The 72,089-nt window shown below is 35.9% G+C and overlaps 3 protein-coding genes across 8 annotated transcripts; 1 reads left to right on the top strand and 2 right to left on the bottom strand.

Annotated features, from left to right (window-relative positions):
* The first annotated feature begins 20,218 nt into the window (after positions 1 to 20,218).
* On the top strand, positions 20,219 to 23,907 carry LOC127255360 (probable LRR receptor-like serine/threonine-protein kinase At1g74360). The gene is made up of 2 exons (XM_051280864.1): positions 20,219 to 20,439; positions 20,542 to 23,907. The coding sequence occupies exons 1-2, from the start codon at positions 20,370 to 20,372 to the stop codon at positions 23,799 to 23,801; spliced, it is 3,330 nt and encodes a 1,109-aa protein (XP_051136821.1). The 5' UTR covers positions 20,219 to 20,369; the 3' UTR covers positions 23,802 to 23,907.
* Positions 23,908 to 37,704: 13,797 nt separating this feature from the next.
* Positions 37,705 to 38,490, bottom strand: LOC127255174 (uncharacterized). Its single transcript, XM_051280566.1, has one exon. It carries the CDS (start codon positions 38,488 to 38,490, stop codon positions 37,705 to 37,707), a length of 786 nt encoding a protein of 261 aa, XP_051136523.1.
* A 21,447-nt stretch (positions 38,491 to 59,937) lies between these two features.
* LOC127255280 (actin-related protein 2/3 complex subunit 4) lies at positions 59,938 to 68,143 on the bottom strand. Of its 6 annotated transcripts, none has more exons than XM_051280755.1 (9): positions 68,011 to 68,143; positions 67,001 to 67,103; positions 66,831 to 66,896; positions 66,629 to 66,681; positions 66,177 to 66,204; positions 65,003 to 65,077; positions 63,363 to 63,467; positions 62,062 to 62,151; positions 59,938 to 60,459 (listed from the first exon to the last, which is right to left on the bottom strand). In XM_051280755.1, the coding sequence occupies exons 2-9, from the start codon at positions 67,001 to 67,003 to the stop codon at positions 60,370 to 60,372; spliced, it is 510 nt and encodes a 169-aa protein (XP_051136712.1). In that variant the 5' UTR covers positions 67,004 to 67,103; positions 68,011 to 68,143; the 3' UTR covers positions 59,938 to 60,369. The 6 variants fall into 6 exon arrangements, with proteins under 6 accessions (XP_051136712.1, XP_051136714.1, XP_051136713.1 ...); XM_051280757.1 differs by having other exon boundaries at positions 67,001 to 67,065; positions 67,825 to 68,134; XM_051280756.1 differs by having other exon boundaries at positions 67,001 to 67,065; positions 67,829 to 68,134.
* Positions 68,144 to 72,089: the final 3,946 nt, after the last annotated feature.

The raw sequence follows: 72,089 nt of genomic DNA, 5'->3' as shown, positions 1-72,089 counted from the left end.
TCTGATTTTAATACGATAGTACAATATGGGTGTATTTACTTTGTGGGATTAGGATGGATAATACTATTTTATCCGACTTAATCTCATGTTTACTTTAATGTATTAGAGGTCTATATAATTAACGGTCCGTTACAATAATACTAATTTATAAAATTATTAATACAATCTAACTTCCTAGTATTATTTAATTCTACTTACTAAATTATCTAAATTAATCTTCTCTTTAAACACTTAGAAATATTTTATATAAATATAATAATAATATTTTGTTTAATATATTTAGATTTCATTTTAAATATAACTTATATATATTTTAAAATTTTTAATCAATGACATAAAGTGATAAGAATACTATAAAATATGTTACTAAAATTTAATTTATAATTTTGAGGATAAAACTAAATATATTTGTAGACAAAAAAATTGTATTATTTTTAGTAAATACAAAATTTGTACAAATTATATTTGATTTGGATTTAAAGCGGGTCTTATTTTCTAAATGGGTCCTTTGATTCTCCTTCTTGGTCGATTTGTTTTTCAACTTGATTTTCGATGGCTTCTTTGATCCGAAAGGATTTGGTCTTCGGTTTGATTTTGCCGGACTTTGGAGGGCTTTGGTCTCCGTGCAGACGATTTGTTTGTCGGCTTTGGATTTGATGTCCTCTTTGGACGATCTGAGACTTTGATTTGGCTTTGCCGCCTTTTGGAGAATTTTGGTCTCCGTGTAGGCGATTTGATCATCAGCTATGGATTTGATGTCTTCTTTAGACGATCCGAGGCTTTGATCTTTGCTTTGGCTTTGCCGCTTTTGGAGGACTTTGGTCTCCGTGTGGGCGATTCGCTCATCGGCTATGGATTTAATGTCTTCTTTAGACGATCCGAGACTTTGATCTTTGGTTTGACTTTGTTGCCTTTTGGAGGACTTTGGTCTCCGTGTGAGTGATTCGCTCGTCAGCTTTGGATTTGATGTCTTCTTTAGACAATCTGCAGCTTTGATCTTTGGTTTGGCTTTACTGCCTTTTGGAGAGCTTAGGTCTCTGTGTGGGCGATTTGATCCGCCGGCTTTGGATTTGATGTCTTCTTTGGACGATCCGCGGCTTTGATATTTGGTTTGTCTTTTCCGCCTTTTGAAGAGCTTCGGTCTCCGTGTAGGCGATTTGAACGTCGGCTTTGAATTTGATGTCTTCTTTGGACGATCCGCGGCTTTAATCTTTGGCTTGCCTTTTCTGCCTTTTGGAGAGCTCCGGTCTCCGTGTGAGCGATTTGATCGTTGATTTTGGATTTGATGTCTTCTTTGGACGATCCGTGGCTTTGAACTTTGATTCTTCAACGATTTTTGGAGCTTTGATCCTTGAAGAGGTGGATTTAGTGCTCCATAACACTTTTGGTGGCGTGTCCCTTTGACTTTTGGATCGAAGATGGCCGAGTTGATGCTTTGGTGAAAAATGCAATAAACACCTCGAAGCTTTGGGATGAACTTTGGATGCTCTTCCTTGGCTTTGATGGATTCTTCAACGGCTTTTGGAGCTTTGATCCTTCCTCCGGCTCGGGCATACAACGAAGAACGTTAACTCCATCGATTCGTCAACCAATATTGGATCATTTGTCCAAATTAGTGACTTTCGATGAAGAACTCTTCGAAGGACATGAAGAACATGAAGAACAATACAGAGAGAGTCTAGAGACTTATCCCTTTGTTTGAATCTTCGATGTAACTTCGGTGTCCCAAATGAATGGCCATGGCTCTTATTTATATGGGAGAGATGGCCTCGGCTTCATTTTAGAATGATGCCACGTGGCGCGTCCTGATTGGCCAATAGAAAGATTTTATAATATTTTCTTTTTCATCAGATGCCATTTTCCATTCTTGACGGATTTGATTGTGCACCTTCCTTTCTCGCCAAGATCTTTATCTCATTGTTTTTTTTCGAAAGATATTAATTTATATACTTCCTTTATTGACAAGATTAATTTATTTTGCTGCCAAATTTATTATGGCTCTATTTATGCACGTAATATTTGTACGATATCTTCCATTTTAAGCAGATTTTTGCATTAATGGTTGATATTTATTGTATAAAACTTAACATACGTGCATAATTAAATATCAAATATTTATTTAATTGGAATTTTATTTTCTTCCAAAATACATGATATTTAATTGAAGTTAGACATATATTTTTAGTGTCTACAATATTTACTAAATAATAAAAATATATCAAATTATATATATACATATTATGACATGACAATAATTCAATTAATTTTTAACATATATTGCTATAATTAGAAGATAAAAAGATATAAAATAAATTATATTACAATAATTTATAATATTATTATTAAGGGTAGTTTGGGTAAGAAAAAATAATCATACCATATAATCAAACAAAGTAAACATAATATAATTTTATCTAATATTTAATCACGTAAAGTAAATGCTATATTAATTAGTTAATTGATCATATAATCCACTAAAATAATCTATGTATTATAATACAATCATTCCAAATAAACGCACCGTGAGAAGATTAGACAACACAACACAATATATAACACATATAACAAATGCTAATACAATATATAAGGAAGATTGCAAAATATATCTCTCATGTATACTTCATTATCACTTTTGTCTTATATTTATACCGCTGGCAAAATATATCTCATATATTTGCAAAAGTCGTTATTTATATAATTTGTCCGTGCATAGCCGTGCGTGATGTGAACGTCACGCGCGGCTAAATGACAAAAATAGCAACATTTGGAAATATGTATATATTTTGCCAATGAGATAAATACATGACAAAAGTGATAATGAGGTAAATATGAAGATATTTTTTGCAATTTTCTCACAATATATAACATAGCGCATTATATAATTGTATATAGTACAATATATGTTTATTTCACAACAAAATATAACTCACACCACACATGTTTCATATAACACAATATATGATATCTGTTTTGTGATGATATACTAGTTGTTTCAAGTTAATGTGCTAACTTGGTAATGTGTTATATGTCTTGTGATGATTTACTAATTATTTTAAATTAGTTTGCTAACTTGATCAAGATCAGTATAATGCTGATTTGACCGGATGAACACACTAACCGTCACTCATATATATATATATATATACTTCATTCGTCCCATAACAAACTATCAATTTTTCTATTTTAGTCCGTCTCATAACAAAGTATTCATTTTCTTTTTTTAGTAATTGTACTATCTACCTAATATTAAAAATATCCTTACAATTTACGATATATTACACAAATGTCATTACCTTTATATCACACAATACTAATAAGATTATTTTAGTCATTTATACTTTATTCCTCCTACATCCTAATATAATACTAATATTTCTAAAATTCCGTGTAAAAGCAAACAGATACGTAGTCCCTATATCCTAATATAATATTAATATTTCTAAAACTTCGTATAAAAAGTAAACAAATACGTAGTTATGGGATGAATGGAGTATATATGAATGGAGTATATAATATATACAAGACAAGTCTACTTATCCTATTTTGAGGTTCCAAATAAATTTCAAATCCATCCAATTTACCATATTAGATAGAAATTAAATTATTGAGCAAGGAAAAACCAATGTGTAGGGTTTTCGAGAGTGGGCCTATAAATTGGGTCGTGGACTGGTGTATAGTTCAATGGGTCTATTAATGGCAGTAGGATCTTAAAATGGGTCTGAATATAAGCCTAATATTAAGAAATGGGTTTCTTTGGGAGTAACATGTGACTAGGAGATCGGTGAATACAGAGGTCGGACAATGAGAGGTCTGACGAGGGAAATGGTAGGTGTTTAGGTCGGTTGGCATGGAAGTCGGGTAAAAGGAAGTCGGGCGAAGAAAGATGAGACGGCCAATACGGAGGTCGGACAAGTGGAAGGCGCGCAAGGGGAGACCTAGCAGTGGATATGCAGGTCGGGTGAAAAGCAGTTCTAAGGCGGTTGGAAGAAGTTATAACTGGCGAGCGGATATGAAGGCACGACCTGGTTGTGGCGGTTGACGTGGGTTATAAATAGGTCTTTTTACGACCTAAGGAAGGGATCTTCAATCGACATCAAATTCAGTGAATTTCTTTTAGGGATCATCATTTTACTTTTTTAGTCTGTAGTATTTCTTTTCAAATTTCTTATGTATGGTACAGTGCCTAGGGATTCTTAATCTCAGGCATTTATTTTATCAAATTCAAAGATAATTTCTATTTTCGGATTTCACTTTTTATTGTTGAAAATTTGCATCAACAATTTGGTGACCACGGTGGGAGAAAGGCAAGATTGCTGATCCTACGTCGAGAGAGAATTTCATACGACTGAGATCCGGCCGAATCATCGGAAGGATCCATATGGCAGGTTCACAACCCCAAGTCTCTTCAACACCGGCGGGAGAAACCATTTCACCACCGGCCATGCCAAATGCAGGGGAAGTGCCCCAAGCACCCGCCGATTGGATGTCTTATGTTCAATATTTGAACAATCAGCAAAGTTTGGCTATGCAGAACATGTTGGGTGAGCAACAAAATCTTATGCAAAACATGTTAGATCAAGCTCTATCAAGGGTTACTCTTCAACCCACCCAGTCACCCTTCATCCTCAGGGATGTCACCATCCAGGTTACAAGCAAATTTCGCGGGGCCTTCATATGTATACAATACCTTTCCAAGTGCTACTACTAGGGTTGATAGAGGAAAAACTCCTCTAACATACCCAAATAATGTTCCATTGGGTGTTAGAGCCGAGCCAAGCTTCCCAGGGAAGAGAGAACGGGAGGACAGACTCATAATCTCATTCCTGTTTTTGACCTTATTCCCCCCAGAGTGGATCCGGAAGACATCGCTCAAGTTCTGCGGATGCATTTCAGAATGAATTCTCAAACAGTGAACAAACCGGCATATCAGAGGCTATTTCCGGAAAGAATTATCCATGAGCATCCCCTCCCGAGGAATTATAGGCCACCTGATTTCCACTCTTTCTCGGGAGAAGATGGAGCTTCGACCATTGAGCATGTGGGACGTTTCACGGCTCAACTAGGGGAAGTGGGCAATTATTCTTTTCACAAATTATAGTTGTTCGGTTTGTCTCTCACAAGAACAGTTTTCTCCTGGTTTGTCAATCTTTCACCAGGACAGTTGCAAACTTGGGAAGGTTTAGAAGCGGCTTTTCATGCAAGGTTCTTTAATCCTCTTCCGACTGTCTCACTTACCGACCTTCTGGAGATTAGGAAGATGCCGGAGGAAACCGCCTACCAGTTCATAGAGCGGATACGACTAATGAAAGGGCGTTGCCCAACAGTCATTGAGGAGAGTAAAATGACCAATTTGGTGGTCAGGAATATGCATACGCGGCTGCGAGAGGCTTTGACAACCCATGATGTCGGAGATTTGGCTAGTTTAGCATCCAAAGCAGGGAGATTGGAGTCCCTCTTTAGAGAGAAAGACCACAACTTCCGGCGGAACAAGGTCGAGCATATGGCCAGCGTTAATACAGAGATGTATACACCTGATGATGAACAAGGGAAAGGTATTTAAGAAATGGCGGCAGAGATTGTGAATGGCAAGCCGTATGTATGTTCCAAACTGAAACCCCTCCCAGGGGTGGAAGAGCGGGAGCAACCAACGTTTGACGCATCCAAAGCAGACGAGATCTTCAATATTCTACTAACGGATGGTCAAATTCGCATTCCTAAGGGACAGCGGTTGGCGACAAAGGAAGAAATAAAGGGAATGCCATACTTCAAATGGCATAACTCCTTTACGCATTACACTAACTAGTGTACGCACTTTCGAAAGGAAATTCAGAGGGCTATCAAAGCTGGAAAGTTCAAATATGTGACGATGGGAGTAGAACAACAACCCTTCCCGAAAGTAACTACCGCAGTAACCTCTGTGCGTTCTTCACAAGACACACAAAGAAATAATGAAAGAGACACCAAGCGGAAGGAGCGTAAGCCAAAGGAGCGAGAACTTGATCAGGAAGACAAGTTCAAGATCTGCGAAACCAGGGTGGCAGAGAAATGGGACAAGAAGGATGGCTCCTTTAAAGTGGAATTGAAGGACAAAGTGATGGTGCGAGATCAACCACCGCGCAAGCCACAACCAGTTCATGACAAATGGAGTCGGAACAGAAAGCCTTTACCCGTAGATATAGACCCTCGATTTCCAAGTATGAATCATACGCAAATCCGTAATGCTAAACGCAGGTATGCAGCACGGCACAGAAGGCAAGCAGACAAAGGGAAGGAGAAGAAGGAAGTGTCACCCAAAAGGAAAAACTCTAGCAACCAACTACAGGAGCATTGGGAGATCGAAAGGCCTATCAAGAAGGCTAGGTGTTTCCGATGACAATTCTGCAGACGGATCAACATTGATCCCGAGATAGAAGCAGCCGAAAGAGAGGCTCCTGAGATAATCTTTGGGTCGTTTGCTCCAAAGGAGACAAGGGCTTTGCCTAGCGAGATAGTGAAGACCGACAAAACCAGGTTCGAAATCAGGATGACTGGTATGCGGTGGTTCGAGGAAGAAGATGAGCCTATCTGGGTAAGGCTGAATGAAGAGGAACCAAAATGGGCGGCAATGGCTGGTAGTCCCGGACATACACACAGCAGTCCCCCACCTATGGTTTTTCCACCTATACCAGAATGAGCAATCCCACACTTGAAACCATTATATGTTAACGCTCACATTTGTGGTAAGCCGATTAACAAGGTTTTCATTGATAATGGAGCTGTCTTCAACGTTATGCCTTTCAAGATGTTGAAGAAATTGGGAAAATGAATTGGTGATCTGTCTCCAGTAGATATCGAGATGACAAGTTTCACGGGGCAACCGAAGAAACCAGAAGGGTGATGGTCGCCCCTATCAAAGTAGGACCAAAGGTAATTTCAACGGTGTTCTTTGTGGTAGATGCCAACACCACTTACTCGGTCCTGTTAGGGCGAGATTGGATTCACGCTTCCAAATGCGTGCCCTCTTTTCTCCATCAGCATATCATGTTCTGGGAAGGAGATCAAGTGTTCAGAATGGATGCCAGCACTAATCCGTTCGGTTCTACAGAAGTTGTGGAATAATCCGTACTTTATTATGAGTATGTGCCTCCGATCTCACAAACAGTTGTGGTAGATGAGTATCCCTGGAAGAGCTGTAGGCTCACTGCGCAGGGGTATATATTTCATTATAAACAGTTTCTTTCTTGTGGCTCTGTTGTTAGCCAAAAACGTGAAATTTATTAAACCTTTAATTATGGAAGAGATAAGTGGATGCGACTTGTTGATTAAGCAGTTCTATTTAAACCAATTAATTGTTAGACTAAATGGCGAGGAAGGTTCCAACAATAATGTTGATGAAGAAGGCTTTCGCTGGCCTGACCTGCTGGAGAAAACAGAACCTTCCTTGTCAACTCAGGATCCGCTCATTGAATACAATGTAGGAACCGAACAGGTACCCAAGTTGGTCAGGGTTAGTGGTTTATTATCTAAAAACCAGCATAAGCAAATGGTAAAGGTGATTCGGGACCATATGGAGTGTTTGGCATGGGACTATTCTGAAATGTTTGGATTGGCACGGGATTTAATAAAACATAGGTTGACTATTAAGAAGGGGTTCAAGCCGTATAAACAACCACCAAGAAGGGTTAGTCCAGAACTGCTTCCACATATCAAAGAAGAAATTGAGAAATTGTTGAAAGTAGGGTTCATTCGACCCTGTCGATATGCAGAATGGTTAGCCAACATTGTCCCGATAACCAAGAAGAATGGAAAGATTCTGATCGGCATTGACTTCAGAGATCTTAATCTAGCTACTCCTAAAGATGAGTATGTAATGCCCATAGCTGATATGTTGATTGATTCAGCAGCAGGACACCGAATTTTAAGCTTGATGGACGGTTATGCAGGGTATAATCAGATCTCACTGGCAAAAGAAGATATACCAAAAACCGCGTTCAGGTGTCCAGGAGCCTTGGGGATTTACGAATGGACGGTTATGCCGTTCGCTTTAAAGAATGCTGGAGCAACCTATCAACGGGCAATGAATACTATCTTTCACGACTTGATTGGGCAGTCCATGGAGGTATATATCGACGATGTGATCATTAAGTCGACTGATTTTGATACACATTTGGTCAACTTAAAAATTGCTTTCCTGAGGATGAAGCAGCACAACCTGAAAATAAACCCAACGAAATGCGTCTTTGGAGTTTCGGCAGGAAATTTCCTGGGTTTTTTAGTGCATGAAAAGGGAATAGAAGTTAATGCAAATAAAACTAAAGTTGTTTTGACAATGCGATCCCCTCAGACGATTAAAAAGGTTCAAAGTTTGTTGGGTAAAATAAATTACCTAAGGAGATTCATATCAAATGTCGCAAGAAAGTTAAAACCCATCACAAACTTGTTAAAGAATAAAGCAACCGATTTTTCTTGGGGTCCGGAGCAGCAAGAGGCATTTGAAGAAATTAAGCAGGCATTAACAGAACCACCCATGTTGGTTCCCCCAAGAAAAGATCGGCCTCTTAGACTGTATGTGGCAAACAGTTTCGATGTGGTGAGCAGCCTGCTAGCACAAGAATATGAAGACGGTAAGGAAAGGGCTATTTACTACTTAAGCAAAACTCTGGCGGGCCCGGAGCTGAACTATACCATGCCTGAAAAAATGTGTTATTCTTTAGTCTTTGCGTGTACTCGGTTGGAGCACTACATTATGCCAAGAGAGACCGAGGTGGTTTCCAAAGTGGATCTGATCAGATTAAATCTACACAGACCAACCATGCAGGGAAGGTTAATGAAATGGGCAATCAGACTGGCTCCCTTTGTGTTGCGACATCGACCTATCAAGGCGTTGAAAGGACAGGCAATGGCCGACTTATTGGCTGAATTTACGAACAGCGAACCAGCAGAAAGCAAAATGGTACCATATATAGGTACCAGTTTCTGGAAAATGTTTTCTTGATGGTTCTCGCTCAAAGTGGAGGTCATGAGCATGAGTTATATTAGAAGGACCAGAAGCACGGAAGATCAGTCTTCAACTCCAAATGAAGGAGATGACTCATAACTCTGCAGAATATAAAGCATTGATTTTGGGTTTGGAGGTACTCGTGGCTAAAGGGGCACAGACGGTCATGATTTCCGAGGATTCTCAATTGGTCATCAATCAAGTGCTAAGACGGTACGCTTGTAATTATCCTCATTTATGTCAATATAGAGATTTGATATATCGCTTGTTATATATAATTGTGGAGGTGGTTATTGAGCATGTACCAAGAACAGATAATCGACAGACAGATAATTTGGCTCAGAATGTGTGTCAGCAAATAATTATTGGCAATATTGATACAAGTACTAATTGGAGAACAGAAATTATGGTCTATCTGGAATCACCAAATTCTGCAACTCCTATGGGTATCGATTGAAAGCATTACGCTTTCAACTTATTGAAGGGGTTCTGTATAAGAGAACCTTCGAAGGAGTATTATTAAGGTGTTTGGGACCGGAAGAATCCATCAAAGTGATGGAAAAAGTTCATGGTGGAATTTGTGGAGCACACCGAGCATGATTGAACATGCAATGGGCTATTCATCGTTTGGGGTTTTATTGGCCAAAAATATTTGATGATTGTATCAGATTTGCAAAAGGGTGTCAGGAGTGCCAGAGGCATAGCCCGTTAAATCATCTTCCAGTAGTAGAACTTCAGGCGATGATTAAGCTGTGGCCATTCAAAGCCTGGGCATTGGATGTAATAGGAAAAATTCATCCAGCTTCATTGAAGCAACATTCATTAATCTTGGTAGCAACTGATTACTTTACCAAATGGGTAGAGGCAGTTCCCTTGAAGAATGCGATGCAGAAAGAAGTGATTGAGTTCGTACTTAATCATATTGTTTATCGATTTGGGATTCCCCACACTTTTACGACCGATCAGGGTCTGATGTTTACCGGAGAGAAATTTATTGAGTTTTTGGCCGAGTTTAAAATCAAATTGCATCATTCTTCACCTTATTACCCACAAGCTAATGGATTGGCTGAAGCAGCAAATAAAATTGTCATTGGCATCATCCGGAAAATGGTAGAGGGAAATCCAAGGAAATGGCATGCTGCCTCAAGCATTGTGGGCCCATCGAAATAGTAGGAATACTTCTACTGAATTTTCGCGCTACCAATTAACGTTCGGACAAGATGTTGTACTTCCTGCTGAATTTTTTATATCTTCACCCAGAGTAATTAATACAAAGGTGGATAATGATGAAGCCTATATACAAGGGATGTGGCAAAAATTGGAGAAAGTAGACACAGATCGATTGAATGCTATGGATCGAGTGGTTAGACAAAATGTGATTAGAGCTAAGTATTATGGAAAAAGAGTATCTCCAAAAGTTTTTGCAGAAGGGGATTTGGTGTGGAAAACAATTCTGCCTACATATAACAAAGTGGACCAGTTAGGCAAATGGTCTCCTAATTGGGAAGGTCATTTCATCATTCACAGAGTAATTGGAAATGGAGCTTTTATTATTGTGAAACATGAAGGAAAATTGGTACATGAGAATATTAATACTAAGTATCTGAAAAGGTATTTTCCTGTCTTTTCAGAACATGGTCATTAATTCTTATTACAAGAGACTTGAGAACCCTTTAAGGGTTCGAACCCACAGGGAAGGGTTTTATTTATTTTTTTTATTCATCATCTGAAAGGGTGACACAAACATGATCATCTTCTGGTTCAGAGGCTTCATCCCAACTCGTGGAAACCATTTCAGGTTCCTCGTCCAAGAGATCATCTAGGTTGATACGATAACGATCCCATTGGTCTTGCATTTCTTGAAGGTCTTGTTCGGTGCAAACTTTCATATCTTGTAAAGATTGACTCTCTCGTTCAACAAGCACGCGCAGCCTAGAAAGTGTTGATCTTTGTTGATGGAAAATGTTGTTCCAACTAAGGTAAGGGAGAATGGCCAGAACATGATGGTTAATCATCTCCAAATGATGATCAAGATCGGCTATGCGAGTAAGGATATCAGTGAAAGGTTCATAAATGGTAGATACGCGTTCCATTAGGCGGATCGTACAATGTATGGTTTTCCTACTTCGGCCAGAGAATTTAAATTTAAAGTCCAGTTTTTTTAGCACCTGTATCATGTCCTCAGCATCATGACCTATGGGGTGTTTACCCACAAGGAATGGTTGCAAAGAACCTTCCCAGTTGGAAGAAGGGACACGAATGAGAGGAGAAACCATTTTTAGTTTAATGTGGTGGATATTGATGATATTTGCAGTGAGAGATATAAAGTATATATATGTGTTGTGGTGCTTAATTCCTGACTTAGTAAGAGTGCAAAAAGCATGGATATGTGTTCTGAAAAGTAGGATGCATATATAGACTAAGTCTAGAAGTTATATACATGTTACATCAAGTTAAAGAGAAAGAAGGGCCCTAAGGGCGGTTCGGAGGTCGGCCCATTTCAGCTCCGACCAAGTGGCCCGCCGACGCTGGTAGGCCTCCTGGTGGCCTCTAACAAGTCTCATTCGTATGCTCAATTGGAGTTGATCGAAGAGACTCGTTTGTGTTTGGCGGTGTTCCTCCACCAGGCGACCCCCTTCCTGGATGCTGTCATCCAAGGACTTCAACTGTTCTTGTAGGCGTCTGAGCTCTTCCGTCTTTTGGGAGATCTCAGCCGCCAACGTTTGTCGCGCTTGTCAGAGTTCGTCCAGCGTAGCCTTGGCAAGATCAAGATCTTGGTCTTCAAGGATGCCTCAAGACTGGCCGGATCAACAGTCGGTTGAGATGACGTGGCCTCGGATGATGGAGGTCGGATCAGAGGCAGTTCAGCTTGAAGTTCCGTGATCCTTGCCATCATCCAATCGAGGACGGGAGGAGCTTCCGACTCCAGTGAAGGCTGCACCAACAAGTCTATCGCGATCTGAATCAAAGCCTCGAGGTCAGCTGGATTCAGGTCGGCAAAGGACAGGTCAGCACAGCGTGCTATGATAGGTCGGGCTGGAGTCGGGAGATTTACTCGGGCCAGTATATTCATCTCCTGGGAAGCCTGAAACAAAAGTGTTAAAAGTATAAAGGAACAAAAATGAACTCATCAAAAATAGGTACAAGGTTGAAATCTACCTAATTAAAACGGTTGTTGCCTCGGAATGAGCCATGACCAGGAACGCCATGGGAGTACCTTGGCGGATTGTCGGGCCGATGGTCGACTCGTCTGCTGGTTGCAGACGATGGGCAGCGGCCAGCTCTGCACCCTAAAAGTAAGTGTTAGCTAAGGGAAGGAATAAAAAAATCAGAGGGCAGAGGTGAAAAACTACTAACCGAACCCCTTGGGGCGAAATTGACTTAAGCCTCGCCCGACTTTGAGGAAGAGATCCCATCTATGTCCTGAGGTGGTGGGATCTGTTGGACTCGTTGGAGAGAGGCCGGAGGACCCTCGCCCACAGGCTGGGCGGCACAACGATCTGGTCGGGCAGTACCGCAATTTGGTTGGGCAATGCCGCGACCTGGTCGGGCACCGCCGCGACCACATCAGGTTCCTAGTTGAAAATAATGATACACGAGTTATATATTTGTAAAAGAATTATGTGGAGATATCTTGGTAGTTACCTGTGATGGTTGAGGAGTAGGTGACGGTAAAATTGGAAGAGAAGTTTGCCTCCCCGCCGGTTCCTCCAGCCGATGGATCATCGGCAGTTCCTCTTCTACAGCAAGAGAGGTCGGTTGAGGGGCAACCGACGAGGGACTTGGGTTGTCCTATAGAAAGGAGAATCGAAGTTAGCAAATTTTTTTTGACTAATTATTCCCTTAGAGGTATTAGAAAAGAAATTACCTCAGCCAGAAGACCCTGGGCGGCTTGGTTGATCGGCTGGGGTGGGTAGTGCGGCGGTCGGTTGATTGGCGGTCGGAGTAGTAGCTGACGAGGAAACCTGCCTCACCGTTGGGTCCCTCTTCCCGATGGGTCACTGGCAGCCTTGCTGGTAAAGAGGTCAGTTGTGGGCCGGTCGGGGCAACGGGCGAAGAAAAGGTCAGAGTAACAGTCGGTTGGGCTGCGATCGGTTGAGGGTCGGTCGGCTGAGCTGCGATCATTTAAGGGTCGGTCGGCTGGGCTGTGGTCGGTTGAGAAATGGTCGGAGAAGTAGTCGGTGGTGGCGAAGGGGTCTCTGAAATAGAAATGATTACAATTAAGAAGGGGCATATATTTGGAAAAGGAAACATGAAAGAGAAAGGACTTACCGAATTGCTCTCTCAAGTATTTCGGAAGTCCGCTCGTATCCACTGGCAGAGATGCCAGGTACTCCTCGATTGCCTGCCTATCAATGACAGGGGCAGCTTTCTGTTTCTTCTTTTTGGTTCCAGACCCGCCTTCGGCAGGCGCCTGCCTCTTCCTTCTAGGAGCATAGGCTAATCGGGGAGAACCCAGCGCCAATGCTGGGGGCGGGACAAGTTTCCCGACCAATTGGTCGGTTGGAGGAGTAATTAGAGACCAAGTGGATGACCACTAGGTCGGGAAGGCCTCAGCCGCCGAACGTTTTGGGCGGAAAGGTAAGTAAGAGTTTAAGGTAATGTAGTCGGTGAGTTGGGAAAGGTAAGTCGGGATAAGCTCGGGGATCACCAGCCCTTCTGGACTTTGGGGTATAAGGTGAGGTCAGGCTAGTGGTCCCGGCAGGCCTTGACAGCAACCGAACTGTCGGGCCAAGAATTGGGGTTGATAGTTGAAGGTATAAAAGGATTGGTAGTTTTTCTTGTCCAACCTCTTACTGGAAAATAGAGATCGGGGTTTCAAGGCAGAATTCCAAGATAAGGGATAGGTCGAATGGGGAAGAGGATCGGGATGAGATCGGGGATATGGAATGTCGGGATAAAGCTAGTAAAGACCGTTGGAATATTATACAAGGGAAAATATACATAGAAGCGAGAATTGCTACGGTCTTCGGTCAAAATTTGGGTGATGACGGGGTTGGACGGATGGAGATTAGAGGAGCTAGGGGTTAATTTTGCTAAGGCATAACCTATCGATCTTTGGGGGTTCGGAGTGATAGGCAGTCGGCCAAAAAAGGCATTCGGGAAGTATAAACGGAGCCACGGCTCCAGGAACCAAAAAGGTCCCGAAGCAGCGGTGTCCGCCTTCTTGGTGTCGGTTAGGCGGGTGCTTACTCGGGATAAACCCTCAAAAAGATTGGCCAGAAATAAGGTTCCTAAGGAGAAAAATTGGCCACTGGCCAGATGAATGGCCAGATCGACCTGAGAAGATAGAACGAGTTTGGAGGGGGAAAGAATGATATACCTGGGAAGAATGAGGAAATTCTACCAAAACATCCGACTTTAAATTTACATAAAAAATTTATAGGGGAAGAAAGTGTACCTGCACAGCCAAAAAAGAAGGAATGTTGTGTGTTCCAACTCAGAGACAGGGGTGTCTTCCTTGCCCAAAAATTTGGTGACGAAGCTGGTCCAGCCCCTCTCTTTTTCAGGAAGTTTGGCGAGGGCCCAACCAGCGTGGTCGGACGAAGGCTCCCGACCTTCGAATGAGACCAGGATGGGGTCATCACCCACTATGGGTAAGTGGGCAATGATGGCTATGTCCATCAGGGTCGGGCCAATGGGGCCAGAAGGGAGAAAGAAGACTCCCATTTGAGAATGCCAAAAAGGCAGCCATTGCCAACAGGGCCTTGTCGTGAAGGTGAAGGGGTTGAGTTGAGAGAAGGATAGCCTTGTCGATGCCCTGTCTCATCCATTGTTCTTCGAAGTGGGGAAGAAGTCTCGTGTGCCATTTGCGGTAGACATTTTTGGGATCAGTGAGGTAAGTCCTAATGCTATCCAAAAGGCGTTCCGGCTTGAAAGCAACATCGTTTATGGTTATCGGAGAAACTTGAGAGATGACATATTTCATACGATCAACATCTTCATTGGTGGTGCAATAAGGGCGAACGGTGGGGTGAGAACCCTTGAAGCTACAAAGGAGACCGATGGGTTAGTCCCATAAAAAAGAAGAGCGGAGACATATTGGTTGGCCATTTGCGAAGGCTTTGCAGAAAACAAAAGAGAAGAGGTTTTTTAGAAGATGTTCGCTGGAGAGGAAAAAGAGGATTTTGAGATTTTGAGTGCATAAACCTGGAAGGGTGAGAGAAGGGTTTTATATTAACCCCATGATGTGACATGAAACAGTGTAATGATAGCACTGTACTGCAAACCCTAAACGTCACGTCTCACACAGTTTGAGAAGTGACGCTTAGGAGTCGGGCGGGAGGAGGCAAGTTGTTGAGTAAGAAAAAACCAATGTGTAGTGTTTTCGAGAGTGGGCCTATAAATTGGGTCGTGGACTGGTGTATAGTTCAATGGGTCTGTTAATGGCAGTAGGATCTTAAAATGGGTCTGAATATAAGCTCAATATTAAGAAATGGGTTTCTTCGGGAGAAACCTGTGACTAAGAGATCGGTGAATATAGAGGTCGGACAAGGAGAGGTCTGACGAGGGAGATGGTAGGTGTTTAAGTCGGTTGGCATGGAGGTCGGGTAAAAGGAAGTCGGGTGAAGAAAGATGAGACGGCCGATACGGAGGTCGGACAAGTGAAAGGCGGGCAAGGGGAGACATAGCAGTGGATATGCAAGTCGGGTGAAAAGCAATTCTAAGGCGGTTGGAAGAAGTTATAACTGGCGAGCGGATATGAAGGCACGACCTGGTTGTGGCGGTTGGCGTGGGTTTTAAATAGGTCTTTTCACGACTTAAGGAAGGGATCTTCAATCGACATCAAATTCAGTGAATTTCTTTTGGGATCATCCTTTCACTTTTTCAGTCTGTAGTATTTCTTTTCAACTTTCTTATGTATGTCACGGTGCCTAGGGATTCTTAATCTTAGGAATTTATTTTATCATATTTGAATTTCTATTTTCGAATTTCACTTTTTATTGTTGAAAATTTACATCAATATAAATATTATAAGCAATCGGAATAGCCAAAGAAAATCGTTTTGGAAGAAGACGAACACAAAAATTATTTAGCAAAAGGATAATTTACCTCTAGCTTTTAGAGTATAGACAATGGAACATAAAAAGATGGTTTCTATTTTAATAGAGGCTTTAAAATATAAAAGTGATACGCAATGTCTTTAATTTAAAGTATAGAATTTTGGTGCAGCATCAATTGGCCTCGTGCAGGCGAGACTGCTTTCAAGTTTGCAGATTTTGTGTAATACTGTAAAAGCTATTGCATAATCATATTTTCAATTTGACAATAAATGTAGATGATTTACAAGTTTTTTTATATTGAACTATTGGATATGCTCTTATGGTGTGTTTGTTTGGAACTTTGGATTTTGAGTTAGGATTTGAATAGTAAAAAATTTGAATTTGAATAATTGTATGATGTGATATAAATAGATGTTGATGTGATGTTTTGAATGTAAAATTGATTTTTAGTATAATATAAAAAATAAAAAATAGATATTTGATTTGATGTTTTTGGAAAAAACAAAAATGTGATGTACAGTGGATTTAAAATCAATCCCACGGCTACTAATAGTTTGCTTGGTTTGAGTTTAAATTTTACATTTTAAATCTTAACTTCAATAATATTTTAAGAAAAAAGAAAATAAAATTTTATTGAAACAGTGTAATTAAATAATAATAATTTTTATTTGAAATCAATAATAAAGAAAACAAAAACATAAAAATAACAAAGGGTGTATTTGTTTTTGTATTTTAAGTTTGATGTATTTTTATGTTAGATGTAGAGAAATATGCTAGTAATATAAAAAATAATATTTTTTCTCTCTTGTCCAATATATATATTTATTTATTTTTTAGTATATTAAAAAATAAAAATATATTTGATTGGTTAGTGCAAATGTTTAAACTTATTTTGGTATTTCAATAGGATTACTTTTATAATAATTGAAAATTGATACTTTTGACTTAAACTATAAACATTGTTTGTTACCTGGATGCATTAAGTTGAAGCGAAAAAAATATTTTTATATTGAAATTTTAATTTTTTGTGAATAGAAATATATATATATCACTTATGTTCCGAAAACGTATGTAAGTTTGTTTAGACAATAAATTTAAAAAATAAAAATATTTTAATATTAAAGTTAGGTGTGTAAAAAAAGTAAGTTAAAAACTGTTTGGTTCATAGATTTTTTTTTTTGCGGAATTGAAATTTCACGGTATGATTTATATGTGATGAATTTATTATATTTAGGATTTGAAATTTTATCTTATGTTTGGTTGGTAAAATGACGTAGAATTTATATTTCTCACATCTTATTTGTTTTTTATATGAGTCGAATGATTTGGATTTTTTATATTTTAAATGATATAATTGTCCTCATATAAATTTTATTTATTTTGATAAATTAAACCTCTAATTCATTATTAATATAAATTAAAAAGATATCAATTAACTTTATAGGATAACAATAGGTTCACATAAACTCGCGACCCGACCGGGCCCGACCTATTTATTTGAAGTTAAATCCAATTATTTGAGTATTGGGTTTGGATCTGGATCATGTTCGGGGTAATATAATAATATATCAACTACAGATAAAAAAATAATTTCGAACAATATAATTATATTAAAAATATTTTTTGAGTTTAACTTATTCATTATTTTATTATAATATTTTTCTAATAAAGTACATAAACTTTAATATATGTTGGATCCAATACATGTGTCATTTTAAATTAAAATTTAAGAATTGTAAAAAAAAAAATAGATTTTTCAGATCATCCAGTCCTACCGAGTATAGTTTCGGTCGGATCCGTTATTATCGGATCCAATTTGAGTCTCGAATCTAACAATATATATTCGAGACGAATATCAATTCCGACTGAACCCGACTCATTGTCATTCCTGTAATTTTATAATTCAAATAAAATTTATAATAAAGAATAATTTTAAACAATTAATTTATTAATTTATTTAAAAAAATATTGTACCATAAAAAATAATATAAATTTAATTAAATATATAATTTAAATAAAAATTAATTTTAAAATTTTTAATTTTTATTTTATATAAATATAATATTATTATAAAAGTAAAAATTAAAATTTCAATAATGGGATTTAAAAGTAATAAGTACCCATTACAAAAGAAATTCTTGTAAGTTTTTTTGACCTTTTTTTTTAAATCTCATTATTTTAAATTGTATTTTTTTTAATCGAATTTAATGAAATTTTAAAATTCAAATCCATGGAATCCCTGGAATCTTTGAACCAAATAAAACTTTATTATATATAGGTAAAATAGTTTAATATAAATGAAATAGATATAAATTTAACCGGAAAACAATAAAAAAAATAAATAAATGATATAATTTTACAAGTAAAGAGAGTATTATATATTATATTTGTTATTAATCCTTATAAACATAATCATGCTTAATTATGTCACCAAATGGCAACAATCTAAGTACAATTCCACATTTATGTTATTTTATATTTTTGGTGTTGGTGTAATTTAATACTCTCTCCCTCGTTTAAATCTATGTTGATTTTTTTTTTTTGTCATCGAAAAATATTCTCATTTCTTTTTTAAGTAAAAAATCTTTTTACTTTTGTACTGTTTTTACTATAAAAAGAAAAATTAACGATTATTACTTATTTTTATTAAAACTACGTGTCTGATCAAATGAGCACACATTTACGTGAAGGAGTGAGTAATAAATAAATAATATATATATTTTTTAATACGACTTTTCTGTGTGGGTTTGCTCAATGACAACCCAAATTCTAAATCCAAGTCATTATCACGGCCCTCGTAAATTAATAATATAAAATTAATAAACAATGGCCGAATATATATTTTTTATTTTTAGTTTTAGTTTTTTTTTTTTTTTGTCTAAAAATATAAAAACATCTTCTGACCAATTTACTAAATTTGATTCAAACATAGCTTCGTTAGAAGTTAGAACGAAGAAAAAACCGGTCAACTTGGGCGGCTATATATGCGAAGACAAACATTCATGGTCCTCGGCACCAAACAAATCTACACCATCCACTTCGCTGAATCCACGGTTTTAATTTATCCGGAGTTGAGATCCTGGACTCTCTGAAACTTGCACTAAAACTTTCGTTCTCATGTCACCAAAACTACAATAAAAAACATCGGTGTATTTTTCCCTTTTTCCCATTTACAAAGGATGTGTTTGTTTCAATTTAAATTCGTTTTATTTTTCCATTTTCTTGATTTTATAATACTCTCTCATCCCATAACAAAATATCAATTTTTTCACTTTAGTTCGTCTTATAATAAAATATTATTTTTTTTAACTATACTGTCTATATAATATTACAAATACCTTTACAATTTACAATATATTACACAAATGTCAATACCTTTGTATCACACAATATTAATAAGGTTATTTTAGTCATTTCCACTTTATTCTTATTATCTTTTAAAATAATATTAATATTTGTAAAATTACGTGAAAAAATAAATATATATTTAATTATGGGACCGAAGGAGTATAATAATAACTAAACATTTTTAATTTTTATATTTAATATTCTTATTATTTTACAAAAAGAAAATATATATTTTAAATTTTTATTTATGAAATATATTATGAGTTTGTTTATTTTTTTATTTTTGAATTTGATGCATCTTTTATCAAATAAAAAACAAATTTAAAATATGAAAGACAGATAGTTATTTTTAAACTACTTAAATAATAAAAATATTATTTATGAAGAATTGAACCGAAAATAAAAATATAACAATTGGACTAATTAGACACGTCAAAATAACAAAACAAATACAAAGAAAATTTACTTTCAATTATAATTTTCAATTAAAAAGAACTTGAAACACAGTAGTTTGTTCATTTCAATTTTTGTTTTTATTTTTTTATTTTAGATTATACATTGATTTCATTTTAATATTTTGCAAGCAATAATGAAAATTGTATAGTAAATAAAAAAATTAAAAAAAAAAAAGCTCAAGTAAAATATTTTTTTCAATATGTATAATTTTCAATAAATTATAGGTATTTGTCACAGAATAAAAAAACCAATAAAAACTAAAACCTAAAAAATTACAAAAGGAAACTCACTGAATCACGCGAAAACACAAACAAACAGAGAGTTTGAAACATATTTGGTGGTCATCCTTGTCCCATATAAGAACCATTAATAAATAGTACTACTATATAATACTAATTATTAATTAATTAATTAATTAATTCCAACCGAGCGTACCTGCAGATATCTCTTCCCAGTTTCAGTTGTTCCAACTTCGTCTTCTCCATTTTTTCATTTTCATAAAAAAACAACCTTTGTCTGACTGACTGCTCAAACCTGACATGAATTCATCGAATCCCCATTTCTGACAGGCCAAAGATTCGATCATGTCCGTACCCCAATTGGATCAATTCCTCCATCTCCTGCTTGCTCTGCTCCTCCTCCTCCTAGTCTCCGGTAATTAATTAATTAAACTCATCGATTTCAATGATTCGAGCTTTGATCAATCTATTGCAGAGAATCAATCAATCAATCGGTTTTTTATTTTAATTCCGACAGGGAGTTCGTTGGTGTCCGGAGATTCTCTCGAATCAGACAGGGAAGTGCTTCTACAGCTCCGGCAATTCTTGGAGACACACAATCCCGTCGCCGTCAATCAGAGGAACTACTTCCGGTGGAATTCCGGCGACTCCTCACCCTGCAATTGGCCTGGAATCACCTGCACCGGCGGCGGGGGGTCGCCGGAGGGGGGGCTGAATCGCGTGACGGAGATCAACCTTTCCGGCAGCAACATTGCCGGCGGCATCTTCGGCAACTTCTCGGCGCTGCCGGAGCTGTCATCGCTCGACCTGTCGGAAAACACAATCGGAGGGGAAATCGGCGAGGTACTCGGAAAGTGTAAGAACCTCAGATTCTTAAACCTGTCCCACAACATCATCTACGGTGTCCTGAACCTGACCGAGCTCGAAAACCTCGAAATCCTCGACCTGTCTCAGAACAGGATCCGCACCGATGTCGGGATGGCTGTGCCGGCCGATTGCCGGAAATTGACCGTGGCAAATATCTCCAGAAACAACTTCACCGGCGATGCCGGCCGGGTGTTCCGGCAATGCTCGAATCTTAAGTATCTCGACCTCAGCACAAATCAAATGTCGGGAGAGCTATGGCCCGGATTCGATCGCGTCCACGACCTGTCCTTGGCCGACAATCGATTCTCCGGCCACATCCCGCCGGGGACTTTTTCGCAAAACTGCAGCCTACGGGATTTAGATCTATCGGGGAATTTGTTCTCTGGCAAATTTCCGGCAGAAATCGCCAACTGCAGCGAGTTGGAGACGCTGACATTGTGGGGCAATAAGTTCACGGGACGAATCCCGGCCGAAATAGGCTTGTTGCCGAATGTATCGGCGTTGTACTTAGGAAGCAACAATTTCTCGAAGGAGATCCCGGAATCGTTATTAGGCCTTCGACGGCTAACGTTTTTGGATTTAAGTGGGAACCATTTCGGCGGCGACGTGCAGCCTATCTTCGGCCGGTTGGCGCAAGTACGTTATCTTTTATTGCACAAGAACTCGTACACGGGAGGGATCGTTGCGTCGGGTGTTCTAAGCCTTCCTAGCATCGCTCGATTGGACTTAAGCCATAACGACTTCTCCGGCCCGTTGCCGGTTGAGGTCTCGTACACGAGAAGCTTGAAGTTCTTGGTTCTTGCCTACAATAAGTTCTCCGGGAGCATCCCCGATGAATATGGAAACTTGACGGGGATACAAGCGATCGATCTTTCGTTCAATGAGCTGACGGGTCGGATTCCTCCGAGTTTCGGGAATTTAACGTCGTTGTTATGGTTGATGCTCGCGAACAATAGGTTGACGGGTGAAATCCCGGCGGAGTTAGGGAATTGCCGCAGCCTATTGTGGCTGAATTTGGCGAACAATCAATTGATGGGGGCGATGCCGCGAGAGCTGGCAAGGATCGGGAATGAACCGGAAGCTACTTTTGCAGCGAACAAGAGAAGTGACATTATTCCGGCGGGCTCCGGCGAATGTCTGACGATGCGGAGATGGATACCGGCGGATTATCCGCCATTTAGCTTTGTGTACTATCTTCTCACAAGAAAAAAGTGTCGAGAGTTGTGGGATCAGCTACTCAAAGGATACGGCTTGTTCTCGATTTGCCTACCAGGTTCGTCTGTTAGGACGACTCAGATATCGGGCTATATCCAACTCGGCGGGAACCTATTGTCGGGAGAGCTCCCGGAAGACATCGGTAAGATGACGAACTTTAGTATGATTCACTTGGGGAACAATCACTTCTACGGGTCGCTTCCTTCGGACATCGGGAACTTGCCTTTAGGCGTTCTAAACTTATCGAGCAATGCATTTTCGGGGGAGATACCGTCACAAATTGGTGACATCAAGTGTTTGCAAAATCTCGACTTGTCGTATAACAACTTCTCGGGCATCTTCCCGTCGAGCTTGAACAAGTTAAGCGATCTAAACAAGTTCAATATTTCGTACAATCCATATATATCCGGCTCTATCCCGACCACCGGTCAGCTAGCTACCTTCGAGAAATGGTCGTTCGTGGGCGATCCTCTTCTTCATCTCCCGCCTTTCATGACCAATGATACATCGCCGGGAAGCAACAAAGGGGAGAACAAGAATGCTACGAAGCACATCAGCGCGTTTATAGTTGTAGTCGTGTTTTCACTCGCCGTTTTAGTATGTGGCCTTTTGACGCTCATCATTTGCATCCTTTTGAAGAGACCAGATGACTCGCAAGAGTTCTTTCTACGCGATGCTAAGGATCAACAAGAATTTGGATCGAGCTCGGGCGCATCATCGCCGTGGTTGTCCAACACGATAAAGATCATCCATTTGGACAAGACTGTCTTTACATATTCGGACATCGTGAAAGCGACTAGAAGCTTCTCGGACGATAGGATCATCGGGAAGGGAGGGTCCGGGACGGTATACAGGGGTGTGTTGCCCGATGGAAGAGAAGTTGCCGTGAAGAAACTCGCGACGGAAGGCATAGAAGGCGAACGTGAATTTATGGCCGAAATGGAAGTGATGAGCGGGAACGGGTTCGGATGGCCTCACCCGAACCTCGTAACGCTCTACGGATGGTGCTTGTCGGGCTCAGAAAAGCTCCTCGTCTACGAGTACATGGACGGAGGGAGTCTCGAGGATCTCATCACGGACCGTAAAAGTTTAAACTGGCAAAGACGGGTGGAGATCGCAATAGACGTCGCGCGTGCCTTGGTGTACCTACACCACGAGTGCTACCCAAGCATCGTGCACCGGGACGTGAAGGCGAGCAACGTGCTCCTAAACAAGAACGGGAAGGCTCGGGTGACCGACTTCGGGTTGGCCCGGACGGTGGATGCCGGCGGTAGCCACGTCAGCACAATGGTGGCGGGTACGGTGGGGTATGTGGCGCCCGAGTACGGGCAAACGTGGCAAGCCACGACCAAGGGTGACGTGTATAGCTACGGGGTTCTAGCAATGGAGCTCGCCACCGGGAGACGGGCGGTAGACGGGGGAGAGGAATGTCTCGTCGAGTGGGCCAAGAGGGTCACGGGCGGCGGCAATATGGTGGTGCCGGTGGATCTACTAGTGTCGGGGCTAACTGAAGGGGCAGACCCAATGAACGAATTATTTCGAGTCGGATTATCGTGTACTGCGGAGAGCCCCCATGCTAGGCCTAACATGAAGGAGGTTTTAGCCATGTTGTTTAAAGTTTGTTATAGTCCTAAAAATGATGAACATTATGATTCTTGGACACAAGGTGAGCATGATCTTGCCTCAATGGTTTAGTTTGAAGATTGGTAAAAAATGTGATATTTTTGTTAGTTTGCCTTTGTATAGGCTTTGTTGTCATCATTCTTTCTTGTAATTACACAAATCACACAAAGATACTGTCATTCCTATTTTAAATGAATTTTTCTTTTTTTTACTCTTAGATGAGTTTGTTTAATAGAGGATTATCTAAAATTATTATTAAAAATATAATATATAATATCCAATATATATACGTGACAATAAAATTTATCAAAATATATAAAATTCAATTAAAAAAATAAAAAAATATCATATCATTATTTATAATACTTTCATACATTATAAAAATAAAAAATAAATTACAACTATAAACATTACCACATTCATTACTTATGCAAAAATGTAACTTATAGGGTTAAAATAAGTTTGTTTACTTGTTGATATTTTTTAAAATAACATTTTTTAAGTTTTTTTTAGATGATATATTTACTATTTTTTTTTTACATGAAATATTATATTTCTTTTAAGACACAAAATAATAATAAACTACCCCTATTTTATTCTAGATCAATTGTTTTCACTTTTAAATGAATATAATTATATTACATGATGGTCATTTTGTATTTTTGGATAAATTTATTTGTTTATATTAGGTATGAAGAATTATATTGATAACATAAAAATAAGTTTTATATTAAGTTGTTAATATTTTGTAATAAAGTGTATATATATTGTATTAATGTGTATAGATTGTATATTTTTATAATATTTATAAGGAATAGCAATATAAAAAATACAATTATATATTTATGATTTAGTTATAAATATGTTATAAACATTTATTGTGTCGACTTTTTAAAATTATAATATTAATTATGAGGCCTACTTTTAAGAAAATGCAGTCTCTTTCTTTCTTTCTTTTTTTTTTTTTTTTTTTTTTTTTTTAGAGAAAGTACAACAATGTATGTCTTTTGTGTTATTGCGTATTAGTAGATAAATGTTTTAACTAATATATAAATTTTTTTTGCTTATACTATTCTCAATAAATATTATATATATATTATTCTTTTATTTTATCAATATGATTCTTTTACATAAAATAAATACATTCATACATCCACATGAAAACTGTGTGCTCTCGACTCATTCCCAACTAACTATGTATCCACCCAAATTTCAATTGCTACATTTTGTTACAATCATGTATATATTAATTTTAGATACAATTGTATAAACTTGGAAAACTACAGCAAAGAGAAAATATATAACTCTTTTCCTTTACCTTTTGATTTTTGCTCTGTCTTTCTCCTTTTTACCCTGCTTGTTCTTCACGGTATCAGAGCACATCTGCTCCTGGTGATGTGATTTTCAATTTCCATGGTAGATTAAATAAATTCTACTGCTGCTCGCACCGCAAATTCTGAAAACAGCATTAATTCTCAACCATGGCTTGGATTAACCTACTTACTTAGAGCAGGAGATCACCCTGGATTGGCGTTCACCACAGTATCTTTAAATGCCTCCAACTACCTATCATGGAGTTTCAATGTCGAAACATCACTCGTGACAAAAATAAAATTGAGATGCATAGATGACACTCTTTCTAGACCTGTCAAAGGAACGGCTCACTTTGATGTGTGGAGGGCTTGCGATGCAATGATCCGATCTTGACTCAGAACCTCAATTTCTCTAGAATTGTAGGAAGGATTCGTGTACGTCTCATATGGACGTGATATGTGGCTTCAGGTGAAAGAAAAGTTTGGAGAATCCAACGACGTTTTGTTCTACCAACTCAAAAGTGAAATTATTGCTATAAGACAAGGTAATGACTCCTTAACCATATACTACACAAAGTTACAGAAGTTTGTTGATGAACTCAGAGTAACTGATCCTGGAGCAAAGTGTAGTTGTGGTCTCTGTAGATGCAATATTAATCACCACTTGACTAAGATGCATGACAGGGACTATCTAATACAGTTCCACACTGGTCTTAATGAAATTTATCAACCTATCAAAAACCAAATATTGATGATGGATCTCTTTCTGTGAGCAAAGCTTTCTTTACGATTCTGCAAGTTGAAAAATAGAACAACATACCTGATCATGTTAATTTGAAAGCCTTCAATGCAATTCAACAAAGTACTTCTCAGGTTGTCACTAGCATTGGAAGAAAGCCGTTCGATAAGAAGAAATCTCATCTAGACAAGAGGAACATGATCTGCGATGTCTGCAAAAGGAAGAGACATTCAAAAGACACATGCTTCAAAGTTCATGGTGTTCCCGATTGGTTCAAGGAAATGCAAGAGAAAAAGAAGAATCCACTAACCTTGAGAGCCACCATATCTGAGAAAATTGGTATGGCTGGAGAGAGCGCATTTTCACCAAGAGATCTGCAAGTTTTGCTCCCTTAGTTAAAGAAGGTGATGGCCACAGTCCCTAAAAATCATACTGCATTCAGCAATTGATTATGCAGGTACCTCTGAACAATACAACTCTTGTATTGTAGATAACAGGTCTTGGCTTGTTGACAGTGGTGCATCGTGTCATATTTGTGTCAACCACTCCTTTTTTCAAACCCTCTAACCCATTGAAAGCCACACCAAAACCTGTCTACCTAATTGAGCCATAACACATCCTAAATTCATTGGTTCTGTAGCCATTACACCTACAATCACGCTACATAATGTTTACTTTCTGCCTAATTTAAAATTCAGCATCATTTCGGTGAGTTGCCTTACACAAGATTCAAAACTGACAGTGAAATTTTATTCAAATAAATGTATTTTTCAGGGCCAGAGTTTAGATGAAATTCTTGGCATAGCCGTGCAAAAGGATCACATCTACGTCTTCCCTGGATCACACAATTCTCTCTTTGTTCCTGAAATTCATAAAAACCAATTGTGGCACTTGAGACTTAGCCATCCAGGCACTAAGGTGATGTCTCATTTACCCTTCAATTCCTCACATAAATCTAGACCTTGTGATGTATGCCACAAAGCCAAACAACATAGATTACCTTTTAATAAAGATTCATTTCATGCCGAATTTCTTTCAACTTGTAAACCTTGATATTTGGGGACCTTACAAGGTTCCCATCTTAAGAAATTGTCATTTCTTACCATTTTTTATGATCACTTAAGAATTGTGTGGACCTTTCTTTTGCCTTCCAAAGCCAACTTGTACTGTACAATTGAAACCTTTATTACTGTGATACAAAACCAATTTAATAAAACCATCAAACCTATTAGATCTGATAATGGTTCTGAGTTCCTGAATGAAAAATTCAAGTTGCTCTTCCAAAATCTTGGCATTGATCACCAATTATGTTGTCCCTACACTCCCCAACAAAATGGGAAAGTGGAGAGAATACATAAACACCTCCTTCAAGTAACTATAGCACTTCTTTTTCAAGCTAGCCTTCCACAAGATTTATGTGGAGAAGCCCTGTTGCATGTGACTTTTCTCATAAATAGACTACCCACTCTCATTCTAAGGTGGAAATTCTCTTATGAACTGTTCTTCTCCAAACCACCACCATATCAGGACATTAAAACATTTCGTTGTTTATGTTATGCCACAAACACTTTTCCTAACAATTCCAAACTTGATCCCCGAGCCCAAAAATGCATTTTTCTTGGCCACTCTAACCAAAAGGCTCATAAAGTATATAACTTCGAAACATCCACCTTATTCACCTCTAGGGATGTCTACTTTTATGAGGAGGTCTTTCCTTAGGCAAGGCTATCTCAAGAACTTCAGAAAGACTCAACTTCCTCTTCAAATGCTCTAAGTACCTTTTCATCATTCTCTCCCTCTTATCCTTGTATCACTGCACCACATAATCATTTTCATCATCTTCCTAACACCCCACCATTAGATTCACCTCTAAATTCCCAACCCAAATCCTCCCCTACACCTCCAACAAGCTCTCTCCCTATACATTCACCAAGACCTACCAGAAACAGACAGTAACCTAAATATCTACATGATTATATCTTTAACTCTGTGTCTTCCCCCTCCACCCACCTTAATACCCTTGTGTAGGATAATGTACGTAACATACTTATGCAGGAACCTAATTCTTATTGGCAGGCCAGCAGGAGTGCAATTTGGCGGCATGCCATGCATGAAGAGTTAGATGTCTTTCTGAAAAATCAAACATGGAACTTAGGACCCCTGCCGCCTGATAAGAAACCCATTACATGTAAATGGGTTTACTGGATCAGGCGAAATGTTGATGGCTCATTTAATTAGTGCAAAGCTTGTTTGGTTGCCAAGGGTTTCTTGCAGCGTTTTGGCTTAGTTACATAGAAAGCTTTGCTCCAGTAGCAAAAATGGTCACTGTTCGGATCCTTCTATCCATTGTAGCTTCAAATCGATGGTTTGTATCTCAACTCGACATCAATAACGTCTTTTTACATGGAGAATTGGAAGAGAATGTCTTTATGGTTCCACCATCTGGTTTTGATCATCCACCTGGGTAGGTCTGTCGCTTATTCAAATATTTAATTCATGTACAAAATGATATATATTGATCAACCGTCCACTCAGACTCAAATATTTTTTATTTTGCCTGCCCAACAAACTCGAAAACCCCTACATTAGTTTCAAATGCATTTCTTAATATATCATATCATTAAAATATTTTAACTAAGTTATTGTATTAAAGTAAATGTTACGATCTACAAAATGATATCCATATCAATATATTTTTTTACAAGTAAATCACTACAAAATAATAAATGGAATTGGAAAAACACAAACCTCAACAACACCCAATATCCTCAGTATAACTGACAACGCGAGGGTTAATTGACAAATTTAGGCATACTTGCCTATAATATTACCACTTCGTACAACTACTCAAAATAATAAATATTATACTATTAAAAACATTTACGTAATAACATATAGTCATCCGTACAGATTCTGATATATATATATATATATGCACTTAAGGATATATATATAAAAAAAAAATCAAGCGGTTTTTGAACCAAAATCAACCAAATCAAAACCGACAATCATGACTTTGAAAATTTAGTTTTGCTTTGACATTTAAGCAAATCTAGTTATGTTAAAATAATTTAGTTTTTCTTTGATCTGTCCGTAATAATTGTGCTACTTTTTTTCCGCTAAACTTATATGTAACTCATTTATTTTAAACAACTATATGTACTCACAATTTTATTACTCATATTTTAACAAATAATAATTAATTTGTCACTATTTTTTTATAGGTACTTTAATAAATTTTCTATAATACATCCACTTTACTTTTTAGAAAATTACAAAATATATTCGTATAAAAATCAAAATTACAAAAGATATCCAATTATCATTTTTGTTATTTATTTATCTTATTGACAAAATATATTATGAACATTACCAAAAATCGCAATTTTCATATATTTGACATGCATGATTGACTCGTGGAGGCCAATAACTCAATTTTCTGCATCTAAGTTAACGTGGCATGATCTTTTAATGATAGTTTCAAATTTTGCAATTTTTATCCTATTCTTATTTATGGATTAAAATTAAATTTCATAACTTTTTTAAAGTATTACTCTCTCCATCTCATTCCAAAGAGACCCTTTGGAATTTTGTAATAGATTAAGAAATAATAGTATTCTATTGATTAGTGAAAATGGGGTAAATTGCAATAAATATCCCGCACCTATACCCGATTATCACTTTTGTCTTCAATCTATCACCCTGGCAAAATATATCTCTCACATTTACAAAACTCGCCATTTACGTCTTCCCGTCGCACATGACAGTCACGTGACATGCAATTTCATGCGCACCCGGGATCCAGTAACATGTGGCACATTGTAAGTGGCCTGTGTTCGAAATTTTAATAAATATTTAATTATTTAAATTAATAAAATAAAAATTGTTGATTGATCCCTGGATATTTGCAATTTAACCCTGAAGTACAAATCTTATATATTTAATTTCAATTTCATTTATCGTCTTCGTCTTCAACGTAATCAAATTTCTTTCAATTTTTTTTGGTGTTCCACCTCAATTCCTCAAAGCAGACCGACATCGTCGTCTTCCTCAATTTCCGTCGCGGGCATATCAAGGGAAAAACGCCGATGTCTCAAACCACCGCCGATTTCTCCGATGTTACTGAATCTGTCGAATGCCACTACAGGGTGAAGGCATAATTGAGGTGTTCTTGGACCAATGATAACCCAGGTCGTCGATTCCACTCTTATAGATATTATAAGGTAATTCAAAATCTGTGTTTGTAAAAATAAAATTAACCATATATAAACATTCGTAGATGATAAGCATATATCAAGGGATATGGTTACTTCCAGTGGGAAGACCCTCCAATTTGTCGACGGAGTAAGGTTGTTATTCCTGGGCTATTGAATAAATTAGATGCAAAAGAGAAGGAGATTGTGCTTCTCAGAAAGAAAAATAACAAAATCCTCTGTGTTGCATATTCAGTTAGTATTGTTGTTGGTGGAATGATATTCATCGTCTACCTATTGCGTAACAATGGTGCAAAAGGTTGTCCAGGCATTTTGATGATCGAGTAATATGCTTTGTGGATTGATTAATTTAAATTATAGTTAATGGATGGTAGAACGAAGAGAATGTATATGTATTGAATCTCGAGAGTCGTTAATATTCGGAACATATAGAATTCTATTTTATTTTGTTGTATGTTGTGAACATATCTATATGTGGAAATGTAAGTCTATTTTATTTTGTTGTATGTTGTGATCATATATTTATGTGGAAGTGTATTTGTACAATATTTTGTGTTATGTAATTAAACTTGTGCATTGCTACAATACAACATGTGTATTCCTACAAACATTTGCATCACTACAATACAACGTGTGCTTTCCTACACATATGTGCATTCATTCTATAAAAAATAAATCATAACGTATGCATAATGTGTGCATTACTACGTATAATCAAAAAGAGGTAGCACAATATCATTCCACAAACTGAAATTGTCCACCAATTCACAAAAGAAGGTGTGTTATCCTTAACATAATTCAAAACATGTAGCAAAATGCAATGCAACAAAAGGAGTTATTTCATCCAAAACATAGTTCAGAAACAAGCACTGCAATGTAGAATTGTTGTCATTACTACAACTTCTATAGAAAAGTTTGGACACAAGATGCTTCACATTTCTGTCTCTGTAGAAAGGACCGTACTTAACTCCTTCACGCTCACGAACCGCTGCCCTTGAACCATAGCTTGCGCAACTTGCGATCGAGTTGATGGCCGTCTTGTAAACATTGGTTGTTTACCACGTTTTGGGACCATATCCACACGTCGTGGTGGTGGTGGTTCTGGTGCTGAGACAGCTGGGAGGATGCATGTAATGCTCCGATTTTGGAATGTATAAAATAATATTATTATAGCAAATAAATATTTTTATAATATTTTCGGATCAAAAAATTAATATTCTGAAACAAATTTTATTCCTATTTTGTATATTGGTTATAATTATGGAGACTGTTAAACAGATAAATATCCATGAAGATAAATATAAAATATAATATATAATTTAATAATATAATATAATAAAGAAAGACAGAAAATAAAGATGTTTATAATAATAATAGTAAGGTTAATAATAATAATATAATATAATATATATATATATAAAAACAAAACAAACAAACCTTACCTTACCTGCGAAGGAAGGAAACAGAAGAAAATCAGGGAAAGAGAAGAAAAGAAGGAAGAAAAAAAAAAAGAAGAAAGAAAAGAATTTAGCTGTCCGATTTCGATTTTGACTTTGGTATTGTATTTCTTGTTGTACGTAGAATTTATTTATGAAATTTAATATGAATTTCGATATTGGAGATATTAAATTAGAAATTCTTCAAAAAATTCATAACTGGCTATTTGGCTATTTAATCGACGAATTGCTTTAGCTAATAGCCTATTCGTAGTTCTAGCATTATATTCTGAGAATTTCGTATCGATCCGAGTCGGATTGAAAACGGCATGTACTGCACCTGCCTGTTTATTAATATTTTTAAGTATTTTTATTTAATAATCGGGCGATATAAATATTATGAGGTATAAGAGTTTTATAGCTAGAATATCGTAGTCTACTAAATATAAAAGTTTGAAACTCAATGAGTTAATTATAGAAATTAGCTTTTGAATAAGCAGGTAGCTCATGTGAATATACATATAGCTCATCTGATTTGAGTAAATAATGGGGCAGGTGTACATTGGAAGAGATTTGAGTGAGATTGCAAAAGTCAGGGAGTGTCGATAAGAGGTAAGCAGTAAGGAATTAAATCTAATTTTAAGAAATTAGGTATGCATGTTGCATGCGATTCTGATTAATATGCTAATGTGATATTATGTGAATCATTTTGTCAGGGCATGTAAATATTTATATAGATATGTGTGTGCGTATGCATGTGGGAGACTTCACGGTTTATGATATTTGATATACGTATTTGATCGCGTGGGTGAATTTATGAAAAGGATGATAGGTGAGCTTTCTAACCAGCATTTTTCGGTAAATTCACTTATTTGGCATGTTGCACACATATTGCACGATTTATCGGATATGATTTATGGATCTATCGTCTAGTCGCCGTGTGTAGTAGTGCTAGGCGAGGGCATCATCTAGGGTTAGGATATTCGACCCTGATGTACCGTAACACTTTGGCGATAGTGGACGATAGTAGTCGGACAACTGGGTGACTTAGTCGCACGGTCATTCAGGGATTAGACCCATTGTAGTTGAGACGTATCTGGTCTAATCATTCGTGTTCGGTGTTGTTCCACTCATTAGATTTGCACCTGGTGAGGTCTATCAATAGTTTAGCATCATATGCCAAACTCCAAACGTGATCCTGTTAGGGCGCGCGAAGAGGAGTAGAGTTTCCGGGTTTCCCTTGGGTGATTCCAGGTTGCACGGATTCTACTACATTACACGGGATAGGGCTAGTCAGTGGGGGGTCCTATCTTCGCTATCACAGACTATGGGGCGTCTTGTGGTTAATTGCGACAACGTTCGGCTATCCATGTATTGATTGTGGGAGTCGTATGGTGGGTATATGGAGGTGACCGGATGACCGTTATATTATTATGGGTTTATCAGGTCCTTCCTTGAGCTGAGGATTTTCTGGCTATTTATTGATAATGGTCTAATGAGCTTATTATTACGGGGCCAAGGTTATTCCGGCCGGTCACTTAGACAGATGTAGTGAGCCTATTATTATAGAACCGAGGTTATTCCGGCTGCTCACTTTGGCAGATGTATATATATATGTGGATGTGCATTGTTGTCGAGTTTGATATCTTTGTTGCATCATTTCACTATTGGCATGACATGACACGTATTTTATGATTGGCGGAATTTAGACTTTATTTTAAAAAGGTATGAAATGACATATTTCACGTTAGTTCTTAAAATGGATTTAATTCTAAACTGCTTTTAAGAAAAATATTTGTTTCAGGTATGCATGGCACATCCGAGACAAGGGACGTCTCTAGATATAGAAAGACGGGCTGAGTGAGTGGACTTACATATATTGTATTATATGTAAATTTTTAACTGGAAAAACCTCTTGTTTAGGAGTGTGTTTTGTAAATATTCATAAATCATAGAAGAATAAATTCATCGCTTTGCTTGCAGGAAGGGCTGGTCTGCGTCGCTTCGCTGCACTTGCCTGAAATTGGCTTCGCTTGCAAACCCGCTCACATCTCCCGCTTGTTTTCGCCGCTTCGTTTGCACACAGAGACATTAATGCCGCTTCGCTTTGATTCTATTTCAAACTTCAGATGAACTGATCCGCTGAATGGCATTGGGTGAAGAAGAAAACAAAATTAATTAAAAAAAATATAATAATAATTTCTAAAAACATATATATATATGATGCGCAGTCCTCTTTTTTTAAAAAAATAATAATTAAATATATATATATAAAATAAAATAATAATAATAAATATAATTTTGCTCTAAATTGGGTGAAGAAGACGCCGCTGAGGAGCAGGAATGATTTCCATTCTATCGCTTGAGATTGTCCATCGCTTTGCTTGCCGACTGACTGGTAGCCAACGCGGCTGCTAACTCCCGCTTGGACAATTGCCGCTCATGGCCGCTGCTTAAAAAGGGCGCTTAGACAGGGCTTGATCGGTGCCATCGCTCGCCGAAGTTTTCGCTCGCTTGTGTCCGGCTGAAGTCGCTGGTTTGTATGTAGGCATCGCTCGTTGCTGGTTCTGCTTCGGACTCCATAAGTTCACTTGCAGTACTAGCCGCTTGGCTTGGGCAGACCGCCGGTTCGGGTGTAGGATTGGCCGACGCTCGGTTAGTCTGACCGGCCGGTTCGGGTGCAGTGGCACTTCATTTTGATCAAGGATCAGCGGGCAGTGGGTTCATTTCTTGTAAGCGATTGATCCATTGGTTCACAAGGATAGATGTCCGCTTCTTCAACTTCAAAATTCACTATGAACCGACGAGCGGATCATCTTTAATTTCCTTAATGAACAACAAAAATTATTATTAATATTATTATTTTTTATTTATGCAGTTATTATTATTACTAATATTATTTATTTATTTATTATTATATATATAGAAAAGAAATAACACAGGGCAGCGGCAAAGGCCTAGGCGCTGCTGCAGATTTTTTTTTTTCGAAAGATAAATGTCGTGCAGGTTTGATCCTCAAAGGATATCGCACTCTCAAAACCTACAAAGCATACCGCCGATGGATTAAATGTTCAAAATAAAATAAAATTCAATATTAAATTAAATTAGATTAACTCAATATTTTCCAATTAAAACAAAGATACTAGGCTTATTCCCCGGCAACGGCGCCAAAATTTGATCGAAGAATTTTGAAGAGTTTTTAAAATATCTTTTAAGATACAAAAAAAAGATATATGTATAAAATGGAAATAGTGTCGTGCGTGTTCGTATAGTAACTCCAAAATTCTTCGTCAAAAATAAAAAATCTCTTTAACCGGTGAGTGTCCGGGTCGAACTCAGGGAATATGCGAATATCCTATATTTAATTAGAAAAAGTGCAATGAGTTAGTGCAATCGAAGAAACTGAAAATATAAATTGCAAAAATTAAATCTAATTAAAAAACGATAAGATATACGTATCTCGAAAAGGATGAAGCGAGGCGTTTGTGTCTGACATTTGCGTTCCTTAATGGCTAGATTTCCATCGATGAAATGAGCGGGATGACGATGGCGTGATAGCGAAAAAATATATGTATAATTGCGGGGCGGCTCGGAGGAATTAACGTGATCGCATTTGCTCGCTTAAGCTGATTATCGACTCGGTTGGTACTCGACCTTATGGGATTTACAACGAGGCTTCAGCGACACCCGGCGAAGAACATTATAAGCAATAAACTCAACTGTCACTAGAGATTTCTGTGACCCAATAGACCACCGCCTATGCCCCATGAATTATTCTTCCAACCGTTCCGCTAGTGGCTCTACCTCTCTGATACCTTTCTTTAATCGGAATCGAATTCAGAACAGCAACTAAGCAGGTCGACAAGGCTCCCGCATACTTAGCTACGTTGAACTACCCGGAATATGCTTTTGGCACGAAACAGGGCTGAAATAGTCGATTCTTCTATCGCCCTTCCGCAACCTTGTCGAAATCCAACTTGAACAATTCAAATCAAACATGGAATTTTTGGGTGAAGGTGAGGTGGAGAAATATGATAGGAATTTTACTAGCTAAAATAATATGTAGGAATTAAAAGAAAAATTGGGAGAAAATCGGTTTGCTCGCGACACAAAACCGAAAATCCCGTATTATTAAACTAGATAAAAATATGGGAGAAAAGAAATTGAGAAAATGGAGTGTATAGAATTTGTATTATTGTGTATATATGGTGTGTATATGTATATGTATGGTGTATAAATATATGGTACAATTAGAGGTGATATTTATAGGGGGAAAAGCTTCTAGAAGCTTGGCAGTTACAACCGCCAATAAATAACTACTTCTAAAAATAACTACTAACTACCTCTAAAAATAACCATAAATAACTAACTCTAAAAATAGCAACTAATATAACTACTAATAACTACCTATTTTCTATAAGGTTCTAGAATAAAAAATTACACAAAAATAGTAAAAAATTGGCTAAAAAGCAGTGCAGGAATTTAATTAAGGGAGCTGTGTAGTAAATGCACCGTTGACTAGCGGCAATAAATGCAGCGAGAATTAATGCAGCCGCTGCTCAAATTCCGCACCAGCCGCCGCTTCCCTCACTTCCACGCATGGTCTTCCGCTCCGCTCACATTTCCGTGTCAGCCGCCGCTTGCCTTCCGTACTCATAAATACAGCCGCCGCTCGCCTTCCGCGCTCGCGCACTCCTATGCAGCCGTCACTTGCCTTCCGTGTTCGCTTGCCTTCCGAACTCGCGCACTCCTATGCAGCCGTCGCTTGTTTCCGTGCAGCGGTTGACTTTGACTTTCGCGTGTTGACTTTTCTGCGTTGACCGTTGACTTTTGTTGATTTTTGCACCGGTGACTTTTTTTTCGCTTCTGAACCCATTTTTTCGCTTTTTAATACCAGTTTTGGACTCTCATATCAGTTTTCAAGTATTATTTCACCTATATAAATAATAAACACCTTATAAATATTTATTTAAATAGATAATACTTATTAAATAAAATTAATTTAGCCAAAAGTAAATACTTAAATAGCACATGAATAATGCCTACAAATATAATTTAAAAAACACATCAATTAATTTAATTTATACACCAAAATAAGTATAAATTACACTTAAAAACTAATAAATTAATATTATACAAACAAGATGAAATAAATACAATTATCAGAGTAAATTAACATAAATAATACCAAAATTTGACATAAATGAATAATTAATTAAATAAATATAAGCTATAAAATATGACAAAATCAAGAGTTATCATATATATATTTGTGGATGTGCATTGTTGTCGAGTTTGATATCTTTGTTGCATCATTTCACTATTGGCATGACATGACACGTATTTTATGATTGGCGGGATTTAGACTTTATTTTAAAAAGGTATGAAATGACATATTTCACGTTAGTTCTTAAAATGGATTTAATTCTAGATTGCTTTTAAGAAAAATATTTGTTTCAGGTATGCATGGCACATCCGAGACAAGGGACGTCTCGGGATATAGAAAGACGGGCTGAGTGAGTGAACTTACATCTATTGTATTATATGTAAATTTTTAATCGGAAAAACCTCTTGTTTAGGAGTGTGTTTTGTAAATATTCATCAATCAGATTTTGGTATATAATAATGCGCTTTTATGGTTAATTTTAGCCTTAACACTGTATTGTGGGGCCCGAAGTAGGAGGTGACGACCTCATGATGCAGTGTGGCGATAGCATTTCCAGTATGAGCCAACTGGGGGTGTTACAATGCGGGTTGCTCCCGTGTCGTGCAATTGCTCCCACATAGATGGTCCCTACAAGATCATTGGATAATTAGCAATGTTAGAGTGTACAAATTCATTAATAAATGTATATACCTGCTAGCTTTGAGTCCCTGTTGCAGCCTCAAAGGCTTTTTCCTTTTGTGGCCTGGCTCGACGTTTTGGGTGGGTCGTAATCATGGATTCTTGTGTGGGAATTACCTCAGGTTGACTAAATGGAACAGTGGTGCTTGATTTGGCGGCATTAATTGCTAGAGCTTTTTGAATTCGTGTCTACGAATAATGCAATATAGATTCCAACTTACTTCGTAACAGAAATGATATATATTATGTATTGTGTTAGGTTGTACTTACAGACATCCGTCGTGGCCTATGTTCTATGGATGTTGTCGTAGAGTCTTGTCCAGCCACCTATATATACAAAGAAGAGTCAATGCATGATTGTATATCACAAATATTATACAATAACTACACACTGCTATAGTTCATACCAGTGTTGATGATTCCTCAATTCAACGGTTTTCAACTGTCTTTGGACATTTTCTAACATTGTGTCCAGAGTTTCCACATCCTCTACAACGAACAGTCATTTGATTTTTCTTTAACATTAAAGTTTCAGCCTTCTTTCTTGTTTTTCTCATAGGTTCATCCCGTTCCCTTCGCCTCGATAAGGTAGGTCTCCCAACCAATCTCATTTGTGTTAGGGGTTTAGGTGGATTAAAACCCGTTACCTCCCAAAACATCTCACTGGTGAAAGCCATTATGGCAGGAGCATATACCTTAATGTATGTCTCCACGGAGTAGTACTCATTGACGTAGTCTTGAATTTCTTCTCGTTGGTTAGAGATGGCATGTTTGCAAGGAATTCCACTTAGCTGCCATTTTCTGCATGTGCAAGTTCTTTCCCGAAGATTAATAGCATGTTGCCTCCCATCGAAGCAACAAATCTCATAATACGTATTATCGGACTTGATAGGAATGCAGTCAGATACCCTCCGAACATTTCTCTCCAGCAGCTTCAATGCATTTGGAAAGAACCGCAAGTTTTTCCATTTACACGCAGTCATATCTCTATACGCTTGCAGCCTTTTCATGAGATATTGTTTTATTGACTCCAACATCGAAAAAATCGGTTGCTCTCGTGCATCTAGGATCGCACTATTAAAGCTTTCACACACATTGTTTAACAACATATTACACTTTGGATAAACTTTGAAGTGACTCCAACTCCACTGCGCTACAGGCTTATCATCGAACCATTTGTGTGCCTCACTGTCAAGATCTTTCAACTCATCCATTCAACGACGAAATTCCCCCGGCATAGAAGCCAAAGAAGCACACCAAACTGCATTTTTCAGTGCAATTCCTCTAAATCCGGCATTAACAAAGTTGTTATGCATGTGTCATAACACAAAATCTATGATCACATTATGGGAATACAACATCGAAGGCCTGTATCAGCCCTTTTTTGCTTATCAGACATGAATGTAACATGTTTGTCACCCCCGATCCTTAAATCTTTCTTCAACAAAGTCAAGAACCATCTCCATGTTTCACCATTCTCTCTACTAACCACTGAAAAGGCAATTGAGAACAAGTTATTATTCAAATCAATTCCAACGGCGGTAAGTAAGACACCAGCGTAAATACCCTTCAAGTGGCATCCATCCACACCAATTATAGGTGCAACCAACACTAAATCCTTCTTTTAAAGGTACATAGCACACATAAATACGGCCAAAAACATATTCTCCATCATCAGTCTCAACACCTAACACAACTGTGGTCCCTAGATTACTCTTTCTTAACTCATGTGCGTAATCCAAAAGACGACTCTATTGGTAAATAGGATCTCCACTTATCCGTTCTAAAGCACGTCTCTTTGACCTATAGGCCTGATCTTTTGACACACTCATGTTTAGCTCTCTCATTATCTCCTTCCTAAAACCTCGTACCTCACGTTTCGGATCACATTTAAATTTATGAGCAAACTTTTCACTCAACCAAGAAGTCTTAAAATTCGCAACATTAAAAGAAGGAAGACATGACTGCGAATGCTTAGGATGCAATAGACTTACTTGGAAAGCAGTGTCATCCTTCACGTTCACTGCGTTGATTTTCCACTCACAATTTGGTTCTTTGCACCTCGCATATAACCAGCGCTTGTCAATCTTTGTAAATGCCACACTTCTTTTTTTTGCAATTGCATGAGATTGTATTGCTCTCTTAACCTCATCCCTCATTGCAAATATCATCCTTATATCAAACCTCGGTGCGTACACATCGAGTGGATTGAACTTTGGAAAAGTCGTGCTCACGCCCCGCCTGCGCACTGTCCTCTCATCCTCTGAGTCAAGTAACTCTTTCTACTCCCCATCTCTTCCAACTACCAGATTCTCCTCCGGTGTATCCTCTTCATCATTCTCGGCCCCTGATCCTTCATTCCCAACGTCAAATTTACAAGTGTTTTGTTGCCCACTCCCTCCTACACTAACACCACAATCCGCTACCTCTTCAACAACTACTTCATTAGCCATATCTTGGCCTATATCGTAATCATCTAAACTTGTAAATTCATCTCCTTCACCCTCATCATCACAATCCATATCTACATACTCCTCAAATAAGTCATCATCACTACCGTGACTTCCACTGCCCACTGTAAAGTCACTATCCTCCCCATCATCATCTAAACCGGGTTATTAATCTCCTTCACCCTCAATAGTCATCCCTCCCGAATTGCCAAGCTCGCCCTCTCCCAACAATGTCTCCTCAACTCCAGGAACAGATTCATCCCCAACATCATAACAGTCCATATCCACAAACTTCTCAAATATATCATCATCACTACCGTGACTTCCACTACCCATTGTAAAGTCACTGTCCTCACCATCTTCATCATCATCCAGACCAATCCCATTACCTACAAGATCTACATAAATATCTAATTTTCTACTAATTAAAGATTCATAAGGTGCATCTTGGAACTCCTCATCACTCTCTAATAGCTTTAAATTGTTACCAATTATAGTGTAATACTTACTATACTCCGAAATGTTAATCCCAGTATTTGTCCCAAACAACTCCGTCAAGTCCTTAGTAAGTGTTCCCGCTAGCACGAAATCAAAATTCTTGGTGGATCCCCCAACGTAATTTTCTATTGGAGTGTGGTACAAGACTCTATCGAAATGTAAGCACACTGTTAAATGTGTGCTTTCAGGTTCTGCATAACACAAAAATCAGCATGAAAATTTCATATGACAATGGAGAGGAGGACCAAATTTGTATCAAATTGACAGAATCAAGGAACGTGGGACCAAAATAGAACAATAAAATATTTCTAATGTAGGACCATGGTTTGAATCGAAACATTTGGAGTTTTCCGACAACGGTACCCCACAAGAAGAATATATATAAAATTAAAGCGAAAAATACTTAATATATAAAGGATGTACCCCAAAGTCGATTCTTTTTCCCTCGATCTTGCCTTTGCCCTTATCCTCGGCGTTGCTCATATCATCAAGAACAAAAAAAAAAGTACAGGAATGAAGCTATGTTTGTTCCTCCTACAACAAAAGTCTCGAATTCAGACCTTTTTTGGAAGATTGGCGAGTGAGATAAACTCCCCAGATGAATGCAATCGATTTTGAATGAACTTCCTCTACCTGAATGTGATCGATTTTCTGAAGTCCACCATCAGTGAGTTGGGGGTTTTGTGGTGAGTTTGCGATTTGATCCTGTGTGAAATTGCAATTTAATCCCTGGGTTAAATTGCAATTTCACACGGGGATCAAATTGCAAATTTAATTTATATATATATACTTTAATATCTTAATATAATCACCCAATCAAACAATGCCGCGTAGATTTCGTACACGAGAGCGCGTGGTTCAACTGCCACGTGACAATGACGCCCGACGAGAGGACGTAAATGACGAGTTTTGTAAAGGTGCGGGATATATTTTGCCAGGGTGATAGATTGAGGACAAAAGTGATAATCGGGTATAGGTACGGGATATTTATTGCAATTCACCCGTGAAAATGTGTAAGTGACTTTAACATTTTTGTCATTTGACTTTATGTATAAAGTAATTATTTGTATAATGGTATGTTTGAAATTTGGGTAAAAATTAATGGGCTGTTTGGTTCAAGGATTTGGCAGGATTCCGTGAGATTTGGATTTTAAAATCCTACCAAATCCATGTTTGGTTACAAAATAAATAATTGAATTTAAAACACTGGGATTTTTAAAAACTGTATAAAATCCCGCAAATGAGGAATTTTTTAATAAAGGTACCCCCTATTACTTTTAAATCTCATTCCTATTGTATTTTGATTTTTACCTTTATACCCTTCCCCAAAAAAACCCTATTTTTTTCTTTTCTTTCTCGCGACGGCGTGATCAGCTTCTTCTGCATCTTCTTCTTCTTGCTTCTTCTGCATCTTCTTCTGCTCCCTTCTACTTGTAATCTTTTCTCCCACTACGATTTCACTTCACCGGATTTCAATTACACTATACTTTTTTCCTTCCTTTCGCATTTGAGGAATTACTCCTGGGAACCGTTCTTCTTGTTTCTTGTCATATTTGCGTTTTCTTCTTCTTCTTTTCGCTCGCTGCTTGTTTCCATCTTTCCTTCCACCGCCATTTTATTTCACCGGATTTCGAGTACAGGTATAAATTACTTTTTTTCTCTTTTCTTTTTTTCATGCAGTATTTATTTTTTAATTTTAATTTTTTTTTTCAATAAACCGCTAAGTATACTTCTTCTATATTTGTTCTTCTCCAGTATTTTCTTCTTCGACTAATCGACGCTGCAATATGTACGAATGATTATTTTTTTTATTCCAGATTTTTTCTATTCCAGTTTTTTTTTTAAATTCCAAATTTGTATGATCCCATGTATTGTATTTTTATTTTATTTTATTGTTTGTCTATGTTAAAAAATATTCTTTTCTTATGACTATTATTTCAATTTATAGGCAATACTCTTTTGTAATTTTATTGGTATATTTTTGTGGTATCTCATTTTATGTATTTTTATTTTTATTGCAAGATATGCCTAGATTATGTTTAAGCACACGCAAACATAAAGAAAGAAGAATGGAAAATTACATGGAATCTTGTTATGCAGTTTCCATGGTTGTAATGATCTTCATTTTATCGAGTTGGATATTAATAGTCCGAAGGAAAAAATATAAACTTAGAATTTCAAACCTTTCTCCGAAGATTGATCAGTACCCGATATTGCATAGACTTGTTTATGAGAGTGATACGCTAGCCATATCAGAAATTAGAATGAACCGGAGTTGTTTTTCAAAGTTGTGTGGGATACTGGAAACATTATGAAGGTTGCGAGGAAGTAGGACTGTTAGTACTGGAGAACAAGTTGCTATCTTTCTTCATATTATTGCACATAATGTAAAGAATCGAATAATAATTAGTCGTTTCTATCGTTCTGGTGAAACCATTAGTAGATATTTTACTCGTGTTTGTAATGCGGTATTACGATTACATTAACATTTGCTTAAAAAACTGGAACCGGTTCCTGAAAACTCAACCGATTCAAGATGGAAATGGTTTAAGGTAGATATGTACTTCTTTATACATTTTTTTTAACCGTAATTTGATTTTTGTAAAAATAATTAATAACACTTTTTTGTATTAGAATTGTCTTGGGGCGTTAGATGGGACATATATAAAGTGCTTAGTACCTCTTGAAGACAAACCTAGATATAGAACACGAAAGAATGACATCGCAACAAATGTGTTAGGGGGTTTCTCAAGATATGCAGTTTATTTATGTAGTATCTGGATGGGAAGGATCAGCAGCCGATAGTATAGTACTTCGGGATGCTCTTATTAGACCTTACGGGTTGAAAGTTCCAAGACCAAGTTTGTATTAAATATAATTTTTATAATATAGGTTTAGTCAGTGTAATAATAATTAATTATTATTATTATTATTAGGTTATTACTTGGTTGATGCTGGCTATACAAATGGGGAGGGTTTTCTAGCTCCTTATAGGGGTCAAAGATATCATTTGAATGATTGGCGTGATGGATACCAACCTACAACAACAAAGGAGCTTTTTAATTTGAAGCATTCATCTGCGAGAAATGTTATAGAACGGTGTTTTGGGATTTTGAAAGAAAGGTGGAAGATTTTAAGTGATAGATCATTTTATCCAATTCAATTAAAAAATAGGATCATTATGGCATGTTGTCTTCTCCATAATTTTATAAGACAAGAAATGATCATTGATCCATTGGAAGCTACGTTCACATTGGATGAAGGAACATGAGATGATGGGGATGCAGAGGAGGATAATATAATTTCTATTGATGCTTCAAACGAGTGGACCGCATTTAGAGATAATTTAGCTGAGTCTATGTTTCAAACTTGAAGAGCTTCCCATTAATTTTGGATTATTACCTTCCTATATTGTTTATTTTTTAATTATTTGAGGTCATATTTATGGACTTATATTATCTTAGAGATATTTGTTGCAATAATACTACTTCAAGTACTACTTTAGTGAGATTGCAGTCTATACATGTTTCTTAATATTACAAGTTTTGCTATTCAAGTAAGTGTTTATTGTTATCTTATTTTGGATAATATTGCATGCTATTATCTTTATGTATTTCTTTGAATTACTTAATAATTGTTACAGTTTGCTATATATGTTGCTAGTAGGATTATTTTAAATATACTCATGTATATTGTAGGTATGACGAGTGAAGGACGACACTATAGTAGGATTATTTTAAATATACTCATGTATATTGTAGGTATGACGAGTGAAGGACGACACTATCGAACCTGGAAAAATATTGAGGAAACAAAACTTGTGGAGGCTTTGGTAACATGGTCAATGGTGGTCAATATAAAGCTGATAATGGCTTTAAGACGGGATATCTAGCACATTTGGAACAAGTACTAAAGCAAGAACTACCAAATTCAGTTTTGTTGGGTAAACCTCATATTGAATCAAAACTAAAAGTGATGAAAAGAGATTGGCAAATTGTACATGACATACTCAATGGATCGAATACTAGTGGATTTGGCTACGATCCAGTTACCCATTGTCTGGTTGTTGAACCTGAAGTTTGGGATGCATATCTTATGGTAAAAAAGTTAAATAATTATTGTTAACTACGGAAATTTACTATATAACCATGTGTTATGAAACAGGTGAATAAATGAGCTAAAAAATGGCAAAACAAAGTGATTCCTTATTATGAAGAGTTGTGCACTGTATTTGGAAAAGACAGGGCTCAAGGAAATGATGTTCGAGATTTTGTTGAGATGGAAAATGAGGCTGACAAGGAAGAAGAAACACATGAGTCTGATGGAGATTCCTTTGAAGTTGTAAAACCAAGTCAAAGTAAGAAAAGAAAAAGCCGAGTTGATCCTATGATCGAAGTATTTCAAGATGCAGTTATGCTTCTTGGTGGTGGAATTGAAAAAATATCTAATACACTTAGTAAGGGAGTTGAACGAGAGGAGGACTTTGATAATAAGCATTCTATGATCACATCAGAAATCTCAAAGATGCAAGATTTGACTACAATTGAAAAATTCAAAGTATGTGAAAAAATACGAGCTGATATTAAGAAGGTCAAATTATTTTGGGATTTAGATGAGGCTGACAAAGAGGCTTATGTCAAGTATATTTTGGAGCAATAAATCTTAGGTATCATTTGAATATGAATCTTTTTTGGGTTATTGTTTTGATTGAATTGCCATAAGACTATTGTGTTGGTTAACTAGTTTATGAATTATTATGAACTATGTGTTAATACTTGTTCAGTTGATTTGGGAATTGTAGCTACCATTTGTGAATGTTAATTATTTGATTTGATTTGTTTATTTGAATGTTATTTGATGCTAATTATGCATAATGATTTATTTTTGTTAATATTAATTATTTGATTTGATTTGTTTTAATGTTATTTGATGTTCTTAATGCTAATTATGCAGGATGATTTATTTTTGTGAATTATGTTGGATGATTTGTTTTTGTGAATATTAAGTATTTGATTTGATTGGTTTTTTTTGTTATTGTATAATTAAATTGCATATGCTATTTAGAAGAATGATATATGGGTTTTTATTAAGTGATAATTGGATTTAAATCCCTTTGCACTAAAATAACTTGTGATTCAGTCCCTATTATAAATTTATCACACTGCAACCCTTACTTTTACATTTCAATTGCAAATTACTCCCCATTCTTTATTTTTTCCATTATTATCCTTGATTGTGTGAAAAGTCTTTTATATCCTCATCTCTTTCATTTACATATTTGTCATTTCTTCTGTGATTTGCTTCGCGCGAAATCTACTTCAACCCCAAAATCACTGGTTTTCTCATAGCCACAATATCACTTCAATCATAAAATGTATTGAAAGGAATCCCGGTGGTTATCATAGCAATCTAATCTAGCCTAGGAAAAATATTTAAATGAACCCACCAATCCTGAAGACAACGCATTGTCGATCTGTTAAATGTCGAAGAGACGACAACAAGCTGTCGGAGACGAACAATCCAGCGTTGATGGAGCCTAAAATTGTCCGCCTGAAGATGCGCAGAGTACCGCGGTAAACCGTTGGGTTGGACAATCTTAGTCATCGGTTGTCTTCGATATCATCAATTAAAATATATGCAATCGTAAAGGAAGTATTTTTCTATTTATTTATTATTTTTGTTTCTTGGTTTCCTATTTCTCAAATTTATATTGTGTTTGTCTTTTGTTCTATTTGTTTTATTTCAGTTTCAATGCAATTATATTTAGTTTAGGTTTTTGGATACACTTCCGCTACTTATGTATTTTTGTATTCTCATTCTTTTTTTTTTTTTAATTTTTTGACAAGGAATGATTTGTATTATGTATTTAACACGGAGTTTTGGTTTTTTCTTGTAAAGAAGAGGGGGGAAAATTGATAGTTTAACTGTTAGTTTCTTGAAATTTTCTTTTTAAAAAATATAAGTTCTAATGGAATACATTAACATGTAGCTACAAACCTTATTTGATGAAATTCCTTACTAGATTGTGTCATTGATTTGCGGCTTGTTCGATTTGTTTGATGTATATAGAATTTGATGCTTTTATCTATGCCAATATAAGTTAGTCTTAAGTTAATTCGATTATGAGTTGGATAGATTTATACATATGGCTATTAATATTTGGCAAGAATAGTAAACAACCAGTACATGCGACTTGTTGCCCTGTTAATTTTTTTATAACTGTCTAAGCTTAGAGTGGTCATCTTCATAATTTTTACATCGATTGAATTGGTTTAAAGTTCCCAAATTGATGATGTTAGAAGAAAATTAGGTAAACTTTTGGTGAATTTGCATGAGAGATTTCAGTCATAGATAATTCTTCACTGGCATTAATTTGTTTCGAAAACTATTGAATTAAAATTTTGTTTCAACTGTGATTGTAATTGTTCATATTGATTTTCTTTATAAATTGTAACTATATAGCACTCTCACCTTTGTTGCAAGTAAGGACTTTCTGAACAATATTCGTGTGAAGTTGGATCTTATTTTCCCGGCATGCTTGGCAATATCTGATGGTATTGCATTAGGTCGACTTGAGGGTTGTTGAAATTCATCTGCCAAAATCAGTGGATGCCTTTCCAGGAATTGTTTTCAACAATTCCAATGTTATTATGGTCTACTGTGCTTCTCTATGAAATATGTTTGTATGTGTTGGAGTTCACGTTTGTTTTTTGTGGTCATTTAACTATTATTTGTAAGTATATTGATATATTAAGGTGGTTACTATCGAGCAAATAGAGGTTTATGAACTATTTATAAAGGAATGTACAATTATGACATACATATATAAAATTTAAATGGAAGTATATGAACAATGAACAAGAGTATATAGAATCATACAAGTTTTGACATATATAAATTTCATTGTTTTTTACATTATTATCGTAATTTTCAACCAATACACGATATATAGTTTTTGAGCTACGTAGATGACCTTATATGCCAATAGATTGGATCTCAAATTGAAGAATGAATAACCCATGCCAATAGATTATCCACCCAAAGATGTGATGACAAAGGAAAGACAATCACTTGTTACATTTAAATTGTGTAGGTGCATCTATACATAAATAAATTAGCCGAGTCATGCCTCATGCAAGTATGCTTATGACCGAATATTGTTGTGTGTGCTATGATGTGAATTACTATGTAATATGTCCAAATATTTTTAATTTGTGGTAGCAATCATGTAATCTAACAATCAACATAACTCAACTTAGTCATTTATGAATTGTTTAACCATCTACAAATGGAGGTTGAAACTATGATTATACATATATCATACAATTTAACTAACTTGTTTAGCCATATATACTAAATATGTGTTTTTTTACCTTTTCAAACAATTCAGGGTGTCGCGAAAATACTATCATGATGAATTCATCACTGGTTACCTATAGTAAACGAATACTTCAAACTGAAAATGGTCAGTTTCCCAAGCACAGGTTATCAGGGTATATATACTCATTACTTAAGCATATGACACCAATATTATAAGTACGTAAGATTTGCGCCAAGGTATGTCGATATTTTATGCAGGTATGTAAGTATGTGCTCTATATATAAACACCAACATTCAAGGTATGAATGGTGGTTGTTTAGATATTATCCGTGTAGTAGCAGATATCCATAAATGTGGTTGATTTCATTCGATACTTTGACGGAGGGGCCACGTCACAAACTAAAATTTAATAGTAGATTACAACTTGTTGTTTCAAGTAAATACTACATTTGTCTTGCGTTACTTCGTCAATGTGAATTTAGATTGCATCAACTATTTATTAATTACATAGCAACATGAATGTAGCTTAATAATGAAAAATATTTTAAACAAGTTCTTTATAACATTTATTGTGTATATATGATAATATTCCCCATTTTTATTTTTGTAAATGTGTGGTGTTTGTCATTTCATACTTTCCTGGAAGTTGCAAGAATACTATCATGTTGAATTAATCATCAATTACCGTTTACAAGTGAGTATATGATACTCAATATGATCGATTTTTTGAGTAGAGGTTACTAAGGTATAAGTACGTATTTTCGGAGTATTTGATATCATAATATAGGTACACAACAAATAAACAACGACATGTTGATAGTGTATGTAGTTACATAACTATGCGTACTGGGTATAAACACTGACAATAGAGGTATATATAATTGTTTCTAAGGTATTATGTGTCAAGTACTATGTATCTTTGAGTGTAATTGATTTCTCACAGAGGCAGTCAATTCTCTGAAAATGGAGGGTATAAAGGAACTCGATGAGGGCACACCCTTTTTTTTTCCTCTATTATACTTTGTTGAAAAGTTCAAGCATTACTTATATATTCAATAAATCATGTCACACTTTCCATGAGATTGCCGTCGAAATTGTAAGACTATTAATACTTATCTTTTAAGTCCATTGTATCATCTAACTTAGCTTTAGGTATGGATAAAGTTAAACAATCAGAAAATATTAATTTACCACCTCAAAGCAGTGTGTGTCATTAAAATTTGGATTGTGGAACAATCATAAACGAACGCACGCTTCATGAGTACATTGACAATATGTATGAGCATATATATTTTATTTGGGGGTATTTTCATGCGTATTATGCCGGTATATATGTTTTTATTGAAAGTACATCATGAGCATTCAGTTATATTTAATCGAATTTATAAAAACTCCAAGAACAATTCTAACTATTCACATGAGCATTAGGAAATAAAATAGGAGAACCAACGTAACCTACAGAAAAATATGAACGACAATACTCAGTTTATTTCCTCCAATTCAATCCCAACAACCGAGACAGTTCCAAAAACTGGGATCATCAATTCCGCTTAAAAACGTTACATACAAATACAAATTACGAAATGAAGTCTACGCTTTAGATGGTGGACCTTTTAAAATTCAATCAGCAATTTTACCGTGATAAGTTTTCACATCATTGTAGTCGTTACCTAAGCCCCTTTAAAGATGAACCATCAGTTTTGCATGAGCGTAACACTAGACAAACATTTAGACCAAAGGATCGTAATATAGCGTATTACTTTGATGGCGTCATCTTATGGATTCAAGATCATCTCTCACCATGAGCCAGAGATGAGCTGCGTTCAGGTATATGTAAGGTCATCTACGTAGCTCAACAAAAATATAAGAATAACATAAAGAAACACACCTTTTATGATTATATTGACAAACACGTATGAGCGTATACATTTTAATTAGGGGTATTTTCATGAATATTATGACGGTATATATACTCTTATTGGGAGTATATCGTGAGCAACCCATTATACTTTCGGCGAATTTATAAAAACTCCATGCATAACTCTAACTATTTGCAGAATTATTAAGAAATAACATCGGAGAACTACCATAACCTATAGACAGAAATAAACAACATGTACTCTATTTACTTCCTCCAATTTAATCCCAAAAACCTAGACAATTCCGAATAAAGTTACTAAGATCATCAATTCCACATATAAAATTTAAATATTGCAGTATTATTTACTCTAAAATATGCCAAAGTATAAAATCCAACTTTAATAATATAGGCATACATTACCAAAATGGAAATGAACACACAACTATGAACAAACATACATATTGCAAAAAAATTCTACTATTCGATTCGATATGCGATTTGTTTTGAATCTTAAAATGATATATGTATTCGATTCTAAATAATTTTTAAATTACTCCAAATATTCAATTTGATTTCAATATTAAATATTTAATTTAAGATGTGATTCATTTTTGTCTTATCCGATTCGATTCAAAGTTATTCGATTTAGATTTTTAAATTAAAAATATAACAATAATATTAAGACAACTTGATAATAAAATACAAAATTTTATATTGACACATAAAAGATTTTCGTACTTTAACATAAATATAAATATCATGATATAATTTTAATGATATTATTTATTTATTTATATAAAATTTAAAAATTATTATACTTAATAAATTTAGTTTTTAATACATATATGTATGCTACATTTTATACTATGTATGTATTTTTTTATTATTGAATTGAATATTTACGAATATGGAATCGAATAATAAAATTTTTATCTGTATTCCATTCATATTTGAATCAAATAAAATAAATCTATTCAAATTCGAATCATAAATTTGAATCAAATATCAAATCGAATCAAATATCAAATCGAATAAAATTATTTGATTTATTTACAATCTTAGCACGAAAAAGAGGTATAATTTTCCGTCTTACTCCACAATAAAATGTGATTGTAATTGTAATTTTTGTTTTTTATCTTTATTTTAATTATTTTAAAATACACAAACAAAAGTATACATAAGGTAAACAGAAGTATACCGGTGGAACAACTTAGGTAGAGCGAAATGTAGCATATGTAGAGTGGAGTATATTATAAGTATATAAAATAATTTTGAGAGTATTTGAATATATTTTAAAGGTACATCAAATATATACTAGGCTGACAAATGGAAAAATAAAAAATAGATACTGAAATTAAACCAATATTAAAAAGGAGGGAGTGCAGGTCAATTTTTTAGTAATAGAGACTGAATTTAAATCCAACACCACTGACAGGGACTGAAAATCAACTCTCCCTTTTATTAAAACAAATAAAAACTTTTTGGGACAATTATGTCATTTTAAATATAAAAAATTCAAATCCTTCACTTAATTTGCAAAACAAACTGAATTTGGGTAATATAAATTCCGAATAATCTTACTCACCAAACGCAGGATAGGATTCCAAATCCTAAATACAATAAATCCTATCACATATAAATCCTACTATAAAATCTCAATCTCATGAAAAAATTCCGTGAAGCAAACAACCCCTAAGAGTATTTCAGCATTAGTATATGGTTTCTTTTACTAAAATAGAAAAAAGATATATTTTGAAAAGAGAATGACAAAAATAGTAAAAATATTACTTTCACTTACAACGGGGAGAGTACTTAATAACTCTAATGTGTGTATGAAAATTTATAATTTTAATATTTAAATTAATGTTTTTTAAAAAAAAAATTCTAAAGTAACTTCGTAATATTTAAAATTTTAAATTATACTAAAAATTAATAAGAGTTTTATAAATTGTTTAATATTTTTATTAAATTTTATTTTAAAAAATCATTAAAAAAAGTAAAATACTGATAAGTGAGCATAAAAATATGAAAATACAAAAATTAAACACGTTTCGATATAAAAATAATAAATATAAATTTATTTTTTGTAGAATGATAAAAATAAAAAAATAAAAGAAAAATATTAAGTATTGTTCGGAACTTTATTATTTTGCGTGGTATTTATCTTTAAATAATGAATATTTTATGAAAAATACTCTTTATGATAGGCTAATAAGTGGATATTTAGTTGGAGTTCAAAAAATAATAGTATTTTAATTGCAATAATACTTAAAAGTAGTGTAAAATAATTTTGCCCTTGTAAAAATAATAATTGATCCTAGGGAGCTTGTTTTGGCAGGTACTTTTGTAATGATAAAATAAAGATATTTGTGAAGAAAAAATGAAATATTTAATGAAATGATTATAATTGGACAATTCAAAATAGAAATATGTATACATTTGGCAAAGTATAAAATTGCATAAGAAAAACTAAAATAAGAAAAAATAAACAGAGGCTAGACTACCATTACTAAAATATATATATATATATATTATTTGAGAAAATTGTAAAAAATATTTCACATTTATATACTCAATTACAATATATCTCACATGTTAAAAGTTGTTATTTATATCCTTTGTCCTTTGTCCGCACGCATAACATTCATACCACGCGAGATTACACGCGATCACACACGGCCAAATGATAGAAATAGTGACTTTCGTAAACACGTGGGATGTATTTTGTAAATAGCAATCAACACACAAGCATACAACACCTGGTACTTATCCAACCTGCCAGGAGCATTTGAGCACAAATTAATCAATCCAACTCCAAGATCTCCATCAAAATCCAACCTGCAGCAAACACTTGTTGGCATACCAGTTCAGCATTACCAAACATTCAGACACCCTCATCTCATAATTAGGCTCACACAACCTCAACTAATTAACTTTATTAAGATACCTCTGAGGCAATATAATAAATATTTTGTAATAAAACAAACTATGAAAGGAAAATTCCAAGTTGATCATCATAACCATTCCCTAGTCACAACCAAATCATCCCTTTTACCCTTCCCATCTTAATCAATTTAGAACTCGATAATCCGACAATGAGACGTTACCTCCCACTGTCTTGGGACACTGAATTAAGCCCAACTCGCTATTCTTAATTTTGTTTTATCTCAAGATCATTTGTTCAACCATCCCTTCCGGCATTCAGATTATGAAAGAAAATAATTCGGCATGGCATAACAAATTGCTTTGATCAAGCGCGCTCTACCTGCATGGGATAACATTTTTTCTTTCCACTGAGTAAGAGTCATCTGCATTTTGGACAACACCGGATTCTATAAGCTTATCGCGAAATATCTCCCTCTAAACATGGCCACGGCCACTGCCCTACTCCGCAACCAAGCACCTTACCCCCATTAGTCAACTCTTGTTCACTAACATCCACTCTATACACCTTGCTCTTTGAAAGATTAGCCCGCAAACCAGTACAAATTTGAAATATCCTCAAAATTATCCTAATGACAACCATCCGATCCAAATCAGCTTCTATGAATAAAATTGAATCATTTGCCACTTTGATACCCCTCACCAGGTCTAAATCAATAGCTCCATCTCTGCCACTAGCAAGAATAAATATAGAGGAAATGGATCCCCTTGGCGCAAAACCTTTTAATTCGGAAGAAATCCATTTATTAAGACTGCAGCTGAATCTAATCTAATACATCTAAGAATCCAAGATATCCATCTGGTACCAAAATTCATCATATTAAGCGAATTTTCCAATGCTTGCCAAGACACACTGTCATATGCCTTGCGATGTCGAGCTTGATAACAAAAGCTTGGGCTTTTGCTTTTCTCACCCACTGCACTGTTTCTGACGCAATAAGAATGCAATTCAGATTGCCTACCGTTAACAAAAGTCATATGTTGTGGTCCAATAATTTCCGGCATCACCTCCCTAATCTTATACAAACTGCCCAAGAGAGTGATAGGTTGGAAATTCTTGAATGGCATCGGAGACTGTCACTTTCGGTATCAAGGAAATGAATGTCGCCCCAAAACCTAGGGGTATTTGGAGATCTTCCTGAAACTTGTTCATCATCTCCACCACCCCCTTATTTAGATACTCCCAAAAAGTTTTAAATAATTTCAAGTTTAAACTATCAGAGCCTGGAGCCTTCTCACCTTGACAACTCGGCACAGTCTTCCGTATTTCCTCCGCGTTCTATCCATAGAACGACGCCTTCGATTCCTCCGTGACATGGCTGATACCTGTTGCCAACTTCCACCACGTCTTCAAAATGGTGTTTGAAGTATTCCATAGCCGTTACCTTAATACGCATAGGGTCTTCCCAAGATTCACCATTCCATAAGATTTGCACAATTTGATTTACAGCATGAATGAAAATACCTCGTATTTTTGTCTCCTTCCTTAATCCATAGATCCAGCGACTTCCACCTCCATGAAATCGTCTAATTAAAATGGACCCTCCAAAAATTCTTTTTCTTCTCCCAACAATCTTTTGTGGAGATCCACATCTCCAGGCCTCTCCTCCAATCGAGTTTTTATTTCCTCCAACTCTCTTTCTAATATGCTGCATTGAAATTTATATTTCCCTTTGTTGTACTCCTCCCACCCTTTTATATATTTTTTAAGATCCACCAATGATTGAAAAATCGAAAAGGTTTCGGGCCCCAATCAATAAATCCCACCTCCAGCGATACCTGGATATGATCAGATAAACAATTCCCTTTACTCTTTTGAATCCACCCATCCTTTTCCAGCAACCAATCCCCACTCAGTAGGAATCTATCTAGCCGAAGAAAAGATTGAACTCTGTTCCCATACAAGTGAATTTTCGACCCACCATAAGAAGATCAAGCAACTCTAGCTCCATGAAGTCATGTCTAGATCTGTTATCATAGCTGCTTCCAATCATTTCTTCCTCAAGTACCGTAGAATTAAAATCACCCCCAAGCACCACCAGCCCTCCCCTTGAATCCACTTTTCTCTCAAACACTCCCATACTCGCCTCCTACCGACTAAATCATTTGGAACATACACATTCACCAAGTTAATTTGTTATAACTTACCAACCCTGCGACCTTTCAGCCATATGAATTGACGAGTAATAACAACTATTTCTAAATCTAGCAACATCGAGTCCCAACAATAGAGTAATCCGCCTGATAAACCCTCCACTGGACTCCAACAGAACTTCATACTCCTATGACCAAACAGACCCTTAATTAACTGCTCCCCGTACCATTGCAATTTTGATTCTTGAATAAAAAGCATATGGGGATGTTCTAGACGTACGTCTCGCCACTGGCCTTTAATTTACACACCCACCCAACCCTCTTGAGTTCAAATACGTAGTCTAACTTTTTTTTTTTTTTTTTTTTTTTATAGTATATATTAAATTTATTTTAAAACTATTAATATTATTAATCACATAAAAATAACAAAATAATATTATAATTCTTTATTATTAACTAATTAAATAAAATTACTTTAAATATCGTATTGAAAGAGATCAATTTTTTTTCGAAGCAAATGGAGTATAATATTGTTGATGTAATTTTTCAACAAAAATAAAGTAAAATTCAAAGAATATATCCTTAAACTTGATTAATTAGTGCCTGAGATTAGGAATCTCTAAACACTGTATGGTACAGAAAATAAACTGGAAAATAAAAAATTTAAATTTAAAGTGGTGATCCCCAAATCTGACTTTGCTTTGTTGAAGTTGATTGAAGATGCCTTGCCAAATGATGATCCAAATCCTTAAATATTCTTTGAAGAAAACGTTCAGAACCGTCGTCTGGTCAGTTACCATAACCGTCGTTAACCGCCCCAAAAGTTCTCTTCTATTGACACGTGTGTCAACCGTTCTACTACGTCCGACCTTCAAAAAACCGTTCGCCAGTTGCAACTTCCTCTAACCGCCCCAGAACTGCTCTCTCACCCGACTTGCACATGCTACTTCACTTGGTCCGAACTTCGTATCACGTCCTGACCTCAATGCCCGACCTGCTTCTTCGCCCGACATCATTTGGGCCGACCTCCGCATCAGCCGCCCTCCGTCTTTGACCGACTTTAATTGGTCCGACCATGGACCAACCAAATGTGGTCCCGACCACGGACCAACCGACCGGCTCTATTTGCCTTATCTCTTTAGAAGGACAGACTGTCCTCTGGACAGACCTCCGCATCTGTCCGTACCTCTTCCTTGCCCGACCTTTCTCTTGACAAACCTTCGCGTCTGCCCGACTTCATCTTTCACCCGATCTACGGTTTACCCGACTTGGGTACACCTTTTTTCAGATTCCGCCCGACCTTTCTTCCTTCCCGATCCTTGCATCTGTCCGATTGCACCCTATTTCTGGGTCATTTAACTTATATCCAGACCCGTCCAGAATCCCACTGCCATTATTTATTATTATTATTTTTTTGTGCTTAACAATAAGCCTCCTCCTCAAGACTCCTAAACATCACTTTCAGTGATGTTTTAGGAGTTTGCAGGTCAGCATCTGAGGCTACATCAGCCTCAGATCCGACCTCCATCTTCTGAGGCTACGTTGGACCCGACCTCCATTTATCGCGGACTGGTGGTCTGCACATTGATCGATCTTGCACTAACATTGCTTCAGCATCTCCCCCCTGACGGAAGTCATGATTATTTTCTGTAAAAAAGGATTCTAACCTTCTTGTCGTGGATGCTAAACTGGTCAGATCTTGAAAGTCGTGGGCTGTCAGGGCCTCGCGAAGTCTGGTATGCATGTTCCTGACCACCAAATTGGTCATTTCGCTTTCATTGATCATCGTAGGACATCGTCCCTTCATCAATCGCATCCTCTCTATGAATTGGTAGCCGGTCTCTTCCGGCATCTGCGTGATCTCCAGAAGGTCTATCAGTGAGACTGTCGGCAGAGGATTAAAGAACCTTGCATGAAAATCTGCCTCTAAATCTTCCCAAGTTTGCAACTGTCCAGGCGGCAGACTGGCATACCAAGAAAAAGCTGTTCTTGTGAGCGACAATCCAAACAATTGTAACTTGTGAAACGGATTGTTGCCTACTTCTCCCAATTGAGCCGTGAAGCGACCCACATGCTCAATGGTAGAGGCTCCGTCTTCTCCCGAAAAAGAATAGAAGTCTGGTGGCCTATAATTTCTCGGGAGAGGATGATCGTTAATGATCCTTTCTGGAAATGGCCTCTGGTAAACCGGCCTGTTCACCGTTTGCGGATTCATTCCGAAATGCACCCGCAGAACTTGAGCAATATCCTCCGGATCTACTCTGGGTGGAATATGGTCGAACACTGGAATGTGATTGTTAGTCTGACCTCCCAATCTTTCTTCTCTGGAGAAGGCTGGTTCGGCTGGGATGGGATTATGAGTCTGTCCCTTGGGTGGAATATGGTCGAACACTGGAATGTGATCGTGAGTCTGACCTCCCAATCTTTCTTCTCTGGAGAAGGCTGGTTCGGCTGGGATGGGATTATGAGTCTGTCCCTCCAACCTTTCTTCTCTAGAGAAGGCTGGTTCGGTTGGAATGGGATTATGAGTCTGTCCTCCTAATCTCTCATTCGGCTGGGTATTATCAACCCTCGGTCCCAAAGGAACATTATCTGGGAAAGTTAGAGGAATCTTCCCCATATCTGTTCGGTTGAAAGTTGTGACGCTTGGAAACGTACTGTCAACGTACGTTGGCCCTGCAAACGTTGATCTTGGAAAAATCGCCTGAAAACGAGCAGGTGACACGGCTGGAAGCATGTTTGGATACAGGGTGAATCTGGAGAATGCCTGATCCACCATGTTCTGTATTAGATTTTGTTGTTCACGCAACATGTTCATTTGTTGCTCATGCAACATGTTCTGCATAACCAAAGTTTGCTGGTTGTTCATTTGTTGAACATAAGACAACCAATCGGTAGGTGGTGGGGGAATCTCCCCTGGATTTGGCATGACTGGTGGTGAAACATTCTCTCCCACCGGTGCTGATGATGATTGAGGTTGTGTGCCTGCCATATTGATTTTTCTGATGATTCGGTCAGACCTCAGTTGTATGACATTTTGTATTGATGTAGGATCAGCAATCTTGCCTTTCTCCCACTGTGGTCGCCAATTTGTTGATGTAATTTTTCAACAAAAATAAAGTAAAATTCAAAGATATAGAAAATATCCTTAAACTTGATTAATTAGTACCTGAGATTAGGAATCTCTAAACACTGTATGGTACAGAAAATAAACTGGAAAATAAAAGACTGAAATTTAAAGTGGTGATCCCCAAATCTGACTTTGCTTTGTTGAAGTTGATTGAAGATGCCTTGCCAAATGATGATCCAAATCCTTAAATATTCTTTGAAGAAAACGTTCAGAACCGTCGTCTGGTCAACCGTTCTACTACGTCCGACCTTCAAAAAACCGTTCGCCAGTTGCAACTTCCTCTAACCGCCCCAAAACTGCTCTCTCACCCGACTTGCACATGCTACTTCACTTGGTCCGAACTTCGTATCACGTCCTGACCTCAATGCCCGACCTGCTTCTTCGCCCGACATCATTTGGGCCGACCTCCGCATCAGCCGCCCTCCGTCTTTGACCGACTTTAATTGGTCCGACCATGGACCAACCAAATGTGGTCCCGACCACGGACCAACCGACCGGCTCTATTTGCCTTATCTCTTTAGAAGGACAGACTGTCCTCTGGACAGACCTCCGCATCTGTCCGTACCTCTTCCTTGCCCGACCTTTCTCTTGACAAACCTTCGCGTCTGCCCGACTTCGTCTTTCACCCGATCTACGGTTTACCCGACTTGGGTACACCTTTTTTCAGACTCCGCCCGACCTTTCTTCCTTCCCGATCCTTGCATCTGTCCGATTGCACCCTACTTCTGGGTCATTTAACTTATATCCAGACCCGTCCAGAATCCCACTGCCATTATTTATTATTATTATTTTTTGTGCTTAACAAATATAAACATTGTAAACAACTACAGTGAAATATTAATGTTGTTTACATAGACATTTTATTGTTTATGCATATGATTTTGGAATTTTTAGCACAATGTATATATAGTAATTTTTTTATAAACATAATTCAATGTATTTTTTATCTAACAAAATATTACATTGAATACAAATTTTTTACTATTTTTCAAAACTGCAAATGTCACTCTAGACGGACCCATTTACTTCGAAAATAATTTCTAATATTGACATAGGGCATTGAACATCAATCTAAGGGCATATTAATAAATTTTACGAGTATTTTATAAATGATGTCAATTTATTAATTTAACCATAACAAAACACCCTATGTTGATAAGGGCTGTGGTTAAGACGTTGACCGGATCACATTAACTCTAAGCCGATTTGACCCAGCTAACACAAGAAAATTATAGTAAATATTATGTATTTATGGTCAATTATCATTATTATATTTATGGTCTTCTGGCAAATATATTCTACATGTGTCACTTTTTTGCAATTTTTGTCATCTGTAGCATATTTTAACTTGCACAAACACCGTCGTGAACTTGATGCAGCTAAAGGACAAAAATTGCAAAAAAATGATACATATATTTTACCAATTATTCAATTTTGAGTTTAAAAATTTATTTATTTTTTTAGCTTTTTGACTTTTTTGGCTCTAAACAATCTCGCACTAAAAAAAAAATCGTTGAATGGTTCGTATGCTAATTTTGGATGAACCTTGCGAATTTCGTTAATTCCTTGTCTAAAAATTGATTTATATTATTTTAGAAGTTAGGATTTTTAGGGCCCAAAATGACCTCAATGACAAAAAATATTGTTGCTTGATTCGTTTGGTCGTTTCGGATGAACGTGCAAATTTCATCTAATTGCGAGTCTGAAAATGGATTTACATTTTGTTTGATCATTTCGCATAAACCGTGATGTTCAATTCAGATTCTAAAAATGAGTTTATATTCTTTTGTGTTAGAGTTTTTAGGGTCATAAACGAGCTCGTATGGATAAAACAATATTGTTAGTAGATTCGTTTGGTCATTTCGGATGAAACGTGCGAATTTTCTCCAATTCCAAATCTAATAATAATTTTACGTTTTTTTTAGCCGTTTATAATTTTTTTGAACTCTAAACAACTTCAGATGAAAAAAAAAAACACTTAATGATTTTTTGATCGTTTTGAATTAACTGTTCAAGTTTTGTGTAATTGTAAGACTGAAAGTAAGTGTACATTTCTTTTAGTATCTAGAATTTTTGGGGCCCTAAATAACCTCGGATAATAAACATAATATCATTGGTCAGTTCGTTTAATCATTTCAAATTAACCGTAAAATTATATTCTTCGTGAACTTGAAGTGATATTTATTGTCATTTATCCTAGCCAACACATACAAGACAAATGGTACATATTTTTATATTGTATAGCATAAAAGTAGAATTTATATATTCAATAAGTATACTTATGCTATCAAAATATATATTATCTTATGCTATTAGATATGCGTTGTGTCTTATGATTGATTTGAAACAATTAACATGGTAACGGAAGCAGCTAATAACACAACATATTATAAAAAAACAACATACTAATATTATTATCAACAATCCTCTCTCTCTCTCTCTCTCTCTCTCTCTCTCTATGTAGCATTGCAACCAATGTTTCACAACCCAAAATCCACCCAGCAAACCACGTAACATACATGTAATTAATTGCAAGAAAAGCTCATCATTTGTCTTCTAAGTAACTACAATATCCGAATCCACATGACCCTCGTTTCTTAAAAATAAAAAATAATAATAGACATAAAAATGTTATAACACCAAACATGAAAAGAAATAAAGAATCTTAACTTTTCCAACGAAATTCAATTTATATATAAGCTCAGCGATGTACCTAAAATTTACCAGATTCTGCTATAGTATCTGCCCGGTGCGCGCAAGATGAACGACCAAGTTTTGACTAAGCAAATCGCGCTATCAGATAAATTGCTTCAGGAACTCTGTAGCAACAATCCTCCCTCGTGTATTCACTGACAACTTCAACTCACTTATCTCCTTATCAATGTCCTGCACAACCACACGGATACGGATATTGAGATTCAAAGACAGACAGATTTTGCCCAGAAAATCCTGGGATTTCACATTCAAGTTCAACGGAATACTAGCAAGTGCTTCAAATTAACAGGCACCGGAAGAATCACCTTAACGAAATTACTGAAAATATTTCATCATTAATCTGCTCGGCTCAAATCCGCCTTCCTTCTACGGTAATTATTCAGCTCAAATGCATGCTCACTAAATCAATTCATCCAAATCTATGCTCACTCTTTTTTTCGAATTGTCATCCAAAAATATTCTCATTTTTTTTTAATAAAAAATCATATCATTTTTGTACTATAAAAATAATAGTAATAATAACAATTATTATTATTCACTTTTATTGAAATCCGTACCCAATCAAATAAGCTAGAATTCAATGGCAGAGGGAGCATTATACTTTGTGGAGTCAAACCATAAAACCATCAATTTCTGTTCCAACTAACTTCTGTAGATATTTCACTAGGAAAATTAGACATTTTGGGAATAGGTATGAGAAACCTGGAGGAACTTTTATCCTCTGAAACAGGAAAGTCAAAAGACAAGCAATTGAAAAATAGCTCTACAGCCATCATGGTTCCTCAATCTCTCAACAAAGTAACCATTAGAGGAAATTTTGTCAAATCGAAAGATAGAATTTAAAGCATGCTCTATCTTTCATTAGTATAAAATTGCATATGATTGTCTAATTTTAATTCCCGAACTGATGCAATAGACATGCACAAACACAGACTAATAGGAAACCATGATACCTGCCAGCTAATGTATACAAGTTTAATAGTTTAATACACGTTCTTTCAATAGTATTTGGTCAATGATGACTACATAATAATGCCGAATATAATTGAACTTCTCAATATGATCATCAATTTAATGTCTAACTGTTATAGTTTAATATAAAGGAGGCAAATCAATAGATTGTTCTTTTTATTTGTCTACGGTCGAACCAAATTTGAATAGTCTTTACATTATTATTAGGAAAAACTGTTTTTAGTTCCCCAACTAACCTCTTTATTTTAATTTTGTAATAGAAGTCTATATAAATATCGTTTCGTAAGTGAATTTGTTTTTGCACAATTGGTCCTCTGATGATGGATATGAGCACATGGCACTCGCATGATATGTCGGAATATACGTGTCCACCAGGTACGCGCCACCTAGCTAACACGTGGAAATTTATTATTTTTTTTAATAAAATTTTTAAAAGAAATTTATGTTTTAATTTTCTTAAATAAATTTATTATTATTCTTTTTTAAACAAATTTCCACGTGTTCACCAGGTGACGTCTATTTGGCGAACACATTTGCTCCGGCGTGCCACGCAGGTGCCACGTGCGCATTTCCGGCGCCAGAGGACCAATTGTGCAAAAACAAAAAATCACTTACAGGACTATTCCTATACAGGCTTTAGTTACGGGAATAAAATGATAACCGGGATTAATTACGGGACTAAAACAATGGTTTCCCTTATTATTATTATTATTTAAAGTTTATCTTGTTCTGTGACATCAAGAGAAACCCTATAATAAGTATATGTTACTTTATAATAAACAATAACAGCACAGTAGTTACCTCCATGAACTGAACAATAAAATCTATCAGCTTGTGCTTCTGCATCTCTTCACAGTGATAGTTGGTAATGAGGAAACTGATGTCATACCCCTGAGAAAGTAATTAAGTTTGAATTAATTTTTTTGTTTTTTTTTAAAAAAGGGCATTCTAAATTATCCTATCTCTGCATTACAGCTGTTCATATCTTAAAACAAGAAACGTGAGACACAATAGATACACTCAGCTACCATAAGCTCAAAAGCACAAGATTAGTTTGCTAAGTGTTTGCATGAAACAGGAATACAAAGTTTTTACAGTGTGGCAGAGGCAGGTTGTAAGTATCTTGTCAAGGTAACTAGTTTCAATGCTTATGAAAAAGCTGCAAGTAATGATGTTTTCACAACATGGAATACCAACATGTAAAATAGCAATAAGTTCTTTCCCAGCATAAGCAGTCCATGCACAATTTGATAATTTTTATATCCTTTTGCCCTTACTTTTTGTTTGGAATGATTTTATAAATTATATTTGGAATGGAGAAGATATCAAATGGAAAGTTGCAAAATTTTTGAGGCGTCCCAAATTAGAAATAATAGTAAAAGATTTGGGACGGAGAAGATATCAATTTACCCATGCTGTAAATAGATTCCAGTGGCATCTAATATCTAAATAGTCAAAACCTGTAAAATTGGTACTGAAATGAGGTTATGAAAAATAAATAACAAAATATGCATCTATACTTAAAATCATCATCATTAGCTTGTTACTATATGATACCATTCAATCATTATCTGACAAAGTACCAATCGAATTTAATATATGTATATGGCGCATACAGAACATTACATTGTTTTTAATTCCTAATATGAACACAAGAAGAAACTGCGTTCGCACATCCGAAATTTTAAACAGGCATAGTGGAGACTTTTGGATCAAAATGCATGCTCATTTCAGCGATAGAGCATATGAAGCCTTCCTGAGCAAAGCCCTTCTACTTTCTGGTTATGTAATTAGCATGCAATATTTTGAGCAAGAAAAATAATTTGGCGGCATATGCTATTTATCACCTCAGCCAATGCAGAGAAATGAGAACGGATATGCAAGCTAGATAGAAGTTATTTGTATGACAAAAAAATAGTACTTACAAAATATCAGCTTGCATGGCAAGTAAAAAGTTGTGATAGTTTTCTACTAAAGAATCTTGATCTCCACTTGGTTTATTACTTTTATAGTGACAGTATTCATTTTCTTATTTATATATTATATTTATAAGGCACTGAGTAGGCATTAATGTTAACTTGAAATAGAAGAAAATTGCAGACCTGCACAGGTTTTCTCCTCAAAACTTGAAAAGCTTCTGCTCTCATGGACAAAAACCTTAGAAACTTCTTTGTCAGAATGTTCTCGAGTTCATCTGCCTGTTTAACCTATATAGAAAATAGAGTGTAAGAATTGGAAGGATTCTTGACTTTGAAAGTTCCACTCAGATTTTCATAACAGAAGATAAATTTGAGCCATACAAGAATGATCACATTCGATTAATCTAAACTTAGCATCAGAATCAGTAAATCATGTAAGTGGACACAGAATACTTACAATCCTTAATAAGTTAAGAGTTTGAAGTAGCAATCTACTTATGAAACTTCATTCAGCTAACTAGCTAAGGTAAAACATCTAATCCAAGATCCTATAAAGGGGCCACAGCACGAACAAGAATTTCCGGTATATCAAACTTCAGATGTTTCAAGTTATTGACTAAATGCATCACTATTCATGTAGTTTGGTACATCATTTATTTATTTATTTATTTATTTTATTCTGACATTGACATCATAATTATATTTTATTTTTTTGTGACATTAGCCAAAGGTATTTGCTTAGATATTGTGGATGCCCACACCATGATGGGAATCAAACCTCCAATCTACGGGTGAGAGGATTGAGGGCTTCGCCACTAGGCTACACCCTCATTCCCTGACATCATTATTTAACCCACATAAGCTCACCAACTTGTTAGAAGCAATTAGGCTAGACCAAATAATATTATTGATAGATTTCACCAAGTCCTATAGCATGATATATTTTATAGGTTCAGCTTCATAGTTTGAAATTATATCTACCACGAATATGAAAAAACAGCACAGTGAAATCCTTAATTACCTAAGGGCATATATCAACTTGTCAGTTGTCTCTAATCTTAGAGGAAAAAAACAAGTTGCGTGTTCAATTTCAGTAACACTAGTCTGATGCTATTGAACAATAGAAGATGAAAGGAGGCATATCGAGACTACATGCACAGGGTGCATACTTCCACCTTTCCATTGAAAAAAATAATAAAAGATACACTACAAGTTTAACAGAGCTGTAAAGCTGTAGGTAATAATCAAATCACATAACACTTGGTCATCACTTCAACTAGATATAGTAACAACATTCCAATAAACAAACCAAGACAGCTTTGAGGTATTCCTCATTTTCAGCACTGTGAAAATAACCACATTCTCTGCCTCCAAATTATCTCATTAATCAAAGAAAAATGCAGTACGTGCTCTGTCTCAAGTAATCAACCAAACAACAGGTTGGGCATATTGAATGCTCTTCCACCTCTAAGTACTCAACATGCATCAAGTAACATATGCATCGCATGTCAAGAAAATATTAACTTCTAAGTAAGATAAACATCAGCAGCTGCTCATGGCTAGGTATAGCCATTTAAGCTATAGATTTGAATACCATCAATCATCAATGGAAGGCTTAAAAATCTTTAGTAAGCAAAGTAGCAAAGAATATTATAGATTACTCAGCAAAATTCTCAAAACAAGTCACAGAGCACAAAACAATGTAGACAATAGACAAATATTTGGGATGATTTAGTTCTTCAATCAGCCACGGGAGAGATGTTGATGTATTCCCAACTAATACGGAAGTAAAAGTAACAGTATAAGAAGCCTAGCTTACATACCTTAAGGCTTATACGCAATGAATTTATAGATGTTTCTATCAGACACTTCTCAGCCTCATTCCTACAGATCGTAACCTGAGAAATACAGCAAAATCAATAAGATTTAGAAAAGCAATAGGTCCTTGGCTAGAAATGGCCTTACACAAGAGCCAATAGTATAGAAGTGAAGCAAATATAAAGAAAGGTTTGTATCTGTAACATTCAATTCCGGTTTTACTTTCAGTATCTAACAAGTTAAACTGTAGTGAGTATATTTACACAAACATATTTAGCATACTAGAAATGGAATCATGAACTGCACCCCCTAGGCAACTGTAATCATAAACAATAAGGGTGCAAGTTGACATTGAATTCAGATTATAGCCTGCCAAACTCACTGTGGTGTTATGCCAAAAGTAAATTAAAACAGCTTCAGACAAGGTTAGTATCAATATCATCGGTATTTGAAGGCAAAACATTAGGGTGTTCAGTTCAAGAATGGTAAAGTTATGTAAAATTACTGATTGAAATAGGTCAAAATTGCTTAAAGTAAATTGCATTTCCTGTGTCCAGGAGGAAGTTCAAATATGTGCCAAAGAAAACATACCTACAACATAACTGACCAGCTTTTGCTGGTCATGTGAAAGTCACAGGGTGCCCAATTTTCCATCCAAGTTTGTTAAGGAAGATAATACATTTGAATGTTGTTAAAGTACACTAGCAAGCCAATATCAAAAGTAAAAATGTCCTTTTAACATCGTTGTGTACTCTCCTTGTACGATTGTGTAATACTTAATGAATGGCTCACATAATTTTGAAGAATGGATAGAGTGTATTGTGTAAGAATTCACAGATGAGCCAACGAATCCACCTTGACCAACATGTAGAGGATTGAATATCAACTTATAAACCATTGATAAACCCCCCACCAAAACAGATACCATGCATAATGATTCCATTTTGTATCATTGGTTTTCTATTTCATTTTATTTTCTCCCACAAATTATGTGTCCAACCTAAGGATGGTGTAGTGGTGTGCTTATGTAACGATGTATGCAGTAAAAGCAACAACTGAAAAGCCCTTCCTTTAAAGACCTTTTAGCAGATAGCAAACAGTAAGTTCCATTAAATCCACTTAATAGAAATATAATCCAGAAGCAAGGTGTCAACATGTGAGAACAAGAAGAAATCTTACAGGATTCAGAAGCAACTCTGGACTGGTCCTGGAAGTAACAAAACACATATATTGATATAAATTTCCAAACAAACAATTTCCTAGTTTACTATGTTCAACTCCATCAATATGAATTGTATTAAAAGTGGGATATGACTATAATTTCAATTTGGGGTAATAGCATAAGTAATAAGAGGATAAGCAATGTCTGCTAACCTTTTAGGTGTTAAAACCCGGGAAATGGATTTTTCACAAAAGCACACACATTATTCAATGGTCTTACAAATATAACCATACTTTTTCCTTTCCTCATAAATTCAAATGATAAATGGCTAATAATCCATTCACTTGTATAGGATCACCAAATGTTTAGCATCTCAGCTAGTGTAATCTCAAGCAATTAATAAAACTTATTCTAAAGATAACTGGAGACAGGAAGAGTAAACTCTCTTATTGGCATGAGAAATACATACTTGAGTTCAACTTCTGGTTTATTGTGCCTTTCAACTTCCTGACAAGGGAAATTCTACAAAAAAAAAGAAGGGTAAACAAATCTTTACAATCAAATTGATCAACGGTTATAAATATAATAAATAAACATACATATAAAAAGTGATAAACATATAGACACCCATGAAATAGACTCTTAAAATACCAAATGCTGGAAATACACACCTGCAAACACATGGCAGCCTCCAAAGTGTTCCGAATGCAGGTTAAGTATAATTTAAATGAGTTTGCCTATGATTCAATCAAAACCCACCAAAAAATTAACATAACCAATAGTACACAAAAATACAATGCAAGTGTATCGCTGGGAATGAGGATTCATAAGGAAACATTACCATTATTAAGTAAGCAGAGCATGGACATCAAAGTAGAGGTGGATCAACAGGGTCCTAAAGATTTTCTGTGAAAATGTAGAGAGGTTTTCACCAGCTATAAACCCTGTAATAATCATTAGATTTTCAACTTAAGTTGATCAATTCTTAGCCAGTGGTAAAGTGAAAATTGCATTTGTTTCGTTTATATTTTAATTCAAATGAAAAAAGTACTCCATGTAAATTTTATTGCATAATTCACCTTGTGTACAAATTAACCAAAACAGTACATAAAAGCTCCCTACTTGTGCACAAAATCTTGAGCAAAGATTTTGCTATGACAAATGTGTGTTATGCAATAAAGTTAACACATAATGTTTTATGATAAAATCTCAATCTTCTCATTCATTCTTCTTGCTGGGTTGCCTATAGGATTCCAAATTGATAACGCCACAGGGCTAGAAGCGAGAAAAACGAGGAATTCAGTATCTTCACATATTAATACTTTCATTCGGACAACTAGTGAATCTAAAAAGAAATTCGTGAACGTCACCATTCATAGGGTGATTTTCATTATGACTTATGTAAGTATGACTCTTTTAAATGTACAACATAACTCGTCAGGTTCAGTCATAATAAAACCAAACTTAAAACAAATAATCACATAGACAGAACTTCCAATATAAAATTTAAACAATACTATGCCATAATTATTGATCCACCATTAGACGCATTTGGATAAACATACAAAAACAAGCACACCGTGGGGGGGGGGGGGGGGGGGGGGGGGGGGGGGGAAACCTACATAGAAGCTTAGAGAAAGTCGAGCATAGGGTTTATTATTGGACCTACGCTGCGGTGACTTATGCAAATGTATTGAAATAATAATCCGATCATCTGCTCAGGAGGAAGATTCAAATTCTCGATTAAATCATCGAGTGCCTTTAATCAGATCCCTCCCAATCTCATCGGACTAACTCCAGATCGAATACAGTGCGACACGAGGAAGAGCTGAAGCTCAATACAGCACACACCTGTCGGCGGCGGCGGCGGGGCTGGTGGAAGAGGATGGCCGGTGGGGAGAGGAGAGACGAGGACAGAGTACCGGCGGATTCACTCTCTAATGTTAAAACTGGATGTTTGATTTAAATTGTATTTCAAGAAAATTATAAACCCATATTAAGAGAATAATGTTGAAATGTGTTTGAAAAAACAAATAGGCAAAAGGGAATTTTTTTTTTTTTTTAATATAATTAAAATTAATCAATTTTGATTTTAATATAAAAAATTTAATACAATGTAAATAATTTCAATGTTCTACCGTTAAAAATCTTATAAATCCAAAGGAAAATTATTGACTATGAGTTAATGGAGACTAACCTATATCCCTAATAACCGTGCAATTGAGGAAAAAATTGTAATATTTATTATTCTTCGGATTTAACATTAAAAATATTTTTATATTTAAATAATTTACTTGACAAATATTATATTTGTACTATAAGAGATTAATAAACATATTTGTATTAATAAATATATTTTATGCTTTTTTTTTCTCTTGATTTTTACTGTATATTGATATAATAATTAATATTCTATCAATACACAAAAAGGTTCTTGCGGGAGATGGAGGGTTATATATAATCGATAGAAAAAATTACAATATTCATGGGTGAATTTATTCGTGTTTATTGTATCATAACTTTTTATACATTACATGCATTTTTAAGCATTTTTTAAAGAAATAGTATTAATAAATTTACATGTATTATATAAAAAATAAAAAATAAAAAAAACCCTTAGGTTGCTCTATTTTTACCATTTTTTATATATAAAAAATATGAAATCAAATATTTCTATTTAAATTTATATAAGGTGTGTTTTTTTTTTTTTTTTGAATTTTGGATTGGGATTTGAATATTAAAATATTTTGAATATAAATAGTTGTACGATGTGATATAAATAGGTATTGATGTGATGTTTTGAATGTAAAATTGATTTTTAGTATAATATAAAAAATAAAAAATAGATGTTTGATTTAATATTTTTGAAGAAAAAAATTGAATGAATAATAAAATTTGAAGAAAATCCACATACAAACACACCCATAATGTTTTGACACTAAAACTAAAATTTAATAAATATACTTCTTTTATCTATCTATATTTTTTTAAAATTACAAAAAATATATATATTTTATATAATAATAATAATAATAATATATTAAATGGGTAAGTATATAAATATATATATACGGCTATATGTATTATGCAATAATATTAGTATATGTATGTGTAAGTATATATAAGATAGGAGAGAGATCTTTTAGAGAATCAAAAGTGGATGAGTTTTTATTCATACAGCCATACATATATATAGGTAAAAGGGAGAAGTGATTGTGAGGCTAGGAGATTAATCAACAAGGCAGCCACAAATTATCAACGTCATTACATTGTGTACAGTTTGTATACAACACTCCCTTTTGGATGCCTTTATAGTAAGAATGTGCCTCGTTAAAACTTTACTATGAAAAAATCCTGTGGGAAAAAATTATAGTGAAGGAAAAAAAGTACATCATTTTTGTATTAATGCGCTCCCCCTGTTTTAGACTTTATTTGATATCTTTCATCCGACGCATTCCAATTCCTTATACCAGTTTGTTGAATGTTGCAGTCGGTAGCGCCTTTGTAAAAAAGTCTGCAAAATTTTCAGACGATCGAATTTGTTGCACATTAATTTCACCACTTTTCTGAAGATAGTGAGTGAAAAGGAATTTCGGAGATATGTGCTTTGTCCGATCGCCTTTAATATACCCTCCTTTTAATTGAGCTATACAAGCTGCATTATCTTCAAATAATATCGTAGGAGATAATTTATCATTGGTAATCAAGCCACAATTTTTCTGAATATAGTGAGTCATGGACCTTAACCAAATGCATTCACAATTGGCTTCGTGAATTGCTAAAACCTCAGCATGGTTTGAAGAAGTAGTTGTTATCGTTTGTTTAGCAGATCTCCAAGATATTGCAGTTTCACCACACGTAAATAAATAGCCAGTTAGAGATTTTGCATTGTATGGATCTGACAGATAACCAGCATCAGCATAACCAGTTAATTCATTTCGAGATTCACTCGAATAAAATAAACCGAGGTCATGAGTCCCCTGAAGATAACGAAAAATGTGTTCGATACCATTCCAATAGCGCTTTGTGGGGGATGCGTTAAACCTGGCCAGTAGATTTACTGAACAAGATATATCTGGCCTGGTACAATTTGCGAGGTACATTAATGCGCCAATAGCGCTGAGATATGGTACCTCGGGGCCAAGTATTTCTTCATTTTCTTCTCTTGGCCTAAATGGATCTTTATTGGGATCAAGGGATCTGACCACCATTGGTGTACTCAGAGAGTGAGATTTATCTATGTAAAATTGTTTTAATACATTTTGGGTATATGTGGATTGATGGATAAATATTTCATTGTTCACATGATCCACTTGTAATCCCAGATAATATTTTGTCTTTCCAAAATCTTTGATCTCAAATTCTTTCTTTAGATATTCAACTTCAATTTGGATCTCTTCAGGAGTTCCAATTAAATTGATATCACCAACATATATAGCAATAATGACAAAATTTGATCAATTTTTCTTTATAAAGACACATGGGCATATTGGATCATTAGTATAACCTTCTTTTATTAAACATTCGCTCAGACGGTTATACCACATCCACCCTGATTGTTTAAGTCCATACAATGACTTTTTCAATTTGATGGAATATGATTCTCTTGGGTTTAATTTGCATGCTTCAGACATATTGAATTTCTCAGGAACCTTCATATAGATATCAGTATCCAATGAGCCATACAGATATGCAGTAACTACGTCTAAAAGACGCATATCGAGCTTTTCTCGCACTGCTAGGCTCACAAGGTATCTAAATGTTATTCCATCGACAACTGGAGAATATGTTTCATCAAAATATACTCCAGGTCTTTGTGAGAATCCTTGAGCTACAAGACGGGCTTTATATCTCACAATATCATTATGCTCATTTCTTTTTCGTACAAACACCCATTTGTATCTAACCGGTTTTATACCATCCGGTGTTTGGACAATTGGTCCGAAGACCTCCATTTTGTTTAATGAGTCAAGCTCTGAGTGGATCGCATTTTCCCATTTTGGCCAGTCATTTCTTTGCCGACATTCATGAACCGATTTTGGCTATGGATCCTTGTTTTCTTCCATTATATCAAGTGCTAAATTGTATACGAATGCATTATCAATAATTGCCTCTTTACGGTTCCAACATTTTCTTGAAGTAACATAGTTAATTGAGTTTTCAATAATCTCATCATGTTCTTCAAGATCGTGCTCTTCTAGAGCAATTATTTCAGGGTTGACTTCCTCGTTAGATTGAGATTTATCAATGTCATTCATGATATTTTCATTATTATCATCATTAATTCTTCTTTTCTTTCGAGGATGTTTGTCTTTGGAACCGAGTGGTCTACCATGCTTTAAGTGTGTCGCTGATTCATGAACACTTGTAATTTGTCCATCTGGGACAATTATTTTAGCCGGAGCATTAGCAGCTTGGATATATGATCGAGTGACTTTGCTCGAGTCATTGAATGCATCCGGTAACTGATTTGCAATATTTTGCAAATGTATAATGCGTTGAACTTCTAGTTTACACTGCTTTGTACGATGATCATAAAAATTCAATGGGATTTTCCAATTAATATCCCTTTTTCGGTTCATTTCTGTCTCCCCCTAATGTCGGAAAATATGATTCATCAAAATAACAATCTGCAAATCTTGCAGTGAATAAATCACCCGTCATAGGTTCAAGATATTTTATAATTGACAGCGATTCATATCTGACATAAATGCCCAATCTACGTTGAGAACCCATTTTTGTACATTTGGGGGGTGGAATAGAAACATAAACAGCACACCCGAAAATACGTAGATGAGATATATTTGGTTCGTGACCAAATACTAACTGCATCGGGGAGTAGCTATGATAGCTTGTCGGCCTCATTCTTATGAGTGCTCCTGCATGTAAATTTGCATGCCCCCAAGCTGAAACGGGCAACATAGACCTCA

This window comes from Andrographis paniculata, unplaced genomic scaffold (genome assembly GCF_009805555.1).
Source record: "Andrographis paniculata isolate CXL003 unplaced genomic scaffold, ASM980555v1 Contig53END, whole genome shotgun sequence".
NCBI classification, from domain to species: Eukaryota; Viridiplantae; Streptophyta; class Magnoliopsida; order Lamiales; family Acanthaceae; genus Andrographis; species Andrographis paniculata.
Note: the sequence above shows the minus strand (reverse complement) of the source record. Positions and strands in the feature narration are given on the sequence as shown.

Excerpts from the sequence above, each read along its gene's own strand:
- LOC127255360 (XM_051280864.1), top strand. The coding sequence starts at position 20,370 with ATGTCCGTACCCCAATTGGATCAATTCCTCCATCTCCTGCTTGCTCTG. Across the intron at positions 20,440-20,541 it reads CCTCCTCCTCCTAGTCTCCG|GGAGTTCGTTGGTGTCCGGA; the intron begins GTAATTAATTAA and ends TAATTCCGACAG.
- LOC127255174 (XM_051280566.1), bottom strand. The coding sequence starts at position 38,490 with ATGGATGAGTTGAAAGATCTTGACAGTGAGGCACACAAATGGTTCGAT.
- LOC127255280 (XM_051280755.1), bottom strand. Across the intron at positions 66,682-66,830 it reads AGGCTGCCATGTGTTTGCAG|AATTTCCCTTGTCAGGAAGT; the intron begins GTGTGTATTTCC and ends TTTTTTTTGTAG. Across the intron at positions 63,468-65,002 it reads CATTGCGTATAAGCCTTAAG|GTTAAACAGGCAGATGAACT; the intron begins GTATGTAAGCTA and ends TTTTCTATATAG.